This window comes from Bidens hawaiensis, unplaced genomic scaffold (genome assembly GCF_021521415.1).
Source record: "Bidens hawaiensis isolate Kalapana, Puna unplaced genomic scaffold, B.hawaiensis_p1.1 tig00007761_1, whole genome shotgun sequence".
Lineage (NCBI taxonomy): Eukaryota > Viridiplantae > Streptophyta > Magnoliopsida > Asterales > Asteraceae > Bidens > Bidens hawaiensis.
The window spans coordinates 491,351-546,028 of record NW_027491539.1 but is presented as its reverse complement, the minus strand read 5'-3'; the positions used below and the strand labels follow the sequence as shown (position 1 = coordinate 546,028).

Here is a 54,678-nt window from a genome sequence, read left to right as displayed (position 1 = left end):
TTTTTGGTTGGATTTAATAAAATGATGCTGCAAAGTTGTTTTTGTGAAACTGATTTCATTAAGCTTAACTGAAGTTGAAAATGCAAGTTTTTTTGTTTTTAAGAGGTGATCCAAGTGATTATTAGACTTAGGTAAAACTGAGTTAATTATTTATTTCTTTGCATGTTGATATTTATCATCATTCCTCACCATAAGAATAAGACACACTTTGAATTTTGATGGATTAGTGCCTCAATTTCAAAGTTGATGTGCAGATTAGTCATTAGTTGTTGTTTAAAAAGTGTGTGCCATAGCTTATTCATATAAGATGACCAAAACGGTCATTATTATATATTACATTTTAGAAGTTTAGTGCCGCAAGAACGTAATTGGTCCACGTAGCGGCATCAACTTCTGACACATTATTCAGTTAAAATTTTTATTTTTTTTATTTCAGTTCTAATACCGTAACCAACGTAACCGAAACCAACCCAATTCAGATCGACTCTTCGCTAAAATGCCCTGGTTTTACCGACCGTTTTTTTTCTACAACAATAACAAACATAATTAGTTCATGTGGTGACACCAACGTGTGACGCGTCATACAATATTTTGATTATTTTTTAGTTAAATATCATTTCGAACGTAATCGAAACCGACTCAATTCGCATCTACTCGCCGCAGTAACGCCTAAGTACCGACCATTATGTGTTTCGGTTTTTAGTTTTTGTGTCGTAACAATCGTAACCGGAATCGACCCAATTCGCGGCTACTTGGCGCTGTAACGCCCGAGTTTTACCGACCCAATAAACATAATTTAAATGAGTTATTTTTTGGTATAGTAAGTTATGCGAGTATTCTAGACGTTTACTAATTTAATCTTTAGATTTAGTATCAGTTTCATAACGAAGCTAACCGATACCAACCAAATTCATATCACACTAAGTTGTATTGTTTTTTTTTAATTATAAGTTATACAGGTGTCACTATTATTTTCTACATTGACAGATTAATGTTTTAAGTTTAGTGTCGGCATCATAACGAACTTTTACCAACCAAATGCACGTTAATGTACCGCCGCAACGCGACAGGTATAAACCTAGTTATTATATAAAATGTCTCCCACATCTCAATCCATCTTTCACTATTTTTAATACTCTATCTCGTCCACGTTAATGTCATATCATTCAAGCCTCAAACAATCTCAATCCATCTTTCAACAAAAGTATTTTTTCTTTAATTAAATTATTTTCAAATTAAAAAACAAATACAAAACTAGAAAAAACATTCTACAAATTTTAAAAAAGTACACTTCAAAGAAAACATAAATAAATTTAAAAAAAGCAAACATAAAATTTAAAAATGTATAAATCCAATGATATAAAGAAAAAAGAAACTAAAAGTTTTAGTTCCATCTCCAATGTTCACATATTTATTTTATTTTAATTGTTGTTCTTTACATATAACTCACCAACAAACATTCTCTCATATATTCTGTCCCCTCTCTCCTTCAACTCACTCTCATAAACAAGTTATTTAAGATTTTCACAAGAATTTTACTATTTACTTCTCTCCTCCGTATTACCATCTCTCTCATCCAACTCACATTCTTTCTCTTTCAGGAATCTCTATGAATCTTCTATTGGAGATGGTCTAATATTCTGATCCAGCTTAGCGACATTCATATTACATACAAAATCCAAATCCACATCCTTTTGTTGGTTGACCAACGCCCGATGTTGTTCTTCCATCACGGTTTGTTGGGCTTTACTTTTTGCAATTCTACTTTCGTTGAGCTTGGTGAACCTCTCCTTGTGATAAGCTGTGAAATCGGTTATCACTTCTAACAGATCCAAATCGCTTGACAACATGACTCTTTTATCTTTGCAGTTTGGTCTTTCGAGCTCGAGTGGGAAAGGGTTTTTCCATGACGGGTCTTGAAAAACGGGTCATCTTCATTAGGTAGTTAACATTGATCTTTGGACATTTGGCATCGGGAAAGGTTGTGTACATATTGGAAACCGTCGTTTACGATCGTTTAAACGATTGGCTCGACTTCTTTCGGACCTTTGATGTAAGACCCCGTTCCCGGTACCTCACTTCAACGTTAGATTTACTCGTAAACACAGTTCTTTCAAATCATAGTTTATTTAAAACTTTTGCGGAAACGTTAACTTTAATCATTCGATACAAAACATTAATATTTTCTTTAAAACCATAAAATAAAACATCATATTTATAAACATCATCTCTTCAATCTTCAGATGTCAGCCGTTCAATCAATGCCATGTGCCCTCCTCATGCTAGCTCCTTAAATGTATTCACCTGCGTGCATACTAAAAGTCAGCTATGCTGAGTGAGTTCTAGTTAATCAGGCGCCATACAATTCATCCGTAAATACATATCCGAAGATACATATCCATACCTAACCAGTTACCTTTCCAACATACATTTATGCATACATACTAATACATACCTCAGCCTACCGAAAGTATGTTAATAGTCCGCCGTCTATACCTATACTCAAGGTCGTGAACACGTAAAAGGTCCACAGTCCTAACTTATGTTCACCAATTAATAATTTATAGTACGTGCAAGGTCCGCAGTCCTTCCATATACAATCCTACAATAACAACATGTACAAGGTCCGCGGTCCTTCCCTATGTTGCAACCTAGTTCATAGCACGTACGAGGTCCGCAGTCCTCCCCTATGCTACCACAATACAATTACAGCATGTATAAGGTCCGCAGTCCTTTCATATGCTGGATCCTATCCGAAGTACGTATAAGGCCCACAGTCCTTAACTACGTTCTCATCTATCATCTATAACACGTATAAGACCCGCAGTCCTTAACTACGTTCTCAACTATCTTCTATAACACGTGTAAGGCCCGCAGTCCTTAACTATGCCATCACATGCCAAGTCTATATCTAACGGAAGTTAGACGGATTTGCCATCCTAACTTACTACGTCAGACGTAGAACTCATTAACCGTTCCTGTACCTGCATACACTTACTTTGCGTATACAACAATTGCATCGTGGCATAAGAACACTCTAGGCGTTCTTTCACATCATTCATTTAACAACCATACCCCTTGTCGTTACGTGCAATATCCGAAGATCGTTCACGTCCCGGCAACATTCATTCATAACGTTCATACATCATCCATACATTACATATGACATTCATATCTTCATTTATAACCTAACAGTACGTGAAATATCTGAAGATCGTTCACGCGTCGTCAAGCATTTATTCATACATGAATCATACAAGGCATACACTTACCACCTAAGGTAAGTGTATTAAATATCACATCGACTATGCACACAGCCCCGAAAACATAACAAGGAAATGGGGCTAGAAACTCACCTGAACTCGGTTACTTCTTCCGTTAACGATTATTCCTTCTTGAGCTGTGTGCGACTAACTGTTTAATAAATGCATTATCAAATACCGTTCTAACCATTCTCATTATTTACTTAATTGTTCTTAAATGTCTAACCCGGTTTTACTTCATTGCATCTTTACCGGTTAGTTAATCGTTACTCGTTAACCTTTAAAGGTATCTTTTATAAATTATCAAAGTCCAAGGGCTATTATGTAATTAACCCATTCTGGACCTATCTGTCATTCCTTCAAACTTAATTCGTTAATCAGAACATAACCTGATTCGTTATCTTATCATAACGAACTGGACAAGTAACGAACTGGCTATTATAACGAACTGGACCTTGCAACGAACTGGACCTTAACGAATCAGTTCATATAACGAAGCAGTCCATGTAACGAATTGGACCTACTAATTCGTTATCTCTTTCTTAACGAACTTGGACACGAACTAAGTCTAGTTCGTTAAGTTTCCTTTAACGAATCATCAAACAAATTACCCCTAGTTTGTTATTTTCCCCGTTAACGAACTACCTCTAATTCGTTAACCCCCCGTTGACGAATTAGGGTTAGGTCAGAGAATGTCATAAACATTCTCTGACATAATCTTCCTGGTGCCCGCCGCCTTTCCGGCGCCGCCGCCGAAAAACCGCAGCTTCACCGGAAAAACGATATCTTACTCGTTTTCCACCGTTTTTCGTCCCATTCGATCCAGATCTGAGCTAGGGTGACCCCTAAGCTCATCTTAGGTTCGGTTTATACCCGATTCCACCCGGATCTCGTGACTTTAACGGTTTAACGGTGTCGGCTCGTCGTTTCGTGACTAAATCTAACGGGTTTGAGTTCATACAACATCATACTATCATTGTCGGAAATAGATTCTTCTTCTATATCGGCTAGAGAGAGGAAGTAGGATGAGAGAGAGCTAAGTGTGTGTTTTTGGTGGTGTATGGAATGGAATGAAAATGAAAGGATTAATGGGTGATTATGGTTTATATATCATGGATCATGGGCTTAAGCCCATGGTCTTTCCTTCCTTCCCTCATAACCCAAGTCCATAATCCATATCCATTTAACCCAACACTAGCCCGACTCATGACATCAAGTATTATTATATTAACCGAACGAAAGTTTGGGATGTTACATTTGACTTTTGTGGAGCCGGTCTGGTGACTTGTTGGATTCTTTGTTTGAGTTCGTCGGATTCTCCTCATGTTGTTCCTCTTCGTCTCGGTCAAATTCTTCCGACTTTTGTTGGCAGGATTGTTGGAATTTTTGTTGTTGGAGTTGATAATTTTAAGCGTTGTATGTGTCGAATATAGGGTTCGCCAAAAGGTCGACGAATCCCGGAGTTTGGTTTGGTGGAGCTTTTATTGAGTGAACGTTTTAAAACTCAAAGTTAACAACAAAACATATATAAAACGAGTGGCTAGGGTTTAAATTTAAAATTTGAAGTCAACACAAAAGAGAGAAATTTAAAAAACTTAAAAAAATAATAAACTTTTATATATATACATAAATTTTATATATAAAACTAATAAATAAAAAATAATTCGAGCAAAACGAACCGAACCAAACCGAGCAAGGCTTTGCTCGTGCTTGGCTTGGTTTTAAACCGAACCGAGCCGAACGACTCACTTCTAAACCGAGCTGAAATCGAACGAGCATTTTTCGAGGGAGTGACGAACGAGCGGCGAGCAGTTTGGACAACCTTATATATACATTAGAGCATTGGGATGGACAGCGGAGTGCAGGGGCGGACCCATAACCTATTGGGGTCCCGGGACACCAATGTTTTTAAAAATTATTTAGAGGCGGTATATTAAATTTTGTAAGGACCCCATAAAAATTAATACTTGGAACCCGTGCTATTAAGGTTGAACCGGTCTAGTGGAAAGTCTCTTGTTTTTCCTTTGAGATGTTGCAGGTTCAAGCCTCACCATACTTTGTTTTTTGTAAGACCCCGTTACTGGTGCCTCACATTTAGACGTTGGATTTACTCATCAACATAGTTTTAATAATCAGAGTTAATAAAAACATCCGCGGAATATTAAATTTTCAATAAGACATACATATTAATCCATAACTTGTCTTAATAAACATATTGTCTTTTAAACATAACTAAAAACGTCTTGGGTCTTCCGATGCCAACCTCTTATTCAATGCCACGTGTTCCCCTCAAGCGAGCTGCCTCATCATACTCACCTGCGTGCATACTAAAAGTCAACTACGCTGAGTGAGTTCTAGTTAATCATACATCATACAATACATTCATACTTACATACTTTCATTCAAACTTTCATACTTTCATTCATACTTACGTTACATTCATATCTTACGTTATAAAGAGCATTACGCCCTACTTTCTCGAGTATTGTTAGGGCCCGGTTCCCTCTTTCCTCGAATATTATTAGGGTTTGGTTCCCTCTTACCTCGAATATTATTAGGGTTCATTTCCATCTTACCTTGGGTATTATTAGGGCCCGGTTCCATTTTTCCTCGAGTATTATTAGGGCCCGGTTCCCTCTTTCCTCGAATATTAGTAGGGCTCGGTTCCCTAGTTCTCAAATATTAGTAGGGTTCGATTCCCTCTTCATTACCATACAACCATACCTTTCCTCGAATATTATTAGGGTTCGGTTCCCTCTTCGTTACCTTACAACCATACATTAACTTTCTTTTATTAACTTTATAACATTCATACATATAAGCCTACATATCATACTTTCATTATACATAGCATTACAACATGACAGTACGTGCAATATCCGAAGATCGTTCACGTACCGACAAGCAACCGCTCTTACATTTCACATCATCACATAAGGCATACACTTATCACTTAGGATAAGTGTATTAACAAACACATAGAGTATGCACATAGCCCTGAAAACATAACAAGGAATGAGGCTAGAAACTCACCTGGATCCTATTGCGCTCGCCGTTAATCGTTATCCCCTTCTTTAATTGAGCACGACTGACTGTTAAATATATTTATATGTATTCGTTAATTAACCTCATAATTTAATTAAGTCGGTATTTTAGTTAACCATCGTATTTTCTAAGTTGGGCGTGCTTGTTATGCTTAGGGTAATGGGCTAGTTCGTTTAGATCAGATATGGGGTTAGCATCTAGGCTGGGTCAATCCGCTGTTCAGTATGGCATATGGGCCTAACTGGGTTTAGGCCCAAACCAAACATAGATTGGTCAGCCGAGAACCCTTGACAGAAACCCATGGTTGACTGAGAACCCCCGTTGACCGAGATCCTGGGTTGACCGAAAACTCATATGGTGACCGAGAACTCCAGGCAAAGAACTTAGTTTACCGAGAACTCACCAGGGACTCGTGACCAAGAACTCGGGTCACCGAGAACCCCACATCTGATGCTTTCAGCTCATTTTTCTATTTTTACCTATCTCAGTTAACTGTTTTATGGCTCTATCATGAGCTTTAACCACCTTTTTCCATCGTTCATAACTGTTTTACACCCATTATCATCATGGCTTCAAGATCTAACTCGTTTTGGACATAAAGCTTAAACCTTTATGGATTTAAAACGTTCTAGGCGCAATCTAGGGTTTCTTTAAATGATCCGTTCATAACCATGAGTTCTTTAAGTCCATTTTAACATCAAGTTTGCTACTTTAAGGCTTATCTAGACCCAATCTACTCTAGGGTTCGATTTCATGGTTAACCGTTCGCAGAAATGTAACCTTTAATCGTAGAGAACATACCTTTTGATGTTTCTAGGTTACGGCTAGCTTTGGCTATGAACTTGGATCGTGTAACTTGCTTGAATATCGAAGATAAATCAAGAGTCCTTGCTCGTTTGATCTTGGATCTCGTTTTTCACTCTCACGGCCGAAAATGGAAGGGTTTGTGTGTGTGTGTGTTAATTTTAAGGTGTATAGAGAGAATAAGATGAATGAAAATGGAAAGATTTAGGGTTTAAGGGGGTATTTATACTCCCTTAAGCCCATGGACCTAAGGCCCATCTTTCCTTTTTAGTCCATGATTAATCCACCTAATTAGCCTACTTATCTTTCCCTTTTTATTATTATTTTATTTATTTACTAACCCAAGTAAACTTTTCTATTATAAGAATAATATATAAAATATTATTATTTGAGATTTTGGGGATGTTACATTTTTTGTTTTTGTTTTTTTATATCCTAGTCAATATTAGTTATTTAGTTAAGGTATCTGTGTTTTTTATTAGTTTCTCCCATATAGCCATTGTCACTATGCAACATATATAATGACAACATGGGTTTTGCATATTCTTTTATTATTTATCTTGTGTATGTATATTATAATTAATTATTTATTCGTGTTAGAGTTAGTTTTTCATGTTTGGTCATGTATGTAAGACCATATATATAGCTTACGTATATGTTTTGGGGTATGAATAAAAATGAATTAAAGTCTATGTTCTATCTAGTTTCTAATCTAGATTCTTTCTACTTACTCGTTTCCAATGACACCATATTTCCTGGGTCCGCCACTAACGGCGTGACAAAGCCACTCCGGCTTCGTTTCTTTCAGTACCAAAGGGGTCGGGGCGTTGTTCCCACTGGTAACGCATTAAAAAGTATTGTTAATTTTCAATTGTAATTGTGGTTTGTGTTATTTGTTTTCTCTTTTATGTCCCGTGTGCGTTCCGTTGGAGTCCTAACTACTTGCTAGGATTCTTGTGTTTTTGTTTTTAAACATAAGGGGCCCTAAAAGGTAGTTATTTATTTTTTGTGAATTAAATTATCTTAATTAATTTGTTTGTATGACTAGAGGTGTAAAAAAACCCGAACCCGTAACCAAACTTGAAAAAAAACCCGGACCCGGGCTTTTTATACCTGGGTTTTAATACCAGAACCCGTACCTGTAGGTATGGATAGAGTATGCATTTTGGGACTGAAACTCGAACCGAACCCGACTTGTACCCTCTAATACCCGAAAACCCGAACCGCTTCCATACCCGGAACCGGTTTTTCCACCGAAACCGGGTTTTTCAAATTTACCCAATCTATACCCGAAAGTTACCTTAAAAAATACCCGTAAAAAGTGCAAGCTCTTAAAAATCCAATCTATACCCGAAAAAAGGGTTTTTTCAATACCCGAAAATAGGATATTCAAATACTAGGTTTTAGAAAACTCGGTTCTATCCCGACCCGAACCTGATGCATAGAGTATGGTTTTTAGACACTATACCCGAACCCGAACCGGGTATTATCATTACCAGATTTTCTAATACCCGGTTATACCCGAACCTGATTCTACACCTGAAACTAAAGATTTGAAAAACCCGATTTATACACCTCTGTATGACTACAGTAAGTTGGCAACATAACATGACATGTGAGAGTTGGTTTTGGGTTGAGTTGGTGATGGGCTAAAACTGTTTGTGGGCTTGGCGGTCAATTTATGACGGGTCATGTTGCTATATAAAGGAACCACCTAACTCAATTCTAAACAAATATATTTTCATCCTTTACGTTCGATCGTCAAGATACGATATACATACTCGTTCACCAGATTAAATCCATCAGTTCTTGAAGCATCTATATATCTGAAGAAGCGTGGATCGACTCACTGGTAGACGATCTACTTTCCTCGGGTGTGATTATGCTTCTTCACCGATGGTTTTCTTGGATCTAGGCTCTTCCACCTACAAAATGAACAGCACCGTCAACTTACCCCTCAGAAAGGGACAGAGGAGTCCTCTTTGGGGTAACCCTCCGGTGTGAGAATAAGTATTTGTAGGAGAAGATAATGTTATGAGAGTAAGGAAATCTGGAGAGTATTGCTTAATAGCTGAATACTCTGTAATTTGCTGTGATTGTGTGTGTTACTGACCGTAACTGTCTGTGAGTGAATGTAATTGAATATGATTGAATGTGATTGAATGTCTCTCCTTGTGGAGTTGATGCTGTATTTATAGTGCTAGGGTTTCCACTGATTGGGCTCAGCCTTGTTGGCCTCCTCCAATTGCTCTGCGCCACGTGTCCTCTGGGACACCTGGTGCTTTCTCATTGGTTATAATCACGTGGTAGCACATGGGTTATGCTGAGTTGTCCACCTTTCATTTGGCAGCTGTCAACATCAGCATATTCTTATTCCTTAAAAAGATACCTTCTGGAAGGTTGTCTGACGTGCACAATCAAGGTTGCCCTAATCCTGATTTGGATAAGGATGAGGTTGATTATGTGCATGTGTGATACGCGCCTATCCTGAGGATGCGCGAGGTCTTCTCTTTATTCTCACGCGCAGATGTTTCATGCGCAGATGTGATATGCACGAGCATGTGATATGCGCCATGCGCGGATGCGCCACGCGCATATGTGATATGCGTGAGCATATGTGATGCGCGAGCATATGTGGTGCCTGGGCATATGATGCCTGAACATGTGTGGTGCCTGGGCATATGATGCCTGAGCATGTGTGGTGCCTGGGCATATGATGCCTGAGCATATGTGATATGCGCCATGCGCATAGGTTTTGGCTTTGTGCCTTCGTAATGTCTTGATTTCAAGTCACTTGTCTGTATCTTGTGGGTTGACCCGCCTTGCTCGGTGTTGAGGCGGGTACATACCTCTTCAAGCCCCCCAGTCTAATGTGTGTCTTGTCTCGCGCGAGCGAGGCAAGATAGATGTTAGACTTAACAGTTTGCTCTTTTAGTAGGGGTTTGTGTTTTTCTTCTTATTACTCGTCATTGCGCGAAATTCTATCCTTTTGGTTGAAAACGAATCGTCCATGTACGTGATGGAGACGTGTCAGACCTTTCGTGTGCTCGAGGTGCTACAGTTGCCTTTCGTGTCCCCTCACAGAGTGTCAGGAACACGTGTCGCGCTCGCATTGGTCCGTTCCTGCGAGTGGTGGCGCGTGAACTCTGGCAACAGCTGTATTATTTCTTTTCATGTCCCCTCACACAGTGTGATTGACACGTGTCGCGCTTCCGTTGGCTTACACCTGCGAGTGGGGGCGCGTGAAGTCCGATCAGCACCCATTTTTCTCTCTCCTGGGCCTATAAAAGCCAGCCCTTAGAGTTTTTTTATCCTTCATCTTCTTGTTTATTATTCAGAGCTTTTCTTTCTTTGTCTTCTGATTACCTTTGTTCTGCTTCCCAAATATCTGTTACTCAGAAGCAACCTTTGTTCGTTGTCACAGTTGTATGTCTGATAGCTCAGACAACACAATCTCCCTCATCCATTGCAGTAGAAAATCGTTAGTAATGTCTACATTGAAGAAGACCGGCAAGGGGAAGAAGGCTGCTGAGGTCTCATCGGAGGAGGTAGGGAGGACCAAGGCCGTGAAGAGGTGGAATGAAATCCCCTGCAAACTGAGGCAGGCTGATCTTGACAGCCTTATCGCCTCGCAGGGGTTTCTCCCTGTGTTTGGCTGCATGTTGCCTGGGGCCGGCAAACGGCGGCGGACCCGCCCACCGGCTATATATCCCTCTATAACCATTTTTTCACCCACTGCAACCTTCGTCTCCCGATGACAAGGTTTGTGGGTGCGCTGCTTAAGTTCTATGGGATTCATATATCCCAAGTCCATCCGTTTGGACTTGTGCGCATGACTCACTTTGAGTTCATGTGCAAATCCCAGCGCGAGGAGCCCACCCCTCGGCGCTTTCAATTTTTTTATAAGCCCAAGATCCAAGATTCTTGGTTCTCCTTCATTCCTCGCAGTCAGAAGGTGAAGTGCTCCACTGTTTCATTCAAGAGCCTTCATGACTGGTCTGAGAGGTTTTTTTATATCAGGGCTGGCGTGATCCCCATCCGTATGACCATGCGCGCGATCACTTCTGCGCCTGCGGATGTGGGTGTCCTCAAGAACCCAACTGGCGCCTGGGTTAATAAGTTGACCGCTGAACCATCCCCCGCCAAGAACATTTGTGAGGAGGCGCTGGTGGGGGTTGGTATGAGCAGGAGGTGGGCGGACAGCGCGACTGAGCCCGTTATCCAAGTCGACGGCTTGTGTAAGTTTATCTCATTGCTTTACTTCAGCGCGAATATAATTCTTTTTGCTGATATCATTTGACTTGTTTTGTGCAGTCACCAAGGAGTATATCCACGCCGCATATGATGAGCATATGGAGGGTGGCTCCGTCGCGCTCGGCGCTGGGGAGGTTGGTTTCCCCGATCGCTTTGATGACATGTTCATCCCTGTTGATCTGGGATTTGTGTTCGACAGCGATGCGCCTGGTAAGCCTTTGTACTTGTGCATTTTCCTTTATCATACCAAATTTTGCTAACACTTCTGTTGCGTGTATTGTAGATGCGCTCGAAAACTACGAGCTGGAGCTCGCGGAAGAAGAGGAGGAGGAGGAGGCGCCCCAACTAAAGCGTAAAGCTAAGGGGAAAACTGGCGCAGGGGCCAGTAAGCAACAGAAGAAAGATGTTGCCCCTGTTGTTCAGGATCCTCCTACTCAGGCGGGGGGATTTGGGAAAACCCAGGAGTTTACCACCAAGGTTTCCTTGGCTTCCCTGCCTCAAAAAGTGGGCAGACCTCCTGTCCACTTGAGGTATGGTGGCGCTACCTCCTCCCTTCGCGCGGCGGAAAAGGGAAGCGGTGTTGCGCCTTCGACAGGTATACTTTGCTTATCTTTTGCTTATCTTTTATGGTTCTATGAGCGCGATTCTGATAGAATTACTAATGAATCTTTGCTCACTCAAATGTTTGTAGAGCCGGCGATAGCGCAACAAGATGCCGAGGCTGCGCCGGAGGTCGCTTCGAAGTCCCCTGTTTTACCCTCAAAGAAGGGTAGAATGGACTTCATGGCGATGTTTGCTTCGCGAACGGAGTTGCGCCAAGGTACGTATTGCGCTCTTTTTTTTTTTCTGACTTTCTTTTAGATCAAGTCATGAACCATTTCTTGTTGTTGATTTTTTCATAGAAGCCGTAGCTGGCGTACAAGCTGCTGGCGGCACTCCTGGCGCCGGTGCCAGCGCCGTTGGCTCTGCTCCTGCTCCTGCAAGCGATGAATCTCCCCTCATTGGGATTACTAAGGAGCAGGAGGCCGTTTTGCGCTTCGACCTGGCGGCGTCGAGACCTCCCTCACCTCCTCCTGCGCACAGCCCTCCTCGCGAGACCGATTTTGGCTCTAGGTCGCAGGAGAAAAGGCCTGTTTCCGAGGAGGAAGAGGAGTTTGAAGTTGAAGACTCCGACCGCGGTCGCGCCAGTCCTGCAGCGCCACGAGGCTTCGCGACGGAGCCTTCTCGTGGGGCTGGCGCTGACTTTTCTGCTTCATCCCCGCAGGTATAGTTTCTTTTTTGCTCCGCTGCGCGTACTTCCATCTTAATGTTTTGATGACTTAGATAATTACTTTGTTTTTGCAGGAAGCCGATCACATTTACCGCCCGAGATGGAATATTACTGAAGACAGCACATTTCAGTCCATGGGTGTGTGTGCGGAATTCTGGGCTCATGCTGTGCCTCCATCTGAAAGGAGGTTCCAGGAGGACCGCGCTCGCGACGACTTGCTCAACGATCATATGTTTGCTGGGTCGGCCTTCTTTGCTGCCTCCCAAGAGCTTCGCTCTGATTACGTAAAAGTACGTGATGCTCTTGCGGAAGCCAAGCAAGAGGCTAAGGTGTCTGCTTGGCATCTTTCTGATGCTCGCGAGAGAGCTGAGAAGCTCCAAGCAGAGCTCAGTGAGAACAGAGCAAGTGCCAACAGCGCCTTCGTGAAGCGTGGTCATGAGCTTCAGGCTGCGCGGGAGAAGCTGCAGGCGGCGGAGGCGGACGCGGCCAAGTACGCGCGCAGAGCGCGCGACTTGGAGCTGGAGGCGGAGGCGCGTGACCAAGCTCTTGTCCAGTCTATAACTGAAAAATCATCGCTGGAGAGTGAGGTTGCGCGCCTGAAGAAGGAGCTGGCGGCCGCGCAGGCCGATAAAGATGAAGCCTTGGCGACGGCAGCGTCTAGCCAGGAAGCACTTGATGCTGCGCGGGCGGAAAAAGAAGAAGCTTTGGCGGCAGCAGCGTCCGACAAAGAGGAGCTGAAAAAGACTAAGGAAACTGTTGAGTTATTAAACTCTCAGGTTCCTGCCCTCGAGACGTCTGTTGCTGGCCTCGCGCAGGATCGCCAATGGCTAATCTCACAGGGCATGACTCGTTGCGCTTTCGCGATGAAATAATCAGACGAGTTTCAGGCCCTTGTGATGGACTGCAACGCTGCCGCGCGCTTGGTGGGTCGAGCTGAAGGGTTTACGGATGGCTATGAATATGGCATGTTGAAGAAGACCCATCCGAGTACCCTTATCAGAGCGACGTTGCCTGCGCGGACATGGCCGCGATGGGGGAGAAGTATATGAATACTCCCATTCCCATCCTTGCGCAGGTATTTTAACCTTAATGAGATTACCTTGACTTATTTTCTAAGTCTTTTTGTACTTATATTTTTCCTTATGATTTGCAGATATCCGCGCTTGCTGACCAGCCCGACCTCGGCGCGCTAAAGAAATTACTTGACGAGTGCGAAGGGGCTGGTGGCGGCGATGATGGCGCGGGGAATGCTGCTCCTGCAAGCGGCTCTGGCGTGGCCAAAGGATCCGCTCCTGACACTGTTGTGATAGAAGACTCCATTCAAGATGAACAACTTGACTATGGTCAGTTTGGAGATGACGAGGAGCAGGCTGCGCCAGATGCCGAGGGCGATGATGAGGATGATGAAGAGGCTGATGTCAACGTGGAGACTTGAGAAGCCCTTCATGTTTTTTTTTTTTTTTTTTTTTTTTTTTTTTTATTTGTAGTTTGTATCTCATCTTGTAAACTTGTAAATTTCAATGCTTTGGAATGAAATTCTGTTTTTCCCTTCTTCGCATCTTGAACATTCCCCATTCATCTCTTTATATTGAATGTTTGCTATAAGATATGCTTGCACGTTGGAATAAGAACAAGGTTGTAAGGAATTTATTATACTTAACCCTTGCCATATTGTAAGTGATTTTGCCATATCTTGATTATATTGACACGTGTCTTGGCGCTTTCATTATTCCTCTTTTGCGCGACGTTATCGCGCGTTTATGGAATTATGAGTTTTTTAGCCTTTACGCGTCAATGTGTTACTCAGATATCCAGTACAATTTCATGCGCGACCCCAACCTGAGACCTTAACAACTATGTTTTGGCATTTGCTTTGCCTTAGTTGTGTTTAGGTGTTTTATGGTCAGGCTGCGCAGCATGTAAGATGGATGTTGTGAGTGATTTGAGCTAAGGCTCACATTATTGGGCTAAGGCCCTGGCGTTTTAGAGTTAAGACTCATTAACGCGTTTGAGCTTGAAGCTCGCGCATGTATGTTTTACTTCGTTTTATTTCGTTTTGATGTCAATACCATGTTGTCATATTGCTCAAAATTAATAAAGGGAAGTGTGAAACATGTATGCAAAAGGTAATAGAATTGGGCTAAGGCCCTGACGTTTTAGAGTTAAGACTCGTTAACGCGTTTGAGCTTGAAGCTCGCGCATGTATGTTTTACTTCGTTTTTATTTCGTTTTGATGTCAATACAATGTTGTCATATTGCTCAAAACTAATAAAGGGAAGTGTGAAACATGTATGCCAAAGGTAATAGAATCCACATTAAGAGAAGATAGCGCATATCATTATTCATAACGGCTTAAAAAGCCTTGATTACAAACTTGACAATTTTTACATGAAACATTTTCTAAGCTGTGCCGCGTTCCATGCGCGCGGGATCTTCTTTCCATTCAAATCTTTTAAGGCGTATGCACCTTTTCCCAATTCTTCCGAGACTTGATAAGGTCCCTCCCAATTGGGGGACATTTTTCCCGGGGGTATCGCGCGGCTTGCTTCATTGTTTCGAAGGACAAAATCATTTTTCTTGAAGTGGCATTCTTTCACGCGCTGGTTGTAATATTTTTCCAGCTTTTTCTTGTACTTGGCTTCACTGATGATAGCCGCCTCTCTGCGCCCTTCAAGTAAGTAGAGATCCAACCTCCTTTCGCGCTCGTTATCAATCCTGTTCATCATGAGCACTCTATGGGATGGGCATCCAATTTCTGCTGGAATCATTGCCTCTGTTCCATAGGTTAGGCTGAACGGGGATTCGCCGTTGCTGGTTTTGCTTAATGTCCTGTGTGCCCACAGGACATTAGGTAGCTCTTCGACCCAAGAATGGGATTCTCCCTCCAACCTTTTCTTCAGCCCATTTAACAAGCTTTGGTTCGCGCGTTCCACTTGTCCATTCCCCTGAGGGTGATAAACTGAAGTGAAAATTTGGTTGATGCGCAATTCCTTGAGCCAGCTGGATATCTTCTTGTCAGTGAATTGCTTGCCATTATCACAAAACGGCATATGATGTGGCTCCAGATAAACTGCTTCATCGCTTCGGCTGTTATTTTTGCTAGTGGCTTGGCTTCAACCCATTTTGTAAAATAATCTACTGCCACTACCAAAAATTTTACTCGCCCAGGCGCTCGCGGTAGGGGACCCACAATGTCGATTGCCCATTTGTGGAAAGGCCATGCTGAGGTTACTGGAATCAAGTTGTTCTTTGGCCGCATGGTGTTCGGCGCATAGCTCTGACATGCTTTGCATTTTTGGATCTCCTTTAGAGCGTCCAAGTACATGCCTGGCCAATAGTAGCCTGCGCTCATTGCCTTGGCAACCACCATGCGCGGGCCAGCATGAATTCCACAGATTCCTTCGTGTATCTCTCTGATCACATAGCTTGCTTCCTCAGCATCTAGGCATTTCATGAGCGGCCCAAGATAAGAGCGTCGATATAATGTACCGTCAAGCAGTTCATAGTTCTGCGCCTTGTGTCTTATCTTCCTCGCTTGTGCGCGATCATCTGATACCTTTCCCTCCTTCAAGAATTCCATTATTGGAGTTATCCATGATGAAGGGGTTGTATGAGTTACCAGGACAGACTTCGCTACCACCGACGGGTTGCTCATTACTTCTACCCTGACATCTTTGCCAAAGTGATCAAAACTGGTTGATGCCATCTTACTCAGCGCGTCTGCAGATTTGTTTTCACTGCGCGGAATATGAATGATTCTGAAGCAGTCAAATTACTCGATGAGCTTTTTCGCCTGCTCTAGATATAGAGGCATGGTGTTCTCCTTGGCATCATAAAGGCCATTGACCTGTGCTGCTACCAAGTATGAATCAACATGGGCCTCTAGCTTTTTAACTCCGAATTTTTGCACGATGCGCAGGCCAGCCAGCAGGGCTTCATACTCAGCCTCATTGTTGGTGCTCTTGAAGTCCAACCTGATGGCGTAAGTATATTCATGATTCTCTGGATCCACTAGTTTGAGGCCTGCGCCGGACCCTTCATTGTTTGAAGCTCCGTCAGTGAACAATCTCCAAACATTTTCTTCATCATTGGCTCGCGGAGGGTCTACCTCGCGCTGAGCCTCTTCAATTCTTCCTTCGGGGATTTCTGCAATGAAATCAGCCAAAACTTTCCCCTTTATTGCTGGACGGGGCTTATAGGCGATCGTGTGTTCACCTAATTCCAGGGCCCATTTTGTCAGCCTTTCTGAGAGCGCGGGGCGCCGCAAGACTTGCTGGATGTTGTAACCAGTCAGAACTTCAATGGGATGACCATTGAAATATCTATGAAGCTTGCGCGACGCGTGTGTTAGTGACAAAACTAACTTTTCCATGATGGAGTAGCGCGTCTCAGGATCTGTCAGCACCCGACTCACATAGTATATTGGCGTTTGGATTCCCTTGCGATCCACCAATAATACTGCGCCGATGGCGCGCTCTCCTGCTGATAGGTACAATGTCAAAGTTTCACCAGGAAGTGGAGCTGTGAGCGCGGGGAGATTTATCAAACATTCTTTAATCTCCCTGAAAGCTTGCTCGGCCTCAGGAGTCCATTTGAATTGGCTTTTCTTTAAGCAATTCCTCAATGTGTTGACAAATGGGGTAGATTTGCTTGCATGGTTCGCTAGGAACCTGTTGATTGAAACCAATCTACCATTCAGCTTCTGGACCTCTTTCATGGTGGATGGCGAGGGCATGTCAAGGATGGCCTCCACCTTCTCAGGGTTCACCTTGAAACCATCCTTGGTGACCATTACACCTAGAAATTTTCCCTCTAGTACGCCGAAAGTACATTTGCTCGGATTGAGCTTCATGTTAACTTCCTTTAGGCGCCCAAGGGTTTCTTCGATGTCTTTGAGCATTTGCTTTTCCTCCCTGCTCTTGATCACCAAATCATCCACATAGACTTCTAGGTTTCTTCCGATTTGCTCGCTGAAAACGGCATCCATAAGTCTTTGGTAGGTGGCGCCCGCATTCTTCAAACCAAAGGGCATCTTTGTGTAGCAAAAAACACCCTTGTCGGTTCTAAATGCGGTATTGTCCTCGTCTTGTGGTGCCATTTGAATCTGGTGATAGCCCTTGTAGGCATCCAGGAAACATTTGAGTTTGAATGGCGCCACGGAGTCCACCTTTGCGTCGATGTTTGGGAGGGGGTAACAATCTTTTGGGCACGCTTTGTTGAGGTCCTTGAAGTCAATGCACATCCTCCACGACCCGTTAGTTTTCTTTACCATCACAGGATTGGCTACCCATGTCTGGTATCGTATCGGGCGGATGATGTTTGCGCGCAATAGATCCTCAACCTGCTCATTCATGGCCCTCGCCTTCTCATCCCCCATGACTCTCTTCTTTTGAGCAATTGGCTCTATAGACTTGAACGTGTTGAGAGAATGTTGCGCCAGGTCTCGCGGAACCCCAGTCATATCCGAGTGTTGCCACGCGAAGACCGACATATAGGCTGTGAGCAACCTTTTCATTCTCAACCTCGTGTCGTCTGATATCGTAGCGCCAATTGTGATTTTTTGCTCCGGGAATTTCGGGTTAAGAATCCATTCCTCTGGCGCGTTGTCTGCCATTGGAAGTTTCATTCTCCCTTCCCGCGGAGTACTTGTCACTGCACACAAATGATCTCTGTATACAAAAGTTACACCTGTTGGTGTTGGGAACCCCAATGCGCCATGCGCTGGCGACGGTATAGCGTTGAATTGGGCAATCGTTCCCCTACCCAAGATCATATTGTGGCAAGAAGTGGTGGGCAAGACCAAGAAGTTGACAACTTCGGCTCGCTTGTGTTTCTCATCCCCCATAGTTAGCTCAAATTGTATTTGACCTAGGGGATGAATGATTTCATTTGAAACACCAGAGATTGGTGCATTCACAATTTCAAGCATCGCTTGGTCTGCCGGATCCAGTTTTCTGAAACATTGCTCATACATGATGTCTGATTCGCTGCCAGTGTCCACCAGGACTTTTGACACTTCGTAATGAGCAATGTGTGTAGTGATGACCAGAGGACTGCTAATTGAAGGGCCTCCCCTGATTCTTGGGAAGATTACTTGTTGCTCGCGCCAATCTCCTTGGATTTGCGCGCTTCTTTTTCTTGATGTTTGCCCTTGCCTTCCTCCCTCGGCTACACAGATTCTTTTGTACTTTTTGCTGGCAGAGGCTCCTTCTGGTTGCTCATTTTCTGGTCTTGAGTTTTTTACCAGGTGAGCCAGCTTGCCTGATTTCACATCCTTTTCAATTGCATCCTTCAAGTGGTGGCATGCATCAGTGTTGTGTCCTGTGGACTTGTGAAACTCACAGTACTTGCCACTGTCTGATGGTCCCTTGTAGTGTAGTGGCTTGGGGCTTTTGAATTGGACATTCTCAGTGCTTAACACCTGTGAAGGCGTTTTAGTGAGGGGAGTCCATATTCTTGGCAGAGGTCTGTTAGGATCTCTGCCGCCTTCCCTCTTGTCACCCTCCCCGCGATTACGAACATCTTTTTGGGGCTGGGGTGAGCTTGGTTGCGCCTGTTTTTCTGCGGAAGAAAAACTGGTTGGTTGCAACCTGGACCATACAGAGTTCTGTTTGCCCCTTTTTTCTTTGCTGCGCGGTGACTCAGCTTGATGCGCTCTTTCTCTTGCCCTATCTTGGGCAATTTGTTTTTCATTTCTCGCGAAAACTCGCGATGCTTCCATTAACTTGGCCCACGTGGTGGGCATGCCATCTCTGCTTACGAGAGCTCGGCGGAGTTGATCACTGCGTGCGCCTTGTATAAAGGCCACGCGCAATAGTTGCTCAGTGATACCTCCGATTGCCAGAGACTCCTGATTGAAACGAGTGATGTAGTCTTCAATCGTTTCATCATTCCTGCGCACGCAGTGCATGATGTCATCAGGGTCGCGCGTGTGTCTGCGCTGCTGTACGAAGTGGGCTTGGAACTTTTCCAATAGTTCCTCGAACCCATCAATTTGCCCAGTCGGCAAGCTCTCGAACCAGACACGCGCCGCGCCCGTGAGGCAGCGAGCAAACATGTGATACCATGTTGGCATCGTCCAGCTCTCTAGGTTTCCCGTGTTGTAAAAACCTTGCAAGAAATCGTTTGGATCTGTTGTGCCGTCATATTTGCCCAAACCACTTGGCATCTTGGTTTTGTGCTGGATGGGAGCCTTCGCGATGCGCTCAGTGAACTTTGAGTGTTTCACCAAGATGGCTGGTCTGTACGGCGTGGTTACGTCCACTTGCCCTCTAACTGGTGGGCTGTACGGTATTTGCAGATCCAGATCGGCTCTGGCTCCAGGCGCCATGTTCACGTGCGCGCGGAGCTGTGAGCCTCCTGCATGAGTATCTCGCGTCTTCCTCATGCTGTGCACTTCTTCATCACTGAACTCAGTGTGTGCAGTGTGAACAGAATGTCCTTCTTCCGGCGCGCGCGCCCTTTTTGTTCCATGAACAGTTTGCTTATCAAACGCTTGCCTTTGTGTTAAGTCGGCTAGCTTTTTCTGTTTGACCATCTCATTATACTTGTCCATTAGACGTCGTTGCTCGTTTATGAGCCATTCTTTAGGGTCATTTGCTTCATCTTCTGGACCCATTGGTCCTTTTTGTTTCGCGCCGGCAAGATTTTGTAACGTGAGATCGTCTGGAGGAGTTTCAGTCTGGCCATGAGGAGTTGTGATGAAGGGACGGTTACTGGTGGTGCGCGTAGAATCACGCGGCACCCTCAGAAACTGTTGTCCCTCATTAACATCCTCACGTTCAATATCCTCCAGAACTTGATCAACGTTATGAACGCCAGAAACCATGGTGAAAATTTTTTTTATAGATCTGATGAGATCTTGTTGCCGTTGTAACAGTGGATGGCGCCAATGAAGAAGCGTGGATCGACTCACTGGTAGACGATCTACTTTCCTCGGGTGTGATTATGCTTCTTCACCGATGGTTTTCTTGGATCTAGGCTCTTGCACCTACAAAATGAACAGCACCGTCAACTTACCCCTCAGAAAGGGACAGAGGGGTCCTCTTTGGGGTAACCCTCCGGTGTGAGAATAAGTATTTGTAGGAGAAGATAATGTTATGAGAGTAAGGAAATCTGGAGAGTATTGCTTAATAGCTGAATACTCTGTAATTTGCTGTGATTGTGTGTGTTACTGACCGTAACTGTCTGTGAGTGAATGTAATTGAATATGATTGAATGTGATTGAATGTCTCTCCTTGTGGAGTTGATGCTGTATTTATAGTGCTAGGGTTTCCACTGATTGGGCTCAGCCTTGTTGGCCTCCTCCAATTGCTCTGCGCCACGTGTCCTCTGGGACACCTGGTGCTTTCTCATTGGTTATAATCACGTGGTAGCACATGGGTTATGCTGAGTTGTCCACCTTTCATTTGGCAGCTGTCAACATCAGCATATTCTTATTCCTTAAAAAGATACATTCTGGAAGGTTGTCTGACGTGCACAATCAAGGTTGCCCTAATCCTGATTTGGATAAGGATGAGGTTGATTATGTGCATGTGTGATACGCGCCTATCCTGAGGATGCGCGAGGTCTTCTCTTTATTCTCACGCGCAGATGTTTCATGCGCAGATGTGATATGCACGAGCATGTGATATGCGCCATGCGCGGATGCGCCAACTCGCATATGTGATATGCGTGAGCATATGTGATGCGTGAGCATATGTGGTGCCTGGGCATATGATGCCTGAACATGTGTGGTGCCTGGGCATATGATGCCTGAGCATGTGTGGTGCCTGGGCATATGATGCCTGAGCATATGTGATATGCGCCATGCGCATAGGTTTTGGCTTTGTGCCTTCGTAATGTCTTGATTTCAAGTCACTTGTCTGTATCTTGTGGATTGACCCGCCTTGCTCGGTGTTGAGGCGGGTACATACCTCTTCAATATCCATCTAGATTTTCGCAGTGAAGATGTGGCGTCAAAGTAAATCCGATTGTACTACTCATGTTGATCCCCAGGTATCATTCTTTTCTTTTGATTAATTAGGGTTTGTTTATTATTATTATTATTATTATTATTATTATTATTATTATTAATCGCATACGTACCTACCTACGTTCTCACAGAATTATGAAACTTCGGATGCTGAATCCTCAGTTACTGGAGGAGACTCTGATTTTGAAGAAGATGTGGCTTCTTTTAATGTGAATGATATTAAACAGACACTCATGTCCTTGGATGATCATGATGATAATGATGATGGTAAGGATGATGATAATGATGACGACGACGACGATGATGATCATGTATTCGATATTTGTCCAAAGAAGGCTAGTTCCGTAGCCAAGTCAGAAGCTGATCCATTACACGTGACGAACCAAAATCAATCCATTAAAGAGCAAAGCATCATAATTTTGCAGGCTGGGATGGTACTCATGAAACACTATATATCTTCTGATAATCAGGTATATTACTATAGTACTAACTTTAAATTTATATGTTTTTTGTTTATATCTTCATATGGCTGATTAGTTTTTTTTTTTTTTTTTTTTTTTAAATTTTCAGGCTAGCATTGTAAACATTTGCAGGGACCTTGGAATTGGTGATGGAGGTTTTTACCAACCTGGCTACGATGGCGGAAGAAAAATGAATTTACAGATGATGTGTCTCGGTAAAAATTGGGATCCCGACACTAATATGTACACTGAGTTAAGGCGGTCTGATAATACTAAGCCTCCGGGAATTCCTCCAAAGTTTCATGATATAGTTAATAGAGCGATACAAGATGCAAACGACTTTATTCGCGTTAACAGTGCCAGTTCAGATGAAGGGAGAGGTCTTCCGTCCATGTCACCGGATATTTGCATCGTCAATTTTTATTCAGAAATTGGCAGCCTTGGTCTTCATCAGGTTAGATATTGTTTACTCAAGTATATGAACTTTTGCTGCATTATTATCTGATAAAAGTAATGATAGGCTTGTTGCTTTAAATTGCTAAAAGGAATGATAAATAAAACATGCATGAAATTATTATTGTATAAATAAAACACAATTTCTGATATGTTTGCTTACTGTTTTACCTTTCAAAAGATTTAAGATGAGTATTAGTAAATTATAACTAATGCAAATAGGCAATTTGTTTCTAGGCGTGGATAATAACCTTGTTGTGACTTATGGAGGAGTATTAGAGTATTATGCCCTGCATTAAGTGGTTAATTAGTACGATACGGGTATCTGTAAAAAGTGAAAATAACCCCCCCCCCCCCCCCCCCATGAGGTGTTAACATTTTATTGGATAAAACCTCCACAAAATGACATTTGGGTAGCTTGATTTTGAGTTTGTATACATGCAGAAAGGGTTTGTAAGCTTTAGCATATATGAGAATATAAATCTGAATTCCACTTAACGTGGATTTTATTGGAATTAACTTAAATTGCAATTCAAACTTGAATTGAACACACCATGTCACGGGATTTAATTTCAATTACTTTGAATTCTATGAAACGAACGTGCTATAGTGTTCAAACTAGAGATTAAAAAGTAATTACTTATAACAAGTAATTTGTTGTAAGTTTATATACTGTAATGTTTTGGAGGCAGATACATGCATAATATATGGAATGATAACAAGTGTACAAGTCAGAAGTGAAAGGTGTTGTATAATAGTGGCAAGTGTCAAGAGCAAGTCATGTAAAAGATGACATCTCTTATCCATCCGTAGAAACTACACTTGGAAACTGCCAATTATCACCGACATTAATACATCTCTTTCTTTAATGCTTGGATCATTCCGCCGGTTGTCGCCATACCCATAATTTTAATTAACCCAAATTAGAATTATAACATAATTTGAATTTGGTTCGAATTCAAACTCACTTTAACAAGTCTTGATTCAAGAAAACTGATTCAAATTAACCGAAGTAACTTGAAAACCGATCAATATTTTAGACAAATCTCACATCGTTACGTCTAAAAGAGACGGTGGACACATATAAGAAAAAAATCAACTTCAAATATTACCAACTCGTCTCAAGTGCATTGATTGACTATAAAGGCAAAGAGAGCTACACAGTTAAACGTGTTATGTGAATGTAATTCCCTGTAAAGTCTATGCTCGACAACTTAATTAAACAAAGTCGTGAGCTCCTTGGGGAAGCAATTAATTAAATCCAACTAACAAATGATCAACATTAAATTATTAACCAACTATTTACATACATAATAATTACTAGAAATTAACATAATAAAAACACCAAAAGATGTTTAGCTGAGAACTTAGACAGAACAGCCGGAAATATGCATACTACTGTTGGGAACATGAGCCGGTGCAGCTAAGTAAGTCGGGAGTTCCTCTCCGGCCATAATTACCGCAATCTTCGGGCTCACAACGACATCATCATCGCAGTTACACACATGCACATCAGCTGCCTTATGAAACTGATCACTGTTAATTGTTACATGGTCACCCTCAGCAGCCTCCGAATTAAACCACCATTGAGAACATGCCAACATTAACAAGGCCACCATTATGAGAAGAAGCATTATCCCTATGCCACCAAACAGATAAATTAACGGTGAGTTTAACCGCCACGACTCCGATGTTGCTGGTGAGTAATCGGATTGTTTTGTGTTTTCTACCTGCTGTCCCATCACCTTATATGTGTGCTGGTTTACTTTAATTTGTACTAGACAAACGAGAACACATATATAGATGAAAGTGTACGACATTCAATAGCATGAAGTACAAGTCAGAAACTTATGTCAATGATACGAGGTTTTTCTATTGTACCATGAATAAATTCGTACAACACAGTATCTTGGAACTAAACAGAAAATAATTTGTGGCAACTAATCGAAAACAAATTTATCTTTTAGGTTTAGTACCGGTGTTGTTTCCAATTTAATTTTGTCTTAAATATGTTGATTTTAGGTATTTGGGCATTCATGAATGTATTTATTAGGCTTTAGGTTATCATGAAACTAACCGATACCAACTGAATTCACAACGACTTGAAAAGTGTGTTACCTTTCTAGTAACCGAATCTAAAAAAATCATTATATCATCCAACTAATAAAATTTAGTGTTTTAAATAAAAAGTTAAACAAGTTGTAGTTTTTGAAAAAATAAATGTAAATATATAAAGAATATTAATTATAAATTAATTTTTTAAGTCAGTTTTAAGTTCAAGTTTAAAATAATACAACTTAGGTCGTAAGAGACGAAGTACAACTCTGCCTTGAGGACCTTAATTAGTTAAGCTCAAACTTGCTCAAGAGAATCCACACTCGAGTTTGGTTCAAGATTAATGGTTGGTTGTTGGTGGTTGGTGCAAGCTCAAATCAGATAACTCAAATGACTCAAAATGTTTTTATGATAACTCAAACTAAGTACTATTAAGCTCGACTCCAATTCAATATACTTTTCTTACTTATAACTTATAAGGTCATCCGTTATGATAAATATGAAATGTGAAGAAAAAATGATCCCACGCAAACACCACATAGTCGTTAGATGTTTCACGTTTCACACATAAGAGCATGTGTTGTAACGGGGATGAAATGTGAAATGTAAAGATGTGATGAGGTGAATATAAATAATTGGTTATGTTAAAATATCAGATACTATCAACCTCACACTCGTTAGAAGTCTCACACGGTCGGCCCAATGCCCTCCTTGAGCCATTGGTGTTGTGGTGTTAGCGTCCAAAGAGTTATTTATGTAATTTTTTTTACAAGTTTTATCATAGGTCCTTGTATCTTTATAGTTTAGGGGTGATACCTTAAATATGGCACAACTTTTCCCAACTGTTTGACGAAAATGCCTTAACTTTTCGTTTAAGAGAAAGATTGTCATGAAATAATTCCAAAGTTGGTCTTTGTCTTAACGCGCTATCAAACATTTTTCACGTCGAATTCCACATAGTAGGTATGTCGAAATACGTACCTAAAATGATTGAATTTGTTCTGGTACACAATTGCATATATCTTCTATATATTTGCTTATTAGTTCTAAAACTTCGGTTAACATTATTCTAAAACGGCCGGTTAACTTTTTTATTTGCTTAACTTTTAAACCGTTTTGCACAATCAAGTTAATGAAATGTGCAATACATCGAGTATGAAAAAGAACCCCGTCACACATCAGTTGGTATTTTAATTTGTGCTTTTCAACCGCGGCGTTCTTATATGACGCGCTATCGATGAAAATAAACTTTTCTTGTAATTTATAAGTTTGTATAACACCATCTACATATCCAACAATCATCCTATTTCTATAATCTATACACCACAATCACATGCTCCAAACTTGGCCCAATGCAAACCCACCAAGAACCATATGTCAATATCTGATAGTTGGGCTTAACATTGACCCAACACAAGTCATACCATTTAAACCCACTAGTAGGAATGATAATAAAACCCAAAACCGACGGGAAAACCTGGAACATTTGGAACGGATAATGCCCGTCCCATTAGGATTTGGGATTACTTTTGAATTTTTTACGGGTTTAAGATTTGTCATATACCCGACCCAATTACCCGATTACATGTCTGAGCAACCCAATATAATATTATTTGTCTGTTTTAATTATATATATATATATATATATATATATATATATATATATACACATTATATATATATATATATATATATACACATTAGTTTACTTTTAAAATTGTACTCAGTGACATATGTTATGTTTGAACATAATCAGTTAATCCTGTGACCCATCGAAGCACCAAGCCACCATCTTTGATATATTTAGGTAGCATAGCACTATGCCACCATATTTAGTTTTGTCTATAATCTCAGTGAATAATTGATTCTTTAGCTTAATTTATAATCTTAATGAATACTTGATCATCTTTGCTTCATCATTTTGTCAAAACCTGACAGGTTTTGGGTCGAGTATACCCAACGGGTATTTTTAATAAAGCAACGGGATGCACGAAACCCGATGGGTAACCCCGAAAACCAACGGGTAATTACCCGATAGATACCCAAAGGGTTTGGGACGGGCTTTAGTAATCGGGTATGGGTTAATAGGAATACCTAAACATGTCTTAAACCCGACCCATTGTCATCCCTACCCACTAGCTTTGAGCCATTCGCAAACTGTAACGAAAAAACTCAACGCATGTCCCTATATATGGCCTATATTATGCCTAAGAGCTCGACCCACCTCGTACCGTTTATAAGAATATTATTTGAAGTATAAGACACACATTATCATTTATCATTTACATGTGTATATACAATACAAGGAGCATGCTAAATAATGAAAGAGCTAAACTAGTGGGATACAATTAAATACAAAATATATTTTAAGGCAAAACATATGGAGAGAATAACTCTAATGATTTGATTTGGCTTGATTTTCTCTATCTTGAGTAATTGAGTTGTTACATTCCTTGATATCCTCCCGCAAAATGGACGGTCTTGTTGCAAGTCCAATCTTGGAAATAAGGTAATTAAATCTTGATCGAGGCAGCGGTTTTGTTAGAGCGTCGGCCAATTGGTCGTCCCCGGTAATGTGAGTAACCCGTATAGAACCATCTTGAACTTGTTCGCGTACAAAGTGGAAATCAAGAGCAAGATGTTTCATACGTGAGTGAAACACGGGGTTGGCGGAATATTGTGTTGCACTCATGTTGTCACAAAAAATAGTTGGCCTTGAGATGGATGTGTAGCCAAGCTCTTTTAGAAGAGATTTTATCCAGATGACTTCCGTAGTGACAGAAGCTATAGCACGAAACTCGGCTTCCGTTGAGGAACGAGCTAGAGTACGTTGCCTTTTTGAACTCCAAGCATTAGGGTTTGATCCAAGATATACGAGATATCCGGTGGTGCTTCGATAATTATCTCTATCACCCGCCCAATCGGCATCGGTGAAACCATGAAGATTTAATGGGGAAGCACTTCGTATTAGAATACCTTTATAAATGGAACCATGAAGGTATCGGAGTAATCGTTTGAGGGCATGCCAATGTGTTGAGGTTGGTGCATGCATGAATTGTGAAAGTTTGTTTACTGTAAAAGCAACATCCGGCCTTGTAAGTGCTAAGTATTGTAAGGCTCCAACTAAAGCTCGATAGTCGGATGGCTTTTGAAGCGGTGTTCCATCATGCAAGACGAGGGGTTCGGAGCACATAATTGGTGTAGTTGTCGGTTTACAGTCACTCGTATTAGCACGTTGGAGAAGATCATGTATGTATTTGGATTGAGATAAAAAGATTCCATGGGGGTGAGGTAGAACCTCGACACCAAGAAAATAAGATAGATTGCCAAGATCTTTAAGTGAGAACTTGGTGACGAGTGTAGAAATAAATTCATTTACTATTTGAGAAGATGGACCGGTGATGATGATGTCATCAACGTAGACGAGAATGAATATAGGAGAAGGGTTGTTGGTTTGGACAAATAAAGAAGGGTCAGAGATGGTGGGTTGGAATTTTTTAGAGTGGAGGTAGTTTTTGAGTTCTTCGTACCATGCACGTGAGGCTTGGGGTAGGCCATAGATGGCTTTATTAAGTTTACATACATGAGATGGGAAAGAGGGATCAACGAAACCGGGTGGTTGTGCCATGTAGACATCTTCAGTTAACGTACCTTGAAGAAAGGCATTATTAATGTCTAGTTGACGAAGATTCCATTTTTGAGATACAGCAAGGGAGAGAATGAGACGAAGTGTAGCGGGTCTGACGACGGGACTAAACGTCTCAGCAAAATCAATCCCCGGTCGTTGATGAAAACCTTTTGCAACTAGTCGTGCTTTAAGGCGTTCAATAGAATCGTCGGGATTATACTTGGTACGGAAGACCCATTTATTTCCGATTAGATTGATGGCTTTGGAAGGAGGAACAAGTGTCCATGTATTGTTGTGTTGGAGGGCTTCAACTTCTTGAGTCATAGCATTACGCCATGAAGGATGTTTGAGTGCTTGGGTTATGGTTGAGGGTTCGGTTACGGGACCATTTGTGGCAGTATATAGTTGGAATTCAGAATTATGATAGCGTGGGCTGGGTTTGCGTGTACGAGCAGTGATGATGGGTGTTTCACTGGGTGTGTTTGGTTTGGGGACAAGTTCATCAGTGGGAGTAATAAGAGGATTGGATGGGTTACTTGTTGGGCTAGAAGTGGGTGTAATGGGCTGATTAGAGGGGGTGGACTGGTTGGAGGAAAAAGGCTCTGTTGGAGAAGTGGTAGCTGAGGTGGATTGGATAGAGGTTTGTTCAGGTTGGGTAGAATTAGGAAGTGGGTTATTTGGGGGTGTGTGAGAATTATTTGATGTGATAGAATTGTTGGTAGTAGTTAGGGTCATAGATAACCAAGTGTGAGGATCTGGAAGAGGTGGGTTTGTTGTGTTTGAGAGAGTTTCATATGGGAATTGGTCTTCAATGAATTTAACATGTCTAGAGGTATACAACTTGTTTGTGGTGGGGTCAAGAAGGTGATAAGCACTTTGAGATGAGGAGTAACCAACAAAAATACATGGTTTGGATTTTGGGAGAAGCTTATGAGAGACATTGGGTTGAAGCCATGGATAGCAAAGGCAACCAAAGCTTCTAAGTTTTTCATAATTTGGCTGTTTATTGAAGAGGCAATTATAGGGAGAATTATTTTTTAATGTGGGGGGTGGGGAGTCGATTGATTAGATAGGCCGCAGTAGTAAAAGCGAACGGCCAGAAACGGACGGGTAAGTTGGCATGGGAGAGAAAAGAGAGACCAGTTTCAACAATGTGGCGGTGCCTACGTTCGGCATAATCGTTATGTTCGGGTGTGCGGTGGATAAGTGAGATGAGAAACTCCTCGTGTTTGGAGGTGAGTAGTAAGTTTGATATATTCTCCTCCATTGTCGGAGAAAAGTTGTTTGATGGTTGTTTGAAAATAGTTTTCGACTAGGTTTTGAAATCGAATGAAAGTTAAGAGAGAATCGGATTTATTTTTAATCGGGTACAACCATATATATTTGGTATAATGGTCGACAAAAATAAAATAATATTTAAATCCGTCAAAAGAAGTGATTGGTGATGACCAAACATCCGAAAATATTAAGTCTAAAGGTTTTTTTGAAGATAAACTAGATTAATAAAAAGCTAATTTGTGGCTCTTGTGTATATGCAAGAGTTACAATGATTTGTTGAATTGGAAATGCATGAAACAAAAGAAGATAAAAGTTGCAAAGTGTTATTGTTCGGATGACCCAACCGATGATGCCAAGGTGACTTTCGTAACGAGAAGGTGACGGGATTATATGTAGAGCATATTTCATATATCCCGTTGCTTGCCTTGCCTTTAAGGAGCGGGAGTTTGGAACTTCGATCCTTGAGGACAAAATCAAAATCAAAAAACTTAATTAGAAATTGGTTATCATGACATAAGCGAGAGATATAAATAATATTGCGGGAAATGGAAGGAACGCAAAGAACACTTTGTAAGATTATAGGTTTTGTTTGTGTTTGGATAACGAGTGAACCAATATGAGTGATAGGAAGAGACGAACCAACACCAATTATGAGTTCTTCGGTCCCGTCATACGGTGTATGTAGAGACAATGCTTGTAAATCATTAGTGACATGATGGGAGGCACCGCTATCGAGTAGCCATTTGGTTTGTTGTGGAGTGTTTTGGGCACCGACACCCATCATGTTAACTTGTGGGGATGCCTTTGAAACCTGCGCATTAAGAGTAAAGGGCGGAATAGCCGCATTAGGGAACATTTTTTTAAAAGAGTTGCAATTTGCAATAGTGTGGCCCTTGGTGTGACACCACTGACACTTCCCAAGAAAGGGTCGGGTTGCAGGTTGGTTCGTTGGGGTAGGTAAAAGTCCAGGTGAGTTGTTGTAGGGTGGGTTTGAATTTCGAGCAGCCCCTTTACCATGAGGTCGGCTATGAACTACAAAGGCAGAAGCTGGTTGGTGCATGGTGTTGTTGGTGGCGGTTTGGGATAGATTTAGTTCTTGATTGAGGAGTTTTTCATGTAGTTCATTGAAGGAAATGGGGTTGTCACGAGCATGAACATATTGAATAACAAGTTTGTAGGCTTCTTGATCTAACCCATTGAGAATGATATCCGTCAGGTCTTCCGGGTCGGTTTCTTTACCGAGAATTAATAGTTCATCGGCAATCGTTTTCACAGATTGCACATAGTCGGAGATTGATTGGGTAGGACCTTTTGAAGATTGTTTCAAACGGTATTGGAGTTGCTTGATGTGACCCCTTGACGGTGAAGCGTAGGTTGCGGCTAGGATTTTCCATGCCTCGAGTGAAGTTTTAGCGTTAGTGACGAAGGGGGCAATTTGTGGAGATAAGGTTCCGACAAGGGCTCCGAACAACAATTGATCTTGACGAAACCAATTAGCATAATCTTTGTGTGGGGTGGAAGTTCCATCAGTGGCGATGGTAGGTGATGGTGGAAGGCTGGTACCGTCGATGAACTTATGTAGGTCAAGACCGTTTAGAAAGGCTTGGATTTGTGTTTGAGATAATTTGTGGTGGTTAATTGGAGGGAGGGTGGGAAAGAAACAATGGTGAGATTGTTCATTGACTGTGAGGGTGTTTTGATTAGTGGTGGCTGACATTCTTTTGGGAGACAAGGTGGAGGCGGCAATTAGATAGGATCGTAATAGTGATTTAGGGTAGAGAAACCCTTGGCTTTGATACCATATAAGAATATTATTTGAAGTATAAGACACACATTATCATTTATTATTTACATGTATATATACAATACAAGGAGCATGCTAAATAATGAAAAAGCTAAACTAGTGGGATACAATTATATACAAAATATATTTTAAGGCAAAACATATGGAGAGAATAACTCTAATGATTTGATTTGGCTTGATTTTCTCTATCTTGAGTAATTGAGTTGTTACATTCCTTGATACCGTTGACTTTTTACCTCATCTCCCATTCGCTGCCAACCTTTGTACCCACCTTGATTGAAGGCTTATTGGACTTTAGAGTGTTATGTTGTATGTGTGTTTAGCATTGATGTCATACATTCATGCTACAAAGTTTTAACAGACAGAAAGCTCAGTTGGTTTGCATGATTGCATTATAAATTCAGTGAGGAGTGTTGTTAGTTAATTATGGTTATGATGGTATGTTGTTATCAAAAGCTTCTTCTGATGATCATGATATTATTGCTCATCTATCTAGTTATTTTATATATCCTAGTTAAGCTTTTTTTTTTCAAAGACAAAAACAAATACACGTGAGGTACATATTTTGATTTACAAATTATATTTACCAACTTTTGTTATACATATTTATTTTAATGTCGATTTATTGCATTTCTTCACTTTCATAACATACTAGTAAACGTCACCAACGTCAACCATTACCACAAATAACCTCCACCAACCAGCATACACACGTTCGCTACTCGTATTAAGGGGTGTTTGAGATTCTTTATTTTTATCTTCTTATAAATTTTAACTTATTTAAAAAAGTGTTTGGAATTACTTAATGTGTGAGTGGAAAAGTTCCATAACTCGACTTATGACTTATGACTTATGAATAAGTCATAAAGAGGTAAAATAAGGAATCTCAAACACCCCTTAAGTATTAACTCTCCCTAATACATTATGCAACCATCTTTAGAGCCTAGTTAACCACAGGGCCGGCTCCGAGAAGTAAAAAAAAATGGGCCAAAGGCAAAAAAAAATTTAGGCTTAAGAAAAAAGAGTATTATGTTGGGTTTAAGCAAATTAATTTTAATTGGGCTTACTTAAGGGATATTGTTTGTTTTTTCACAAAAGATTTTCATGTCCTCTTTTGTTTGCGTCGCGTTAGACGTTTAGTTTTGGATATTGTTTGTTTTTCGGAAGACATTACATTAATGTCTGTGCACCCTCTTTTTCACGCAGACATGGACCACCCACCTCTCACATATTCTAACCTCTCCTCATCTTTTTCATTAATCAGCTCTCTCAAACACCAGGTAACCTGCTTCTTCAACCCTCAGCTCCCGTCACCCCAAAACAATGCCTATGTGTATATAACTATGGATATGTTATCCATTCTAAATGAATTTCTTGTAGCAGTTTAGTGGTAAATATTTCTTACAATTACATGGAGAAGAAAAAAAAACATAATGTAGTAGCACTGTCTAATGCTAAAACATAACTTAGAGAAATTACACGGGGCGGAGCAGAAGTTCTATGGATACGTAAACTTATGCTAAAATTTAGTTTTCTCCCAACCAAAGCCATTAAGATCATGTGTAACAACAAAACCGCAATACATATTTCAGAAAATGCAATTCAACACGGTCGTACAAAACATGTAAAAGTTGACAAACACACAATGAAAAAAACTCCAAGCAGGGATTATAGAACCCTCATTCGTTTGATCAGAAGACCAACATACTAACGAAGACTATTCAATGAGTGTTTTGTCAAGTTGAGTATTGAAGACTCTACTACTCAATTTAAGGGATGATGTCAGAAAAATAAAATAAGTCAAAGGATCATTATCTACATCATTTCCTTTCTTGAGTGTACTACACCAAATTGACATCAACATAAATCCATTGGAGTGAATCAATTAAGGATTCAATCTCTTTTTTTTACATTCCCCCCTTTTACCTAGAAGCCTTTTCAATTTAACGAGTAATGTTATGTGAAAAAGACATAACAAAACAACTCAATAGTAGGGTGTGAGGTGATAACCTTTTATGTTGTCCACGTCTCATAGATTATTTATTATTATTATTATTATTATTATTTGGACGGCCAACAAACAAATAATTGTCTAGGTACTTCGTACGATGTGACCCAATGACAAAAGGCCACTGCTAGTTGGCCAACCCACCCGTACGAGGCCCTTAAGAACCTCAAAGTTAATTCCAGTTCTGAGAAAAACACATTCACTCGAAGCCCCACTAGTGATAAAACACGGACGTCCTCAAAATCAAACCGGAGTTCACAAAAATCCCAATTTTCCTCATAGTTTTATTCTAACTTACTATCATTACACAATTACACCTATATTTTCTATTTTATTAGCATTTTACCTCAAACATAGAAGCAGCTAGGTTTGGGCCGGAGGATGTTAATAAATTAATAATATATTTTTGGGCTGGTGCTTTAAAAAAAACAGAACATATACCTTTTTTTTCGTTTGATTCATAACCTAGTACGTTACACGTTGCCGTTAACATTCTTTGTTAAAGATACTGGTATGATTGGACGTGAAAGATCTAATCCGATACAAGAGTGTTTGTAAGTCATGGCAATCTTTTATATCCACTCCTCGTTTTGTTAAAGCTCACTTGAACCGTTCTTACAACAATGATCGTAACAATAGTGAACTCGGACATAGAAGGATCGCTCTGTATTCAATTGACTATTCAGATTTAATTAAATCTTTAGATGACAATCTTTGCAGAAATGAAACTCATATTGTTGGTTCCTGTAATGGCCTAGTATGTGTTTCTCCTCAAGATGTTGAACTTGTAGTAACTAATCCATCCACTAGAGAGCAAAAGAAACTGCCTACACCCCCTTACACGCCTCGTCTGCCCATGCACATGATCAGATATGTTGTGTGTTGGGGTTTTGGTTATGATTCGTGTACTGATGATTACAAGGTTATAGCAGGCTTCCGGGGATCTTACTCAGAAAAACATACGCTATTCTATGCGTTATCGCTTAAATCAAATACTTGGAAAGCCATTGGACAAGTCAACTATAGGTGTATTGATGTTGTTGATGTCGTCTTATGTGGTGGGGCGCTCCACTGGTTTATGCGTGATAATTTCAAGAAAGTAATTATTTCCTTAGATTTATCTACCCAGGAGTTTAAAGAAATTCCCCAACCTGCGGATAGAGAATATGTAAATGACGTCGATGACGAAGATTGCGTACTTGGTGTTATAGAAGAATGCCTATGCATATTTTGGGATTGTCCCACCCATTTATCTAGTAAATGTAAAACATGGGTGATGAAAAACAAGTGGAAACTATATAATGTTGATCATCATTGTGAGACCAAGTATGATGCTATACACTACCTATGCTCGTCACAAAAGACACACTTTCTTGGTAATTGTAAGCACGTGCCTAGCGTGGGGGTCTATGTATGTGCTAGTGTATTTGTCAAGAGCCTCGTATCTCCCCATCCCCATTTTTATACTAACTACGAGGGACAAAAGATTAAGGTTTGATCTAAATGCCTTTTTCTTATATACATGTGTGTGTTTCTGCCTGCGTGCATGTTCATGCTAAATCACCCGATTTCTGTTTATTTATACATTCAAATATTCAATGCAGGGGCAGGAAGGTAATGCAAGTGTTAGAAGTGATGTGCTGCTAAGGGCAACAAAAGAAAAAGAAAGAGGAATATGAGGAGGAAGTGATCTTGTTCGCTCGCATTAAAGGCCTCTCATATGGATATAATAGGGACTTGTTGGAATCTTAACTTATTTAATCTTGTACACTACTAGCTGTTTGCTGGAGGTTATTTATATATCTTAATATATAGATGGGCATATGTTTTATTTTTATTCATAAATAACATTCACGCTATTGTTATGAATAAATAGCATTTGAATAAATGATTTCTGAATGATACTACTTGTAGGCTTGTAGCCCTTGCATGTTAGTACCTGATTGTCTTTTGTATATTGATTGCTTGTTGACACTTGTGTATTGTTGCCCTTGTATGTTTTTGTTGGCTACTGTTTAATGAATGCTCAATGTACGTGTGATACTCACCTGTTGTTCATCGTTGTATGTTGTTACTCTTAGTTTGCGCTTCTTCTGCTTTGTGGGGCCTATCTTTGTGTCTCTTCCTTTCTTATCGTGCGTTTTGGTCCTACTATGTTTGCTGGAGTCGAGAGTCTTACTGAAGCAGCCTCTCTGTCTCCTATGTATTATTTGAGCCTTTCTCAACAACTCAATCATGAGAAATCAGTTCTAATTTTTAAGATCAACAAAGTTAGGAATCTTTTTTGTGCTCTGTCTTCATTTCCTAAGCACTAGTGTATGTCGCAACAACTAATAGTTTTTTTTGAAGATCAAACAGTTTGGTTTTGTGGGGAATGTGCAGCCGCAAGTGTATTTCACATTGTTTTATATCCGCTCCTCGTTTTGTTAAATCTCACTTGAACCATTCTTACAAGAGTGATCGTGACAACCCAAAACTTGGACATAGAAGGATGGATACGCCTTCAATATCATCTCTACAATATTGGAGTTACCGCAAATTTTTTCATATTGTTGGTTCTTGTAATGGTCTAGTATGTACTTCTCCTACATATGCTGAATTTCTAGCAGTCAATCCTTCAACGAGAGAGGTGAAGAAACTTCAACCAGATGGAGAATATGAATCTCTTAAGGCCGGAACATGGATATAGTGAGGAACACAAATGTGATGAATTCAAACTCGGGATTTTAGAAGAATGTCTATGCATATATACATCTTCTTCCTCGTTGTCTAGTAAGACATGGGTAATGAAAAATGACAAGTGAGAATTGTATAATAATCAAACTGAGAGCAGGTATGATATTGCACACCACTTGATCATGGTGGATTCGCAAAACAGTGCCTACAAGCATGATGTTTGTGCTAGTATATTTGTCAAGGGCATTGCATCCCGCGTCCCCAATTTAATAATTATGAGAGACATATCAAGGTTCGATCTGAATGTCTAATTATGTTTGTATGTATATTGATACCAAAATGTCCTAATTTCTGTTTATTATACACGTTTAATGCAACGGGGGCGGGAAGGTAACGAGAGCTGTGCCAAGGCCAACATAAGAAAGAGGAAGAGGAATAAGAGCTCACGTGCGTTATAAGCATAAAATGCTGGAGTTGCAGCAATATATTACCCCTGCTTCTGAAAGCATCAGGCTTGCTGCTATGTACCCTGATAATTTTTGCAGCCATCCCAACACGCACAAGACTTTAACACACTGTTGTAAATATCTACAATCATTTCTCCCCTTAGCAAGCATGCTCTAAAAATGTAAATATAACTTTTCAAAAAGTTAGCATATACATAGAAGTTAGATTACACAATTTACTAGTACCAAAACCTAGCGACTAAATAGGATCATCAGTTTAACAAATTATATGACAAAATAAAGACTTCAAAAACCTTAACATAGATGCATAAACAAACCTGAAATATAGTGCAAAATTAGATGACAATAGGATACATCAAAAGCTTATATCAGTTTCGAGGATGAATATTGTTTATTCGAAATCAAAAGAACGTTACATAGAAATTAGTGGGCTTGAACTAAAACTTATGGATTTACTGTAGCTCCCTATAATGTATCCCTTATTATGAAGAACCCGATGTAGCTTACAAATATATTTTTCTTTAAATTATAAAGAAAACGGGTAGATAAAGATGCTGATGTGAATGCTCTATGTGGCCAGTAGTGCTTCAACATATATACATTCTCTCATTTCTTAAACATCACAAGCTTAAGACAATGTATAAAAAAATTGAAGACAAAGTTACAAGGTTTATTATAACATCCCCACAACATGAACCTTAAAAAACAAAAAAACAATTAAGGTACAGAAAATATAATATGTATTTTATAGTTACGTTTACAATTAATTAAAAAGAACCCATACGCTGATTAGTTCTTGCTTCGTAAAATCATCGATGTTCATGATGGACCCTTTAGCTAAACCAAGATAGATATGCCTATTGTTCCACTCTCGTCTTTAAAACGAGGGGACAATTCCATATCCACCTTCTAGCATATGGTTTGTAGGGAATAACTGATCTACATCAACATCAGCATTTGTTCTCTTAGCGAAACGGCCTTTGATCCTAGGCCTTGTTTCCGCATAAGCTTTTCTTGATGCATAGCGGATTGTTTTTTCAAATTTTCTTGTTTTCTTTTTCTCTCTGTACCTCAACACCCGGGCTTCTCGGTCCATTGGAGTGAGTTGTGTTGCCACTTGAACTGGAGGGTTCGAGAATAGATCTATCGTCCCTTTCGAGGGTCTAGGATGTGACAACGAGGCCTCGGTTCTTGTTGAATCTGGTACTACTCCAACTTCCAATGATGACATGGAAACCTAGACAATCAAAAGTATTTTAACTATTAATTATATGTTCTAACATATCAAAGAGAGATATGATAGGCAGATACTCAGAGAAACCGTGCGGTCCACATATTTAATTTGTCGATATCAAGATGCATTCTAGAAAAATGTAAATGACATCAAAATGGCCTATTGGAATTAGCATTAGACCATTTATGTTCCATAAATAAATGATAATAGTCAAATATAGGTACCGTCTAAAAGTAGTAGAAGGAAAATATAACAATCCTATGATTTCAGCTTTAAAGGGAAAGAAAAAATTTAAAGATTTTTCATTGTTTTATTATCATAATTTCACATCTTCATATGAATTTAATGTACTATATATACTTTATTTACTACATATATAGTACATGAAAACAAAAGAGAGAGATACACAAATCTAAGTTGCATCTCAATTAACATATGAAAAACATATATATTTGATTAAAGTAGTTATCGAATCTTATTTGTGTATCATTTGTTATGCAAGATACCAAAGGGCATTCGGTCTAGCGATGATATTAGATAAAACTTTGTTTCTTGAAACAGTAAGGGTTCAAATGATTTTTTTTTTTAAATGTGTAATTCAGGAATAAAATTAGAAAGTTTATTAGGGTCTTTTTATAAAAAAAAAACAAAAAAAGAAAATTGTTATGGGAGATGAAAAGAATGATATGAAATTTCTAAAGGTGGATAATATATATGATTCAACTAACTTTATTTTAAATTTCAAAAGATTCATACTTGAAAATGATTATTGATTCATGTATACTTTAAAAAAAAAAAAAAAAAAAAAACCTAGTTGATTGAACATGCATGTTTAGGTTTATTGAAACAAATTATATAAAAGAAAAACTTACACTTTGAGTAGGTGGAGGATATCCATAACCACCACCATTAGAGTTCTCATACTCCATCCCTAGCTGAAACTTATGATTCTGGAACTCATGCTGATGATGAAACTGCTGCTGCTGCTGCTGATGATGATGATTAATATTCTTCTGAACCGGCACCACACTATCCGCATCACCACCCGCATAAATCTTCTGCACCTTATTATAACACTGCTGTTCATCACCACCAAATTCCATAAACTCCAAATACTCATCATCACCTCCTTCACCATTAAACAAAAACCCACTCTCTTTCCCATTTTGACTTTGACTATTCTTGACTGCCGGTCCATCAAACAACAGCCACGAAGCAGCTTCACTCTCATCCTCATCATCCATTGCACCTTCTCCTTCATTAGACAAAAACCCACTCTGGGACTCCACTCCCAGCCCCATCACGGACCTCGGGTACAGTGCCCCGGGTATTGGCATAACCGGGACACGATGGTGGCGACGCGCCAGTGGGTTTGCGGAGTGTATATCCGCGTCACACGCTGTACAGAGCGAGGCTGCGTCCGCCTTGCAGATAAAGGCGGCCGGAGCCTGCTCGCACGCTTCGCAAACCCACACACGCTCGTGCTGGGAGGACTGGAGCTTGTTGGCCGCGTGGATACGCGCGTCGCAAGCTGTACAAAGGTACGCGGCGTCAGGGCGGCAGTAAATGGTGCAAGGGGCGGAGCGGCAGGTGTCGCAGACACGAGCCCAGGTGGTACTGGTTTTTAAGCATAAGGTACCAGAGTGATCCAACATTGTGTGAGATGGGTTTGATGTGTGGTTCGTATGGTGTGTTGAGTTTTAGTTTTGTGGTCACGATAAAGGAGAAAGATTACAAGTGGGAGGCTGAGGAGAATCCAGGAGGTGCCACGTGGATTCAAATTAGTGGGTGAGAATGGTTGGGCGGATTAGTCATACTTTGTGTGGGACCCACCATGGGACCATTTATATATACATACTTGACATGTACAGCGGATCTATCATCTATCCATCCACACTCTCACGTTTGAGCCAAATTGGTAAACCTTAATGTGGTTGGTTTCTAAATTAGTTTTAAGATTCTAATAAACAAGTTATGTTCTTGCTGAACATTTCAAAGTAGAATATTAAAAGTATAAATTCCAACTAGTTTAGTTCTACCTTTACAACTCGTTAACCGGTTTATAACTTGATAATAGCTCGTTATTGATTTAACTTGTATAATTAAATAGGTTATACGATTTTAATTTTAAATATGTTGAGTTAATGTTGAGATCGGTCGTTATCGAACCAATGTTACCACCTAAGTTTCTATTTGAATAGCATTGTATAGAATCAAGTTATGAAATATTGATCGGTGTAAGTAACAAGAGTCAAAAGGCTTCTCGAATCATACATGTGAAATAGTAAATGATTGGCATCCTACTACACAAACCATTGTGGTATGCGTTGTGTGTATTTTAAAATAAAAATACACTTCAAATAGGGATGTGCATGAAACTGAAATAGCATAGCCGAAACAAAAATAACGATATGGTTTTATATTTTCATAAAAACAATGGTTTGGTTACATAAATTCGAATCGAACTGAATTTATAAATTTTCATTCTTTTAATGTAGTCTATAAGAATTTAATAAATAGCATAACTTAAATATGTTAACTCAAATATATAAAATGAAAAAAACCAATCCAAACCAAGCAAATTTCTACTTTCAAACATGTGTATCACATTTTTACTTAGGACGGTTACCTAATAGAGACATTTAAGAAACCTTTAAATATTTAAAGCCTACTTTCATAAGCAACTATGTCAGAACTATTTCGTACCTACCCTTTTTAGTATAGTGTTTTGGGAAAACATTTTATGACTTAAAAGAACTTGGTTTAGATCTTTGAATGTGATCCCAATAAGGTTTTATTGCAGTAGGTCTTTAGACAACGAGCATTCTCTAGAACATGAGATAGTGGGCTTGAATTACCCAGTATTGTCTGCGATCGCGAGTGTATGAGGTCGTCTTTACCATTAGATTACCCCGGATAGCTAGACTTTACACGTTGATAGCTAAAAAAATGAACTGCAAGGACGTGGACTAACACGCCCTTCTTTCCCTCATGTCAGCTGTCGGGCCACGGAGATCTCACAAACGAGTCATTGGAGACGATATAATTTGGATTAAGACGATAGCAAAGTGGAAAGCTTTACAAGTGCGAGTGGGGCTGGGCACAAAACCGACCCGGTTGCTATTGAGAAATTGTGAAGCATGGGTCCACTGGGCACGTGATTAGGATCATGGTCAGCCCAATCTCTTCCGTCCTGTAGCTTAGCTGGCGGGTCCTTTGGCACTTATCACCCTTCACACCTGGCAGTCGAGTATGGTTGCCATTTGTCATGTGGGTTCCACTCTTACTTGGCTTCTTATGGTGCTCAACGAATGGATCTAGTCCGACCACATCGTCTTAAATCTTAATAAACAACACGTTCCAATCTTTCTTTCTTACTTTCTCTTCTCTTTTCAACCCCCTCTACTTCTGTTTATTTGTCTTTCTAACTTCCAAGATGTTATAAAAGATAAAATGATCCTTGAGTTCTTATAAGAAATGATATAACAATTACTAGAAGAGTTTAAGGAGAATGCACTTTTACAACTTAATAGAGTCTTTGGTTTTCAGAAGCCTGTGTGACTAGTAAAATGAACCTTAAATTTTTAAATGCTTATTAAATAAAATTCATTGGTATGAAAATAGTTGTAAAACAATGTGAGAGTAACTGGATAACAGTTCTTATTTAGTTTTATATACTAACAAACTCTAAAACAACGTTAGAGAAACTGGCAAAACGCTCCGCAAGGGACGGGAAGGTCCCATGTTCAAAACGGGTAGGCACCCACCCAACACACGCTACGACTTGGCCGTGGATAATTATTTGTGTGCTTTGCTTTTTGTGATTGGACCTTGGATTAACACCGTATATCGAGTTTTCTCACAGCAATTAAGTAAACATACCCCCCCCCCCCTCAAAAAAAAAAAAAAAACACCACACACACCTTTTTAAATTTTCATTGTACCTCCCTTTAGAACACCAAATCATGTAGGTCTTTTTTTTCCTTTTAATATGTAAAAGAGAAGATTAATTAGAGAATCTACAATACATCCGACCTCAAAAGATCATAAACGCGTCACATTAGATGTAATCCATCCTCTAAACACATTCATTTCTGTCTAGTGTTACGTCCAATTTCAAACATGTTATTTTTTTTAAACAATTCAACTCGAACTCGAATTTTTGAATCCAACTCTGAAGTTTCAAAGTTCAAATCAAATTACACCATTCTATCCGGTTGAGTCTGGATTTCCATGTGCCTACAAACAAACACCCTCTCGGATGGGTCCTCTAGCGGGGCGTCTGGATTTTATGTTTGTCACATAAAGCATCGGCTCCGGTCCGAAGAGAGATGGTGGGATAAGTTTAACACACTCCTTACGGTACCAATCTCATCCATAGTTATGTTTTTTAAAGTATATATACTGAAAGTAGAGGGCTTCATTTTGCAACTAACAAAAATTCTTATCTTCGGGTTGAATTAACAAACGCCTTTATACGAGGGCCATTAGAATTTGGGACCTATTTTTTCACAACTGAAAATGATATGTTTTTATACCTCATGTCAAAATAGGATAAAAAAGAACCAACCAACTTACCCACTATAGTCTCACTCATATGATTATATCTCATGTCAAAATAAGATAACTAAGCAAAAAAGAAAAAAAAAAAACTAGGAATTTGGAAAGAGAAAAGAAAATAAAAACAGGCTCGGGTTGAAATAGACCATTGGTGGTTGATCAACTTGATCCATGGGTTTCACTTGTTCATCCCGGTTGCATTCTTCACTGCCTCGGATGCTCCTTGTGCCTTTTCCTTAATCTGCTGGCCAGCCTGCAAATAAATTCATTTCTTAATACACAAAACTATATTAAATTAATTATAATAACTACTACAATAACTATAAGACGATTCTACAAACGAACCTGTTGCATCGATTCTTGAGCGGACTGTGCGACACTGGTAGCTTGTTCCATCAGCTCGGCTCGCTTTTGCTGACACCAAAAGATACTCGATATCAGTGACGGAAATAATTGCGGTAATACAAAATAAATTAGAAAGGGTATTATTTTATTAGAAGGGACAAATAAACTACATCCTACAATGCATACATATATAATAATAAAGAATAAAAATAAAAGTAACCTGAGCTTCGGCCTTAGCCCGGGCAGTTTCTTGTTCTGCATTCAGTTCGTTGTTCATATTGTACTTAGGAGATTAACGTTTGCTGTTTATAAAATGCCAGTTAGGTTATGTTTATCTTAAACTATAAATAGGATTGGTTATGTACAGCTAATAACAAAAAACCAACTAGTGACATGTGTGATTTCTATTCATAGAAAACAGTGGCAAATATTCATCATATGTTTGTTGCTACAATTGGAAACTTTTTTGAAGACTGAATCCAGATTAAACAAGACCACAAGTTAGTTAGATCAGAGAGAGGAAACAGGAACATGTTGGAATGGGTGATTTCTATTTTTGAAATTTATTGTACGGATGATCTTTAATTGGATAGACGTTTAGAAAGGTTCTCTAAGGTTTATCATAAGCCACACATATGAAGGTATAATGGTCGTTTATTGTTTTTCTTTCTTGTTTTGGTTGGTTCATGTAATAACAGTTATAAACAATAATTAATCTTGATCAGGGGGCTAAACGGGTCGTGTTCACAAATGTCAGGTCCAACCCGACACGAACCACAAAATTTGATGCAAACCCGAACACAACACGGGTAATCCTAAGTTGACACCAGCACGGCCTGTTTAACACAAATTTTCACACTTTTTTTCACTCTCGCAAATTAGCACTTCAAATTTACAAATGAACAGCAAAAATACAAAAAATATATATAAAAAACATTTACAAATTAAGATTTTAATCATTGAATCTTATGTCAATATCTATTTTAAGTTTTAAATATTGACATAAAATATCCAACCTATTTAATTTAAGATAAAACACATTAAAAAAAAAGAAATCATAACTGGGTTAAACAAGTCAAAAACACGAACTGTGGCTTGACATAGACACGACCTGTTTAGTTAAATGGGTTCACGGGTTCGATCCGAAACTGACCCAAACTCGTTTATACTAAACCCAGGCCCGCAAATTTCATGTTAGGTTCTTGTCGTGTTAAACATTCACACAGCTAAATTTGGCATGCGTCACCTACTAATCAAAGCCTAAATGCTCAAATTATCCTCCCAATTATTAAAACTTTTTTATGAAAATTACAGAAGCAAATCATCAATACTTACCGTTGTTAAGTATAATCTCCATAGTTTTGCAAGATTTGTTTCCTAAGCATGATCTTCAGCCCGGTAAATTTGTTTCAAGGTACTTCTTGAAATCAACGCTCTTTCAACAGCAAGATTCCAAAAGGTTCCCAAAATACCCTTGTCACAAGCATAACTAGCAGTAAAACTTTTATGGATTTTGTGAGTGATCATCAACCTCTTCTTATACATCTCATCAAATATCTTCAAACCAGTACTCGTGTCACCTGCTTTCAGGTAAGCATAAGCCAAACTAGTGAACACCACACTATCTCCCGATATCCCTTTACACACCATAATATCATATAACCTTTGAGCATAATCAACCCGCTCTCTCTTGCATAATCTCCTTATTAATGCCCTATAAACCGAAATATCAACAATTATACCCTTCTGATAAAACTCATCAGGCAACTTAACCAACATTTCCTCATTGTTTAGATTACAGTAAAGATCCACGAGCCACGAGTAAGTGCAATAATTTGGAGAAAATCCATCATTAATCATAGAAAAAACAAACTCTTTAGCATTTTCAAGATCCCGACCCTTGCAAAACCCGTGAATCAATGCCTTGTACGTAAAAGAATCAGGTTTCAACCCTGCACTCAACATTGTACCCCTAACTCTTAAAGCAGATTTCATATCTCCAATTTTGCAATAAGCATTAATAAGCGTGTTACATGTAATATTATCAGGTACCACTTTTCTCCCACTCATTTCATTCAACAATTTGTTAGCATCCTTTATCCTACCCTCTTCACATAACTTCCTTAACATTGTGTTATAAGTAACCGTTCCCGGAAACAACCCTTTAGCTTCCATTTCCTCACGTAACAACATTGCTTCATTATAACTATTCACTCTACAATAACCGTCTATCAAAGTAGTATATGTAACATGATTTGGAGTAACGCCTTTCATTTCCTTAAACATTCTAAACGCTTCCCTCATTCGACCTTGTTTAGAGTACCCGTGAATCAACGAATTATACGTTATAATGTCAGGATGGATACCTGCTTTATTCATTCTATCTTGAACACACAAAGCCTCATAATGCATACCTTTCTTGCAGTACAACGATATCAACGTATTGTAAGTAAAAAGATCAGGCGAAACACATTTAAACTCCATTTCACTCAACAACTCTTCGGCTTTTTCCACATCCAACGACTTGCAACAAGCGTGAATCAACACATTATAAATATGCAAATTCGGAACCACCCCAATCTTTACCATTTTCTTATAAAGCTTCCACATTGTATCCGTCAACCGTTCTTTAACCAACGAATTCAACAAAACAGTGCAAGCAGGCAAATGCGGTGTCAAACCACAAACCCGCATATGCTCAAACACTTGAATCGCATCATGGGTCATCTTCGAATTCGCATAGAATATCACCAACCAGCTCAAAACATGAGAATTCACATCCGGGTCGTCTCGGGTATTCGCCAGCGCGTTTAAAACCGTGGGCGAAGATAAAAAATCTCTCAGAGCAATTTTGTCGAGCAGTTGGTGTGCACTTTTGAAATGTCTTTGTTTTGTTAGAATTTGAATCATGGTCCAAGATGATTGTAATGAGTGCTTGTAATTCGGGTTTAACTCGACCCATTTGAAGAAACTCCATGAGATAATTGAACAGGATCCGATTTGTGAGAGGTTTTGAAGTGTTTGAGTGATGGTGGTTGAAGTGATGAGTGAACCGATTTTGGGGTTCAATAGAGTGTTCCATGAACAACCTTTGAGTACAATTGCAAGCACTGGTTTTAGTAACTGGGTTTCGATTGTAACACTTGTTAAATAAGCCATGAATGGTGATGGTCTTTCGTTTTAGTTTGCTTCAGGTTTAACTGAATGTAGAGGTGGGCATAAAACCTGGTTTCGGCTATACCTAACACGCGGGTATAAACCAGGTTTTTCCGTTTCTAAGGAACCGAATTGGACCAGTCGACACTGGTTCCACTTTTACCCGGACCCGACTGGCCACAACCCGATAAGAACCCACGAAACCGGTCAAAAACCCAACTTTACCCTGAGCCATTTCTTATCCGACCCGATCTTTGAGATTAAAAAAAACATGATTTGCCCACAACTAATAGAATGCTTGTTTGCTTATTATTTTGGGTCAAAACTTTTAGCCCAAAATGCAATAAGAATGGTTAATAAATGCTTTTAGGTGAAAGTTTCAGTCCCAAATCCATTATTATGGGACTGAACATTTCAAGCCTAAATGCAACCGACTCATAACCAAACCTTTATGTAAGACCAAAACATCAAAACTGAACAGTTTTTAAAAATCATAAAAAATCAGAATTTTGATTCTGATTTGATATGCTAGTGATAATTATTCTTAAATTTTAGTATATGATTCAATCTAAAAATTTTATTGGTACCAAGTAATTATTATTGTAAATTAGAGTTTATATTTGATATAATAATTACTAATTAACTTTTTTAAGCAATTTTGGTATTTGTTGTAAATATTTTCACGTATTAAAAGAAACCGGATTGTGTTATTAATAATTAAAAACTTATAACAAAGTATTATTATTATTATCTTTTTATGTGGACTTGTATTTTCAACGAAATATATAAAGTTTATAATAAATGAGTCTCAGTAAACTACATTTTAGAAAAGTTAAAAAAATGTCCAACCGTCTTAGCCGGTTGAGCAACCGACTAGTTCATATAGATATAGTTCAAGAGAACTCAAGGGCCGATTATGTAACCAGTTCCTATCAACTTCTTAGAAGAGTAAGTATTGACTAGCATTTTTAAATCCGGTAAAAAATCAATTCAACAATAGCAAAAGCAAAAGAATCAACAGAATGGCAAACAAATAACCATGAAACTTAATTATATAACAAGTCATCATACAGGCTTTCTTGAAACAATAACCAAAAAGAGTAAATAAAAAAACCAAACAGAATTACATAGATAGTAGATGCACCAAAATCAGTTGCAGCATAATACTCCTCAGTTCATCAAAACCCACAGCCAGATACACAACACACTTAGCCACACAACCACACTAGACATACAATCAATCATATTACCATTTTGCCAACAACTCTTAACTTCAACTTACTCTTCCTCATTCTCAGTTTCACTCCAACACCTATGCAGCGTCGACCGTGGAGACCCGCAGCTACTTCCTCCCCTCACAAACCCATAGTACACCATTGACCCCCCACACTCACCCAATGCTTCATACTTTGTTTCTTCAACACAGTACCCCTTCACATTCATATCGCTATCTTCCAGACCGAGTTTCTTCACTTGGTTCTCGCTCCCATGCAACGACATAGAAAACTCGCTAGGCTGAAAACAAGCCAACACTCTTTCAACTAAACGAGTCAAATCCAAAGACTTGAAATCATAACCAACCGCTTCAAAGCTAGCATAACTAAAACCATCTTCTGGAGTCACATGAATGGTGGAGATCGCGTCCCCTTCTATAGCATTCATAGAGTACCCACACGGGTCGAAGTCAAAATCACAAATTTCGGATTCTGGAAGAATCTTCCTTATCCCTGAATCTTCGGTCATCACAGCCGCAGAGCTCGACTCAGATTCGAAAAACACAGATGCACTCCTCTTGCCTAAACCTGTCATACACATCTCCAGAGTGTAAACCGAAGCGGTGTCTGTAACACGATCTGCTGACTCGGCTGAAGCAGAGTAGACATGCCATTTCTGATCCTTGTCAGCACCACCCATCACATATGCATTGCTACCCATACCAAGCTTTCCAAAATGACTATCGAGAACCATTACTTCCTCGGTGAAGCTACGGTGAGGAAACACTTGAGCACCAGGGAATATAAAGCTTCCACGCGTATACCTTACAGACTTTACATTAAGACCGAGCTCACCAGATAATTTAAGTATAGGTGGGATTGAGAGAAGTAGCTTAGTAGTGCCACATGTTTTCATGATGATTTTATACGAGTACACAAACAGACTTGATTCAGAAAGAACATACGAGTCCAGTAAATCATTTGATAATGAAGAAACAATAGTGCATTCAGCAGGTGCCAGGAACTCATCAATTTGGTTCCTGGTCAAAGACCGCAGGCCTCGGCCTCCATGGTCAACGAATGAAATCTCAAGGCGTTTTTCATAGCCTTCAAATCCAATGACGGACGCCATCTCGCCTTTGGAAAGTTTTGTTACGAAGAGAGGAAAGGAAGAACCGAGAGAAAGGAAAGAAAAGAAAGACTAGCAATACAATAAATTAACCGAACACTTTTATCTAGTGTTATGCAGCACGGATATTAAATATTAGGACGGCTTGCGGGTGCACTGCAAGATGAAAAAAATTGGAAAATTCAAAGTTAGAATAGATCATTTAATTTCTGAACATTCAAATGAATGTATAGTATTATTATTATAGAAAGGAAAACTGACGTTAGAATAAGCAGCAGATTTGAACTTCCTGAGCCCACCGTTGGGTCGAACGTCTTCAATACCGTAACCTAAGGGAGCTTCGTAACATAAGGAATTACTACTAGACTTTTTTCCAGCTTTTGATTCCATTGATCATTCAAATGTCCTGCCAATGCAGTAATATTAGATAGAAATCAAATGCAATGTTGTTGACACCCTAAAAACTTATGTAAACTAAGAAACCAACAAGAATCTGACTAGAAAAAAAAGCATATATTTCTAACAGCCATCATTTCCATATCGTTATATGTACAAATACTTATGAACTAGTGTGATTTGGTATCAAAAATATTATTACTAAACTTCAAAACTAGACATCTATATGCAAGTTAACATGTTCGAAAAGATTCTCCCTGACTACCAAAGTTTACCGATTCAGTTTTCGCAAGGTTTGATAGTTTTTTTTGGGAGATAATGACCAAATTGTCCGTTTGACTAATCAGCATCAAGAGAATGTCCATTTGACCAATCTTTTCTCAAAATGTCCATACTAAAAGTCTATATCAGGTTGACCCACTGACTTTTAATCATTAAGCCGACGGAATTATTTGGCTTCCGACGAGATTATTTTGGACATGTAGCAGAAATATCTGGTTGGCTAAAATTCCCATCTAAGTTAATGATAAAAAAATCAATGGGTCAGTGGAATATTTTGGGAAGAGGTGGGTCAAATCGGCATTCTCTTGATGTCGATTAGTCAAATGGTCATTTTGGTCGTCATACCTTTTCTTTCCTCAAATCTATTAGCTTATATTAAAACATTTAAAATTACAAAGATTTACATATGTAAAAAATTGAAACACAAACAATGGATATCATGAGAATGCAATATAAAGATAGTACCAAACAATGATCCACATTAATTAATCATTTATCACATAAACCAACTGGAAATATGAAAATCATCATCGGCACCAAAGAGACTTACGGTTGAAGAACTAATGAAAAACAATGAAAGATCTACAACACGAACGTCTCAAATGGATCAAAAGCCTGAAACAACATACAACCATTGTTATAAAAAATATATATCGTTACAAATACAAAAATAATAAACAAGAGAAATTATTTAATGTAAAGAAACATATATATATATATATATATATACCGATTGATTAATTTAAATTACTGATGGAGAAGAAATATATATATGTTTGGATCGAATCAGAAACCTATGATTCGGAACTAATTGACCGAGGAAATCAGAAAGACGAGGAGGTAGATTTATATACGGCTATGGTTTCATAGCTTGTGGGTGATATTGAAAGTAGGGACCCAAAAAGGATGTTGTCGTGACACGTGTTGTTTCGGTATTGGAAATGGAGTTTTGAGGTGACGGATGCGCATGATTGTTGGAACTTTTCTTGTTCATAACATCTACACTTGTATCAACATTACGGGTGTAAATGACATTGCATCGGGTTCGTAGGTCGGAAGATTTTGGTCCACAAACCAAAACACTATCCGTATATCTATGGTGTTACGAACAAACCAAAATTATTTCATGTTATGGGCAAGAGTGAAGCTTTGTTGGTGTCCGTGGTGTCCCTGGTCACCCCCATTTTTTCACTTAGTGGTGTAAACTATTGCGTTTTTGTTCAAAAAAAATTTATAGGTATTGAGTCTGGTCACCTCTAAACAGGACTTTTGGTCACCCCTAGAATTTATCCCAAGCTTCGCCACTTGCTATATATCATGACCTGGTAAAAAAAATCATTTAGTTTAGCTCAGATTAAGCTTTTTTTATGTGGTGTCTTCTAATTTTTTTTTCTTTTATTTCTCTTTCTCATTAACAAACTTGATACACATATTTTACTCGATACTAAAGGATCAAAACAAAAGGGATTGGCGATTAGATAATTAGAACTGATTAATAAATTAAATAAATTAGTTAGAAACAAAAGTTCGGTACGAAAAAATAATTTTACTTTTGAAATATAATCGTCTAGCAAAATTAAGTATGAAAATACCAAACTATAAATTTACCCCTTTTAAATTACTAGCCGCGAAGCATATGTAAAAACTTTTTTAAACTCTAAAAGCTTAAATGAGTAGTGTATCAATCTAATTATTTCATGTTTCGGGTCATGTCATGAATTATCGACTTTTAATCAACATGCAATGCAAAGAATTGTAGTATGTGACTACGTGCCATGTGGTTTAACAACTAACAAGTATAGTATTGGACTGATCTGGGCCAGGTCCAGCAAGGATCCAGACACGTTTACTAAGCCTGGCCCTACCAGCTTGGGGGTAATACTAATAACCATAAACCCAACTTCTTGTTCAATTCATTCATGGATTTTTTTTAAATGGGAAAATATGTAACTCTAAATTGTTTTTAGGAGAGAGAAAGGTTAGTGATGGTTTATAGGAGATCCGAAATTAAAAAATGACATATCTCAGATAATATATTAAAAATGACAGATCTCAGATAATATATATAGACCTTGTCAGTTCTTATCTAGTGAGTTGGACATTCAAATAACGGACCTGATACATATTTTATGTGTTCTACCATTTCAAATGGTGGATGTCAGTTTCTCTGATCTGTCAGTTTGACAGGTGGTTCACCATTCTCAATGTAGCTTACCCTATATGTCACAATACCTTTTGACAGACATATGACATTTGAAATGGAAGGTGTTCTTTTGATATTTGTCATTTCAAATGACAAGTGTGAATAGTGACAACATGTCATGTCTGACTTTGATGTCATGTTAGTCTCTTTTTTCTTTTTGAATCTGGACCTTTTTAAATAATAATTATTAATTATATTAAAAACACTAATACATTGTAATATGTTTTAAATTTTAAAATTAATTAATAAAAAAATAGCTTTTGGCAGACATCTGTAATTTGAAATGGCAAGTGTCTTCTTGACATCCGCCATTTCAAATAGCATGTGCGAATAGCGACAGGTCCAGTCTCACTTTTCTTAAATGTTTTTTTTATTTTGTTTTACTTTCTAAGAAGTCATTATTTATAAAATATTTTAATTAATTATTAATAAAGAATTGTTTTCAATTACAATCAGGAAGAAAAAGGGTTTAGAACCCATGGAAGTATATATCATATATGCATGGACTTGTAAACCATGTTGGAACACAAGTCCATGTGTGCTAAAGTGCAAAACCAAAAAACATAAACAGTTGTCCGAAGCCAAATTCAAACCCTGGTGGTAGCCAAGGTAACAACTAAATGACTTATGACATTCCACACAAGCCACACTACTAAAGAGTTAGATCTTGACTTCATTCAACAAATTTATCTTTTTATATATAAAAAAATCTAGGAAAGTTTCTTTGCGACACCAAACGGTACAGTTATACTAATTAGATAATATCATATATGTTTATGAAGAGGTAGGTCCCAGCAGGGCTCAGTTGGTCCCGCATGACTCACCTTGAACAGGGATGTCTGCGCAAAGACCATCTACTCCCGCAGGACCCACCATGCTCAGAGAAGCCTACGCGCAGTATGCAAGCTGCATACGCAGGGAAAAGCCTCCCAATGGTAAAGTAACCCGCCTGTTCCCGCAGTTGCGGATACAAGCCATCAGGGAAGGCTACCCGCACAGCATAGCTACACGCATAAGGCTTAACACTTACAAATATTCAGTGTCACCTGAAAGAATGAGCAAAGGCGGGAGGGGGAAAACTCCCGCCAAAATGGGCCAGTCCGTATGATGGAGGATCTTTTGCGTGATACCTGACGAGGTAAAGACAAAAGATCTGACCAAGAATGCGACAGCTCACTGACAGCAGCGTGGCAGACAGCACGCCACAGCACTGTGACCAATAGCCGCCGCCTGCCCACCAACTCCTGCCAGACCACGTGCCTAGCCTGCAGTTGGTAGAAGACGAAGAGTGCACGGCACGCCTGCTCTGTGTCAGCCGCTACCTATCCACCACTCACAGGTAGGGCACGTGCATAGGTTACAGTTGGTAGCGTGTTGGGCCGGCTAAACCCCTTGGAAACCCACCTTCGGCTATAAAAGACAGCAAATGGTATTATCATTTCATCATCTACTATCTCGTATAACTTACTTGATAATTGCTCTAATAGTATTCATATACTTTTATATTTAAAGAGCAATATAGACTGATTCTCACGCCGGAGGGTGGTCACAAGGAGGAACCCCCCCCCCTTCTCAGTGACGAGCTCACGGTGTCTGTTTTGCAGGTTCCCTGAAGTACAACTTACTCTGCCGGACCTAACCTTCGAGGGAAACATTACTTAGCCCCCAGATTACCCATAATCTGCCCGGGGTCACTTAGTGTTTCTTCATTGGCGCCATCCGTGCATAAAGCTAGAACTACATCTTTCTCCAGTTTTTCAAAACTTCCAAGATGACTAGAGAAATTCCGGTAACCACAACCCCAGCCACTGGGGTAAACACCGGCAACACAATGTTTACAAACACTACCCCAGCCACCCAAGCTGGGGCAAGTGAAGTACATTTTACGAACACTACCCCAGTCACTCATGTAGGGGCAAGTGGAGTAAATATTCCACTGGGATTCACTGATGCCCAGCTGGAAAAACGAACTCGAGCCCCTCGCCAAACACTTGATCAAGTGAAGGCATGGGCCGAGGCACGTCAAAGAGAATTTCAGGCTGAGTTGGACGAACGCTTGCGTTCAGTCCAACAAGCTGAGGAATTCGGTAGTACTCGCCAGCACCTCAACATGAGTAGTGAGTACGAGTACTCAGACGACGAGAGGGAAGACTCCGACACCGACGCGAACCCTCGCCATAAGGCGAAAGGGAAGCGTAAGGAAACGGATCCCCAGCCAAAAAGGAATTTTGGGGAAGCATTCCAACCAGTCACGGAAAAAAGCCCGCGTGACTTCTCCAAGGCCTTTAGACCTACTGCCACAAACGCAGGAAGGTCAAAATTTGCAAGGGACATTGCAGAAGCAATCGCCCCGAGGAGTGCCAAACAAATGTCCAATATTGGCACATACGATGGCCTATCCGACCCAGATGACCATCTGAACAGGTTCATTGCGGGGGCAACCGTCAGTAACTGGACGGAACCCACGTGGTGCTACATGTTCCAGATGACTCTGGTAGGAGCAGCCAGAGCATGGTTCGACCGTTTACCGGTCCACCACATTTATGACTGGGCAGACTTCCAGAACAAGTTCAGTCAACAGTTTAGTCAACAGAGGAAGCACACTGAGGAGCAGTGGACGATCCTCAACTGTGTGAGAGAAGATGATGAATCCTTACTGGACTTCATCACCCGCTTCAACTCCAAGAAGCTGAGTCTGGGCAACATCAGCGAAGACCTCGTTCGCGCCGCTTTCATTCAGGGCGCTGAGTACCCAGAACTTATCCGCACTCTGACAGGTAAAGACGGCATGCCATCCACATGGGATGCCATAATGACGGCAGCCAAACGCTTTGCCGAAACGGAGAAACAGCTGGGAAGAGATCTCCCCCAGAATACAAACCTCTACACACAGAGGACAAGGGAGAACAATGTGAGAACCGCCCGGCTAAACAAAAAGAGGCGGCAAGGTATTTGGCAGTCAAGGATAAACTTTGACACCCCCTCAAGCTCTCGCCCTCTGGTTGGCGGAAGGGACAACACGCACCCTTCGAACCGGAAAAACCGTTGGACGCCACTCACCAAGAGCGTCACGGAGATATTTGCCACGGAAAAACTGCCATGGCCAAAAGCCCCAGCGATCCGACAGAAACCCAATGCGGATCAAAGCAAGTCTTGTGACTTCCATGGGACAAAGGGCCATAGCACTGAGGAGTGCACATCCTTGAGGGACATCGTCGAGACATTCGTCAAGGATGGGAGGCTCGCACACCTCGTGGCATCTATCAAGAAGGGAGGAAGGAACGACAACAGGTACAGGGGTAACGGACGAAAGCCCGTCGACATCAGCATCAACATGGTCCATGGTAAGGTCAGAGGAAGAAAGAGACCGATGACCGAACCATGCGCATGGAAGGAAGCAGAAGTGCGCTTCCCGCGAGTGCCGGGAGGCCCAAACAAAGAAGGCCCCATTGTCATTAAAAGCCAGCTGGGGCACTACATCACCTCCCGCACCCTCGTTGACAATGGCGCATCGTCGACAGTGATGTACAGGCAGTTCTTCGACAAGCTAGACGATGAAGACAAGGAACGCCTGGAGACGGTCTACGCTTCAATGGAAGGGTTTGACGGCAGCATGAACACTCCCTTGGGCACCCTATCTTTCCCCGTCACTCTCACCGATGGGAATTATTCACGCACGGAGGATGTGGATTTTGTTGTAATGAAAAAACCACATCATA

The 54,678-nt window shown here is 40.0% G+C and overlaps 3 protein-coding genes and 2 pseudogenes across 6 annotated transcripts; 2 read left to right on the top strand and 3 right to left on the bottom strand.

Moving 5' to 3' along the window:
- The first annotated feature begins 22,041 nt into the window (after positions 1–22,041).
- On the top strand, positions 22,042–22,576 carry LOC143636047 (putative DNA N(6)-methyladenine demethylase ALKBH1B pseudogene; annotated as a pseudogene).
- Positions 22,577–32,497: 9,921 nt separating this feature from the next.
- On the top strand, positions 32,498–34,797 carry LOC143636045 (F-box/kelch-repeat protein At3g06240-like; annotated as a pseudogene).
- Positions 34,798–37,101: 2,304 nt separating this feature from the next.
- LOC143636068 (zinc finger protein CONSTANS-LIKE 2-like) lies at positions 37,102–39,483 on the bottom strand. The gene is made up of 2 exons (XM_077103752.1): positions 38,547–39,483; positions 37,102–37,677 (listed from the first exon to the last, which is right to left on the bottom strand). The coding sequence occupies exons 1-2, from the start codon at positions 39,327–39,329 to the stop codon at positions 37,318–37,320; spliced, it is 1,143 nt and encodes a 380-aa protein (XP_076959867.1). The 5' UTR covers positions 39,330–39,483; the 3' UTR covers positions 37,102–37,317.
- Positions 39,484–42,389: 2,906 nt separating this feature from the next.
- On the bottom strand, positions 42,390–45,802 carry LOC143636066 (uncharacterized). Of its 4 annotated transcripts, none has more exons than XR_013154179.1 (3): positions 43,915–45,802; positions 42,580–42,881; positions 42,390–42,505 (listed from the first exon to the last, which is right to left on the bottom strand). XR_013154179.1 is itself a non-coding variant. In XM_077103749.1 (2 exons), the coding sequence occupies exon 1, from the start codon at positions 45,736–45,738 to the stop codon at positions 43,957–43,959; it is 1,782 nt and encodes a 593-aa protein (XP_076959864.1). In that variant the 5' UTR covers positions 45,739–45,802; the 3' UTR covers positions 42,390–42,881; positions 43,915–43,956. The 4 variants fall into 4 exon arrangements, 2 of the variants coding, with proteins under 2 accessions (XP_076959864.1, XP_076959865.1); XR_013154180.1 differs by having other exon boundaries at positions 42,469–42,487; positions 42,580–42,648; XM_077103749.1 differs by having other exon boundaries at positions 42,390–42,881.
- An 864-nt stretch (positions 45,803–46,666) lies between these two features.
- Positions 46,667–49,693, bottom strand: LOC143636067 (S-adenosylmethionine decarboxylase proenzyme-like). Its single transcript, XM_077103751.1, has 4 exons — positions 49,487–49,693; positions 49,307–49,371; positions 48,340–48,484; positions 46,667–48,234 (listed from the first exon to the last, which is right to left on the bottom strand). Exon 4 carries the CDS (start codon positions 48,079–48,081, stop codon positions 47,014–47,016), a length of 1,068 nt encoding a protein of 355 aa, XP_076959866.1. The 5' UTR covers positions 48,082–48,234; positions 48,340–48,484; positions 49,307–49,371; positions 49,487–49,693; the 3' UTR covers positions 46,667–47,013.
- Positions 49,694–54,678: the final 4,985 nt, after the last annotated feature.

What these genes read in the sequence shown, in the direction of transcription:
- LOC143636066 (XM_077103749.1), bottom strand. Translation starts at nt 45,738, where the DNA reads ATGGCTTATTTAACAAGTGTTACAATCGAAACCCAGTTACTAAAACCA.
- LOC143636067 (XM_077103751.1), bottom strand. Translation starts at nt 48,081, where the DNA reads ATGGCGTCCGTCATTGGATTTGAAGGCTATGAAAAACGCCTTGAGATT.
- LOC143636068 (XM_077103752.1), bottom strand. Translation starts at nt 39,329, where the DNA reads ATGTTGGATCACTCTGGTACCTTATGCTTAAAAACCAGTACCACCTGG. An exon ending in ATCCTCCACCTACTCAAAGT is followed by an intron (nt 37,678 to 38,546) that starts GTAAGTTTTTCT and finishes TTGATTGTCTAG; the next exon opens with GTTTCCATGTCATCATTGGA.